This window comes from Lygodium microphyllum, chromosome 27 (genome assembly GCF_053477565.2).
Source record: "Lygodium microphyllum isolate KBCC chromosome 27, Lygodium_microphyllum_v1.1.10, whole genome shotgun sequence".
NCBI lineage: Eukaryota > Viridiplantae > Streptophyta > Polypodiopsida > Schizaeales > Lygodiaceae > Lygodium > Lygodium microphyllum.
In genome coordinates, this window is record NC_141161.1 from 39178610 (window position 1) to 39250698 (window position 72089).

The 72089-nt window shown below is 39.0% G+C and overlaps 1 protein-coding gene and 2 pseudogenes across 1 annotated transcript; 2 read left to right on the forward strand and 1 right to left on the reverse strand.

Annotated features, from left to right (window-relative positions):
- Positions 1-6789: 6789 nt before the first annotated feature.
- CYP59 (cyclophilin 59) lies at positions 6790-48751 on the forward strand (the record flags this gene model as incomplete). The annotated part of the gene is made up of 14 exons (XM_087669127.1): positions 6790-7265; positions 7520-7624; positions 7717-7834; positions 44865-44915; positions 44989-45080; positions 45216-45315; positions 45500-45619; positions 46828-46905; positions 46980-47026; positions 47144-47199; positions 47287-47327; positions 47585-47699; positions 48281-48440; positions 48541-48751. Coding segments are annotated over exons 1-14 (1392 nt in total), but the record flags the coding sequence as incomplete, so codon positions are not given.
- Positions 40019-40683, reverse strand: LOC148012232 (uncharacterized; annotated as a pseudogene).
- A 9507-nt stretch (positions 48752-58258) lies between the features above and the next one.
- LOC148012233 (sulfite exporter TauE/SafE family protein 3 pseudogene) lies at positions 58259-59343 on the forward strand (annotated as a pseudogene).
- The last annotated feature ends 12746 nt before the right edge of the window (positions 59344-72089 follow it).

Consider the following 72089-nt stretch of genomic DNA (forward strand, 5'->3'; position numbering starts at 1 on the left):
ACACTTTCACCAATAGCTGGCCTCGTCATAGCTTTGAACTCCCACCCCGGCTCTTTCACGTCAAGTTCACCAAACAGATGTCAAGATAATTTGCGCATATGCCGAGAAGACATGGGGTCTCTAATTGTGGGAGTGAATAATGGATAGATAGATGTATATGATGATAGAGAGATTCTTAAGTGAGGATTAACAATACTAAGAGATTAGGTGGATTCTTGTATGAGAGCAGAGATGATGATAGAAATTGCATAGAGTAGAGACCAATGAGAGATGAAACAATGTACATGCAAGAGATTAGAGGCTCAAAGTATCCCAAAACCAATCCTTTATGAAGAAAACCTATTTACAATGAATCTCCCCTTCATTGTGTCCTATTTCACCCAGTTATACCCAAAAACTTGCACCAAACACTAGCTTCTACTCTGTTGCTCATATGGTAAATCTAATAGTTCCATTGGCTTTGAAAGGGGGGTAAAACCGTAGAACACTTAATCAAAACTCTCCAGGATCGCTCCTTCTCCCCTCCTCTCATCTAGAGTACTATTTTCTGGCTTCAAACTACGATCACACTTGATGCAAATTTAGGATCCCTTCTTTTTGTACGAGATCTCCAAAACTGACTGAAAAGTAACTTACTTTACACATGGCGCCTTATTATAAAAGTTTACTATACCTTTTGACGATATCTATAAGAAATAATGTCCAAAACATAAAAAATATATTTAAATTGTCAAAAAGTCCCATAATTTTGAACCATCCATTCTATGGACACTAACACTAATAACTAATATGACATTGACTCTCTAGATTAATAAGAAAGTCAGATGATGCTACACTTGAGCTTTTTCACATTGTATCCACATAGCAGCATGACATCATGCTGTGATAAAGAACCATTTAAGACACTCATCCCGTCAATGTACACACAAGGGAGAACCATTTAAGGTGCTCATCTCCTTGTGTAGGTGCCTCTTGGCAACATACCCCCGGGTGGGATAGCAATTGACATCAATTGCTAATAACTGGATGTGGAATTTGGATAGGCACATAAAGCACGTGCAATCATCCATAGAGCTTTCTCGACATGATGATTTTGAAAATTTACAAGATTGTGGGGATAAATATTGCCAGTACAAGTGGTCATATAGTTAATATCAATAATACATACAATAATTAAAATTTCATGCTCATCTTCAAGCAAAGGTGGAGAGCCCGTGGAGAGTCATAAACAGGATGGTGGGTAGGAAGTGAACCTTGAAATGGTTGGAGAAGACTTATGTGAAAGGTATTATGATTTTTCCAATGTGTAGGTAATACTAATTTAAAAGCATTAGCATTGATACAATGAAGAATTTTAAATGGTTCATAAAATCTAGGTGCAAGTTAATATTAGGAAACTTTTCACACTATGCAATCTATGTTTCTTAATACGTGACCATATATAATCACCTTCTTAAAAAGTCATAGATTAACATTTCTTATTAGCATGTTTCACATAAGATTGTTGGGCCTTAGCAATCAATTACTTGACTTGTCCAAAAAGAGTGAAAGATTGTGTACCCAATCATCAACAGTTGGTACTTTCTGAGTTAAATGAAATGTCAGTGTGGGCATTTTACAACCATAAATAATTTCAAATAGTGCCTTGTGTGTGATAGAAGGAGATGTATTATTATACACAAATTGTAATAGATGCAAAGGTTGATCCTATGTGCCGAGTGAATAGATAGTGTAGGTAGAATTTAATAAAAAATGGTACTGTTGGTAGCTTCAATCTGCCCATTAGTGTCAGGATGAAAGCCTAAACTGAAATCAATATTAGTACCAAGATTGGAAAACAAAGTCACCCAAAAATTATTACAAAAACAGGGATCGTGATAAAAGACAATGACTTTAAGAAGACCATGGTGTACAAAGATATGCTTAAGAAAAAGATTTGGCAGCTTGTGAAGCAGGGAGAGTTTTCTTGCATGCAATAAAATATGCTTGTTTACAAAAATGATCAATACTAGTCCAAAGCATATTATTTTGAGAAGAAGTGGTTGGTAAACTTGTAATAAAATCCATTGAGATTTTCTCCCAAGGATAGTTAGGGACAGGCAAAGGCATTAAAAGTTCATATTGATTAATATGATGTTTATCAATCTGTTGTGGCAAACAAGATACTAAAAAACAAAGGAAGAAACATCAAGATTCATATGAGGCCAATAAAAATCTTTAATCAGATTTTGAAGAGTAGAAATTATACCACAATGACCCATGTAAGGTGGATTATGGATTTGTTGAAGGAAAAATTTGCAGAAAGATTGAGTAACACATTAGCATTTCTCATAGAAAAGGAATCCATTAGAGACAGAAAAATTATTAACAAGAATCCACTGGTTTTGTGACAAACGCAACTAAGCATCATGAAAATTAGGATCATGCAAGTAAGTATTTTTCATAGGATACAAATGTAGAAAGCACATAGATATTATTCATAGAAGGTTTATAGATTTAAGCATTAGCTACGGCATTTTCTTTTCTAGGCTCGTCTTGAATTAAAGGATGAAAAGACTAAATAAAAGAGGCCCATTGGATATGTCTATCAGAAATTTGGGGTTGAGATAGCATATGTTTTATACTTTGTTGATCCGTTTTTATAAAAAATGTAGAATCCATTAAATAATGTTTCCAAAATTTTAATGTATGTACAACAACCAAGAGTTCTTTATCGTAAGTACTATACTTCAATTTAGATGGTTTGAATTTGCAACTGGAATATGCAATTGGATGATCATCCTACATTAATATAGCACCAATACCAGAACCACTAGCATCAATAACAACTAGGAAAAATGGTCTATTAAAATTAGGAAGTTGTAAAACATGTGCATGTGTTAGTGCATGCTTTAACAAATCAAAATAATGTTGTTGGCTTTCACCCCAACAAAAAATGAGACCTTTCTTCAACACATAGTCAGTGGCAAAGCAAGCAATGAAAAATTATGAACAAACTTGCGATAAAAAACTTGCTAGACCTAAAAATGATCAAACTTCATGCACATTTCTTGGTTTAGGCCATGTGTTGATGGCTTCAATTTTCCTTGGATCAACTTGTATACCTTTTACAGAGACAATGTGATCTAAATATTCAATTTCTAACTAAAAAATGCACTCTTTTCTGGGTTAGCATATAATCGATTTTGTTTTAGCAAATGAAAAACTAAAGATAAATGCTCTTCATGCTCTTTTTCACTTTTACTAAACATAAGTATGTCATTAAAAAAAAATACAATAACGCAATGTTGAAATTTCAAAAGTATTCAATTCATTGTTCTATTGAAAGTTGTGGGGGTATTATTAAAGCCGAAGGGCATTACTAAAAATTTGTAGTGGCCAAATTGAGTTCTAAGAGCAGTTTTATAAACGTCATTTGGAGCCATGGAAAGTTAGTGATGGCCAAACTTAAGATTGATTTATGCAAAAGTCAATGGCACCTTGAAGTTTATCTAAAAGATCATCTATACGGTGTCGTGCCACTTCATGGACATAGTGTCAAAGACCCTGGAGTGCATCATTATTTGGCTTTCTTATTGATCTAGAGAGTCAATGCCATATTAGTCATTAGTGTTAGTATCCATAGTATGGATGGTTCAGAGTTACAAGATTGCCATCTGAGTAGGCAACACAATAGAAGCTAGTGTTTGGTGCGCGTTTTTGGGTATGACTAGGAGCTCCAACAGATCTAATGCTTAGAAATTGCTTTTGAGTAGTAGTAGACATTGTTTAGATAATCCAAGAACTTGGGCTTCTCCAACCAAGAAATCATCTAAATCTAATGACATTTGGATTGTTTGGACTCTTTGTCTTGGATATTCAACAAAGTTTACATGTAATACATGTAGAATCTAAATCGTTAAATTTGTATTTATCTTGTGTAAAGGCTTTGATAGTCTTGGTAGAAGGTTTTATGATTGATTCATGATGTATGGACATGTCTTGATGATAACTTGATTTCCAACATTCTTGGGATTCATTCAAATCTCATGCCTATTCTTTTTCTTCTCTTCTATCTCCTAATCTCTATTTCCTTCTCTCTCTAATCCCCGATGGATACAATCTTTCGACTAAAACCCCACGGACAATAGGGTATTGGGTATTGATTTTTGACAGTGATTTTATTTAAAGCTCTGTACGATAAGCTTGGTTCTTTTTCTTGACTAGAAGGACATGTGCTCCAAAAGGAGAGTTGTTGGGTCTGATTAATCTACAATTTTGTAATTCCTCTACTTGTTTCTAAATTTCTTTTTGCTCTATTTGGTTGTGATGATAAGGAGCCTTGCAGGGAGGTTGACTGGTAAGTATGAGATCTATTTAGTGATCCTTGGGTCATGAAGGTGGTAGTTGAAGAGGCAAGTCAGAGGAAAAATAATCAAAAAATTTATTAATAAAAATTTATTGCATTGCAGTTAAATCAAACTTAATAGCTTCGACTTTATTAATGAGCACAAGAAATGCTTTTGACTGCTTACGAATAGCATGCTTAGCTTGGGTGTGATTGATTAATGGAAACAATTTAGTTTCAGTTAGTCCTTTTAGAAAAAGAGATTGACCTGCATGTTGGATATGCATCAAATGAGTATTATAATCAATATTAGGATTAAATCGATGTCTCCATGGCATGCCTAATATCACATCAATAGATTGTAAAGGTGCAATAAAAAGTTTATGCTTTTCCTTATATGGTCCAATGTTAATTTCTAGCCCATGCACTTCTTTGGTTCCATTATAGTGCATCCCTAAGAATGCAACTTTGATATTAATAGTTAAATTTTATTTTCTAACTACCTAGTAATTTTTGAAATAAAGTCGTGTGTGCTACCATTGTCATGCAAAACTATGATTTCATGTTCATGAATTCAACATTTCATTTTCAACAAAGCATGAATGGAAATATTACTAGAAATATCATCTACTTCACTTGGATTTTAGCTCATAAAGTGCTGCTTCATCAAAGTCTTAGGCATAGCTTCCATGTCATCAATTGTGTCATCAACTCCAAGATAATTGAGATGGGTTGTAGGTTTCTTGCATTTGCGAGCATTGCCCATAGGACAATGGCTTGTGATATGGCCAGGATGATTATATTTATAGCAATTTACATTTTTAGAATTTGTATTGGATACAACTGAATTGATATTTTTTGTGGGCTTTGGATTTAATGTGGAAGCCAATTGGCCAGAAAGATTATTGAAATTCTTCATCCAAGGTCAATGATAATTGCAATTTTTTCCAAATTGAAAATTGGATGTACAATTAGGATTGAAAGAATTGAAATGGAAATTGTTGTTATCCATTGGAGCTTGAAGCTGTTGGCTGATTTTATTAGGGTTAAATATATTTACTTCAGCTTGGAAAAATGGAAGAAGACCAGACATATACTTCCATTTGAAGGTTGCCTTAGCTATGGGTTCCACCATTTGTAGTTGAAACAAGGTATTCCAAAATCTTTCAGTGTATTGCAAAATGGTTTCTTGCTCATGCTGCATAAATACATCACATTATTGTTGTACACAGAGTTCGATTTGAGCAGGCAAAAAGTTGCTAAGAACCTTCTTGTGGAATGCTTTCCATGAAAGAGGACAATCAGTACTCTTACAGGTAGCATCCCACTGAAATGCAGCTTTGTTGATGAGATAATGAGAAGCACATTTAGTTTTATCATTTTCAGAATAACTTTCATTATTAAAGTAAGATTCAAATTGACTCAGTCATCATGAAAGAACCTTACGACCATCTTTAATACCATCCTAAGTATTAAATTTGAAAGTATGCGTGCTTATCTTTGCTTCCTTTGGATGGATTGAGCTTTGAGGGTGACATTGATGGTGTGGACCATGGAATCATCGGCATAAGAAATTTGGGATGTCAAGCGTTTGAGGGATAAAATTTCTTGCTCCAGATGTGCTTGGTGTCGATGCTTTTTGTCAAGTTATATGGCTAGGACATCCATGCATTGCTCCATAATTGATTTGGGAAGTGGCGAAGGTGAATCAAAATTGGCCATAACAGACAGACCTTCTTGAGACATCTTGATTACTTGTGACTTATAAGGTGAGAAAGTTGGTCAATAGGAATTTGTTGTTGTTGAAGAAACGCCTTGCCCATGATGATGGAAATTTTGCATTTGAACATAAAGCAAGAGAATAGCATTTTGGGAGAATTTATATGTGGATAGGTAAAGATTGGCAATAATTTTTGACGTGAGAGGCTGCATAGGAACCATCTCTCTTGCAGGCACTAAGTCAATTGTGCCTTGTGCAGACCAGGGAGATCAACATGTAGCATGGTGTAGAACGAAAGTAAATTGGCTTGAGTAAGGAGTAGTAACTAAGGCTTGAATAAGCCTTTAAAAAAAAACTTGACGAATACATCTAGGAGTATTTCGTTGAATCAGCCATTGGTTGGAAAAAAAAGCTCCCCACGAAAGTTAAATAAAAAAAGAGCTTAAGCTTTGTAGAGCTTAAGCTAGGTTTAAGCTTCTTGATCCTAATTAGGCTTTTGGTTAACTCAAAAGCTCCAAGACAAGTAGAAACATGGCGCCATCATGGGAGGGTGGGAGATTTCAATGATTGACAAATCTGGAGAATTTCCACGCAAAGATAGAAAAAGCCCACTGCCGATCAATGGGTCTAATCATTATGATGCATACATGGTGAGCACCTTATGTGTGCAAAGAGAGTGCTCACCACAACTCCCAAAATACCAATTTAGCAAGCATGGAACTCCGTGTGTAATCACCTTCAACATTGGTGCAACAACTGCTCAAATTTCTTGTAATATGTTTGTCTGCTGTTTTCCTCTTTTGAAAACATATACTAGGAACTAGTAACGGGCCCGCCGGGCCGGGCCGACAGTCGTCGCTTCCAAAAATATGGCTGTCCTTCCAGATCGGGTATATATATGCATGTGTATGTGCATATATACATATACGCATATGCTCCTATCATGCACAGACAAGCCGACCTATGGGTGCACTGCTCGTCCTCCCAAGATGAGTTTCCCTCGTCAAGCTGCAGCACGAGTTAATTTTCTCCCTTCGAATTTATCTCTCCGTTAAAACCAGGTTCTGTCGTAAGACTTTTCATTAGGTAGCGCGAGATCTTTCACGAACACACTTCAGAGATGGCGGTTCTTCTCAACACAAGCCTTGGCGACATTGTAATTGATCTGTATACCGACCAGTGTCCTCTCTCATCCAAGAATTTTCTCAAACTTTGCAAGTAAGTGAGCGTGCGCATAGCGTCTGTTTCCTGTGATTTTAGAATATTGACCTCATTGTAAATGATTTGGGTCCATCTTCAGCTTCTGTTTACGGTAACTTCACTTTGTGAAACGGGCCAGAGAGAGAGAGAGAGTGTGCTGGGGTGGATTGGGGCGAAGGAGGGAGGGAGTCCCGTGATTAGCTGAACTCAGCTGAATATGCAGAGCTAACATATTGACAAAATGCTCAAGCTACCTTGTGGCTTTGATGTAGGATCAAATATTACAACAACTGTGTTTTTCACTCGGTTCAAAAGGATTTCATTGCCCAAACTGGCGATCCAACTGGAACAGGATCTGGTGGAGACTCAATATACAAGTAGATTTTTGCATTCATAGTTCTAGTAGGCATGCTAGGTTTTTAAGGGTTTTGATGATGTGCTAATCTGATAACGTCCCAACTCTTCACAGGTTTTTGTATGGAGAGCAAGCCAGATTCTTCAATGATGAAATTCATCCAGAACTCAAGCATGATAAAGTTGGGAAAGTAGCAATGGCGAGTGCAGGAGAAAATCTCAATGCATCCCAGGTTAGCTTTTTCTTCAAGGTCTCCTCTCTAGGTTTTCACGTGCTACAGATGTCATCACCATGAATACGAACCCCCTAAACCCAGGAGGCAAATCTAAATCAATGAAGTCTATTTTCAGCTGATGTGCACATGTCCTCCATGATGATGACTAAAAGAGAGTCCTAATTGCATCCTCTCAAGGTTTTTCTCACAAAGAGATGTACAATCTTATTAGACAACTATTGAGAAGATTCGTGTTGCAAACTCTCTAGTTGAAAAGATTGGCCATGGTAAACAATGACAAGACTAGTTTTGTGCCGTTTGGCAAGAGAGATTTAGAGTAGTTAGGTTGTTGTGTTTTGCTAGAAGAGAGTTTTGGGTTTCTCCCATGATTACCATGGCTTTTCGTAGATTCATTGATAACTATAGAAGGAAGTTTAGGGTTTTGGCTTGGTTCAAGGACCAATGTTGGTATAGTTATTGGAGCCTTGCTATTGTGGCAATCAAAGCAGGTGTATCATCATGATGTTGTTTGTAATAGCAAGGAAGGCCAAAGACCATGATGAGGTGGTTAGTTTTAAAGTTAGTGTACTTGGAGTTAACTTGCACTATTGGCCATGATGGACTGATGGGGTGAAACATGGGTCGTTGAATAGGTGACACTCAAGATGGACATACATATGATGATGATGAATTTCTTGACGATGTGTCTTGATGTCTGGGGTGACTATAATATATGTTGTGTTGATGTGCATATTGATATGGAGTTAATAGTAGAGGGGCATTTTGCATTCATGGTGGACACTCACAAGATACCTTCCTTCACACATGCGCCATTATTTGAAGGATACTACAGTTTACGTTTGCAGCCTTTTGGCTTTTGGGATTTGTGTCTGCAGCCGAGGCCATCTTCCTGACGACCAAGGTTTGTACTTCTGTCCCTTGATAGTTGGTGATTATCTTTCTCATCTCTGATGGCATTAGAGGATTGTGGTCAACTGTCCTTTGCCTTATGGTGATTATCGATAGCCCATCGACTGAAGGACTTCGTCTCTCTCCCTTCACTGTGTAGATTCCCCATAGGTATTGCCGCTTGATTCAAATAGGAAGGTGCAGTCATCTTCTGAGCTTTGACTCCACTGTATCAACTTTTCTTCTCATAGTATCATTCAGTGCATCATCACCATATTCTTGTGTTTACGAGTCTCTCTTCTCTTAGAGTGTTTGTTGTATACAGTTTGTATTTCTTTCTACAAACCCTACTCTCTTTGCACCGTTGCATATCTTGACATGGCATCAGAACGCAGGAGCTTAGAGAGCTAAAAACCCTATTTATTAGAGAAAGCAAATATAGATTGCGGCTCGGCATCATCTAGTGATTTTCCCCTTCATTTCTGCTGCATCACTAGGAGACAGGGAAACCCTTTTCTTCCTCTCCCTTCCCCACCCTTCCTTTTATAGGTTGACACTCTGATGCTATGACTTCTCCACAAGTAGATGGCCAAACCGCTGGGTGCTCCTCTTGGCATCCTTGACCTCCCACCAATGCTTGCCGACATGGACCTTTTCTCCCTACACCATTGGAGTATATGCGTCTATCTCCAAGTACTTGCGTCACCTCTCCCTTCTAGGCTATAGAGTTTATTCTGCACCGGCTTGTAGACTTTTATGCTCAAGGCAATAAGACACATCCAATGTGCACTAAGTCCTATTGAGCAAAAGGAGGAATGCTAGGTGCCATGGCCTCCTCGCGATTGCCGCAATGCTCTATTGAGGTTGCTTCTACTTCTTCTAGGATTTCAAGAATGCCACCTTGACAACTTGTGGTTTTTGCAGTCTGCTCCATCGTGAGATAGTGATTGTTGGCTACTATCCTTTCGACAGTCCGCTCGAGATAGTGGTTGTTCAACACTCTTCTTTACTTCAGCTCCTCACTTCAGTTGTTGCCTACCCTTGGCTCAGTATGAGAGACATCAGTTGTTGCCTACTCCATTGAGAGACATCAGTTGTTGCCTACCCTTGGCTCAGTATGAGCTTCGCCTGTTCCCACCCTCGACTACTTAGGTTTGAAAGGCCACCTCTAGAACTTCTTCGACATCTTTCACACCCCAGATACCTTCTTCGGCACAATTGGTGGCCATTTCTTTGTCATGAGATGCTTTGGAGTCCATAATCCTAAGTTTTTAGATTCCCTCTCTCTTGTAGAGGGGGATGTACTCTCTGCCCCCAGAGGAGGCTCCTACCTCTTCTTCAGCTTTAGAGGGGGCCCCTGTATCTCCACCGTCAGAGGGGGCACCTACTCGTCATGAAGTTCTTCCCCACCATTTCCTCTTTGGGGATGGTTGTCTTTGAGTAGTCATTTCTCCTATTGATATCGAGGATCTTCAGGTACCACCTAGCTTGGGGCCTTGGAGGTTTAGTTGTGACGTGGTGATGAGGCCTTTGAATTCCTTTTAGCATGGAGTTACAGAGGTAGCGGCTTCTCTCCCAAGGTGAAGTCAGATTCTACAGTTCATCTTGTCTAGTGTTCCTTGCTACAGGTTACCTTTTAGGTGGAAATAATGGATCTTCGGGATCCTCTACATTTTCTTTGTATCTCTCTTCGCTTCTCTTTCTTCATTCCTTTTTGGGGCAATGACTTTTTCAGTTTCCACACTTTAGTTAGGGTTTTGCATTGACAACCCCTGCCCTGATTTTTCTCAGCCTTGGCCTCTTTGACATGTGACTTGGCATCAATGTCCTGGAACCTTGCATCTTTTCCACGCAGCAATGCATCAACTGTAGGAGTAGTTTCTATGAGCTGAGACATGCTAGAAACAATGATGTTTATGCAAAAATCCTGTATACCCTTTGGGAAACCACAAACATACTTCTCCACTTCTTATGGAGGGGTATTGACCTCCACTTCTCATGGAGGGGTGCTGATCGATAATAAGTAATGGGCAACAAAGCATCCCATAACTTAGTATTGTATTGATCCAAGTTCTTGCAATCCTTAGAATCCAACTGATTCCATGTTGTCATAATGTCAAAGGTACTTATCAACCAATTTGAAGTGAACATTTGCTTAAACTTGATCCAAGTGGTAGGTGCCTTTCCTTGAGTGCATGTAGACCATCACTGCAATGCATTTCCCTTCAAGAATGTGGCTGCCTTGCGTATGTTAGATACCTTTGTGAAGTTGCCTCTAGAATAGGTTGCATAAAACTACTGAATAAAAGTAAGTGCTTTCAGTCTATCTTGTGCACCAGTGAAAGGCTTAAACTTCACACATTTGCCACCTTCATCATAGTCCTTTGGTTGTTCTATCGGTGTCAAATTATCATAAATAGGCTGCTGCAAAAAGGGTACATTTGTTGTATTTACATGAAAACCAATACTATCAGATGCACTTTCACCAAATTCTTCTGCTCTAGCAATCCCTATGGGTGTAGATACATGCTCATACGGCCCACTTTGTGCCCCAAGCATCATGCCTATGCTGCCATACATGGGATTATGCATTCCTTTTGCATGACCTGGATGCATTGGATGTTGTAAGCCATGCATTGGTTGCTGCGTACCATAGGGATTTGTGCCATACATTCTTGTAGGCAGTGTGTGTCCAACCATAGTATGAAAAATGGTGCCTCCACCAAAGTATCCTTGCTACCCCATGCTTACATTTGCATGAATACCTTGCTGTCCATCCTCCCATGGATTGGCACTACCAAGCTGGCCATACATTTACACTTGTTGTCCCATGGTTGCTAATTGTTTGTGCTCATCAAGCTTTTTGGGCTCTTCCAAAGAAGGCTTAGGCATCTCCTACGGTTTTTTTGACTGTCTCTCGAAGCTTAAGAAGTGGTCTTCTTCTCTTTGCCTTGGCTGTACTTCCTTTGAGTGTTCAAGAATCGAGTAAATCGGGGATCCTTTGCCAATTCAGCAAAGAGTTTTACTACTGTTTACATCTGATCCTTTTCATCGAATTGTTCAGCCTCTTGCTGGTCATGAGCCTCTTGATGCATAGGAGTGCGAAGATTTGGGTCATTTCCCACGTCTCAGCTTGCTGTCCATGCTAAGAACCATGTCCAACATTAATCATTGCATTTCCCCCTTCACCACATGAATGACTTGTTAGAAGAAGTGGTGTAGCAATGGAAGCATAAACATATGCTGTAATAAACTGCTGAAGCACAAGATAAAAGAGAGAGGGAAAGAAAGAACATTGAAGAACACAATACAGATGAGAACTCAGATGTATGCTCAGGAAATGGAATCCATATATGAGACACGAGACAGTCGCATACAATAGTGAGTCACTAGCTGCATGGGCACCGACATTGGCTCCTCTCCACACGAGACCTCTAGGTGGTGAACTAACTAATTGAGAGTCGTCCAGAATATATAGGCATGAATAATGCCATAAAACATGTCAGGTTGACTAACATTATCGATTGGCAGCAATAAATGCTACACAATAAAAATGCCTAAAATATCTACATAATGTGCCTAGCCCACAATACATGCTCAGACTCACACGAGTTGACATACTCTACTAATACTCTCTCTCAGATCATGGGTGATCTAATACAATACAATGATACAATGATAAATGACTCATCACAGTCTATACAACATAGAACCTCCAAGTAGAACCATGGATACCCAGGCAGTGGGTGATCAAGCCACCACCAAGGTGCCTTGGAGAGAACCTGATGTCGATGTCGATTGTACCAGCTCTTGAAGATAGAGAAGATCATAGCAGCTCTTAATGTTTGCCAACAATGCCATGGATGTAGCACATGTGACCATCTTGTCACCAATGCCGCAGCGCAGAAATGACCATGGATCCCCATCCTTTGGCCAGACTGCCAAAGTGTCCCCTCATGTGCGCTCCAAACGAAAGCCACCCGTTCTCTGTTAAATAACCAGCCCATCATGAACTTGGATGTCAAGTTCTAGGATTTGAACTTGCCAGACTTCAGTCAATGTGTCAGGGACATCTCTCTTTGAATCCTGTGCATCTATATAGAAATATAGATGAGGCACGGCTGCCCCATCGCACCACCCTCTCATACTCCCCCTTTGGCATTGGAGAGTCATAAGGGATGATCTCATCACCACCACTAGAAAGGAGCTAAGGAAGGGGCCACCAAGCCCTTCACACGATCCGAGGAAGATGATCCTTTCTCCGCCTTGGATTTTGCCTTGGCCGGAGGATCTGAGTCAGAATCTGAGGCAGATGATGACTCGTCGGAGAAGTCCGCATCTCACTGTCTTTTGCTCCTTTTTCTTACTGGAAGTTGCTAACTCTTTGCAACCCTTTCGCAAATGGCCCTTCTTGCCACAGTGGTAACATTGGGCCTTCGACTTCTTCGTGTTTGAATCCCTCTCTGAAGCTTCAAGAGCCTCACTAGAATCTCCATAATGTGACGGAAGCTGCCCCTATAGTCGCAAAGTCGCTTCATGCTCAAGCAACATCGAGGACATATGAAGAAAACCAACAGGAGTCGTAGATGTCTGTGCTCGTAAAGCATTCGCCACTCCATCAAACTCCAAAGGAAGCTTGTAGAGTATTGTACCAACAAGATGTGCCTCTAATAGGGCAGATTGCATAGTTCCAAGCTAGTTGTGGATTTGGGTAACTCGAAGTAGGAATGATTGGATCGTATCTTTGGGTAACTCGAAGTAAGAATGATTGGATTGTATCTTTGGGCTTAAACTTTAGTTGCTGGAGCTAGCCATAGAGAGTAAGAGCCCTCATGGTGGAAGGAGCCTTGTATATTAGTTGCAACTTTGACCATACATCTGAAGTTGTCCTGCAAGAGGTGGCTGTTGGTAGGACTTCTTTAGAAATATATCGAAGTAAGGCCGAGTAAGCACAGGCATCATTCGGATCCCATGTAAGCACTGCTTCCTCATAGTTGTCTTCATCAAAATCAGTTGGAATAGGAGAAGGCCATTGAGGACATTTGTAACCAACCTTTCTCCTCGGATATGGTGGTAAATAACCTGATTAAGCACTATTTACAGCAATTAACAAATTCACAAAACTGAAATGCACACTTTACCATATAATCTTGGACATTAGACACCGTGTTGGCCCCAAAACTGCGCCCCTTTCGGTATTTATTTAACTTAATTGAAGAAGAAGTTGATGTACAATGGGATTCTCCCAATCCCTTTCGGTATTCCAACTCTCATTGCTGTTTAAAACGACCAGCAAGTCTTCAATCTGATTTACCCCTTGATTTGGCCAATCAATTGGCCTTCACCCGCTTTGATGGAGATGGAAAATGCCCCAAATTCAATGATTGGTTGGTCCCTCCACTTGAATAGGATAAAAACAGCTTCAGGCCTGTTGAATCCAAGTCTTGGAGCTTTTCATTTTTGGCATGCTTTCCAAGGTTGTTGCTAAACCCTAATTTTTGCTTTGCAAAATAGGGTTTACAATAAAGAAATCTGAAATTTCTCAACCTTTGGTGATCTCAATGCTGTAATCTTTGGAGCAAGGCTGTAGAAAGGCTGGGATACGAGAGAGAATGTTGAGGAGAGAGAGAATTGAGACTTTCTTCTCGAAGAACTGAAGAAAATCTGTCGTTTACTGCTATTGCTGTCTCAACAGCTTGTAGATGCAAAGAACTGAAGAAAATCAGTCATTTACTGCTGCAGCCCTGTCTCAACAGCCTGTAGATGGTGTCATCTGCTGTTGATTGGTCTTCTCCTGCCCCTGGCTACCTCATAAGGTTCTCCAATGGCTGCAAATCCGACCACCATCTCCTCCCTCTCTCTTGTAGGCTAAATATATTAAAAATGCCTATCTCTAGTTTCTAAAGACGTTTTTTAGTCTTACATGGGCATTTTTGACAAGTGGTAGCCTTCCCAAATGGTTTTTCTAGCATTATCCATAATTAAATATTAATTTTCAATCTTTAAATAGTGAAAATTAATCTAATAATTATTTTGGTGCCCTGAAAAATAATCTGACTGGCTAATAATTAAATTGGCTAGGCAACTTCCATTCCCGAGTGTCTCTGTGCCATCTTTGACCATCAGATTGGTGTTAGGTATCATTAAACGCCACTTTCCTAGTGTCACCAACTGACACTTACGGCCAAATGAATGACTTGGGCCAACAACTGGCACCAGATACCACCAAGGACCTGTGCAGCATAACTTATAGCAACTTTTGCCTTTGACATTCCGTGATTTTCTCGGGTCTTGGGCTCATAAATTTACTCTAACCCCAGTTAAGCCTCACATGTGCGACATTTACTTAACTATGTGATTAAACATTGATCCACATATTAAGTCAAGTTTCAAAAATACATGTCCTCATGATACCCCTCCCACTTAAAATCCTTGCAATTGTCCTTTATTGCACTGCCAAATGCATCAAAAGCAAAATAGTGGATTGGAATTCACAAGGCATCATAGTTAACACAACATTGCGCACTGTTGCTCAACCATTCCATATGCCCAACCCATGCTGAAAATTACCAACCAATCATAACATAACATATGACTCACAAAGTATCTAAAAAACATTACCATATTATCGTGTGACATGTCTATTTCTCATGAGCTCAACTCATTTGGCAAAAGCAAACCATAGCATAGCATAACCAAGTATAAACCATGGCTAAAACATCAATGACATCATTACATATGTTGTTGTCCATGAAACCAGATGTGAACCATTGAAAATTGAGCATAATTTGAGCAGAAACTCATCACTTGCTGCTCTGAGAACTGATCACAAACTGCTGCAAATGTGACCCCAAATTGATCACAAACTCATTACAAAAATTGACCAACAATCAATGCAAAAACTGATTTTAAAAGTGACCATAAACAGCTCTCGAGCTGATCTGAGCTGAAACTGATCAGAATTTGTCTCAAAATTGAGGCAAAATTCATGCTAAATTGATCATAAGTTGATGGAAAAGTATAGTTCTAGTGCTCGGGTGAAGCATCAAGTAATACTCCGGCCCTTGCTTTACTGAACTTGATGGGAGCCCGAACTAATGTCGGATCTAACTGAAAGGCATCTAGGTAAAGCTCCAACAACCGAGGATGGTCTGCCAAGTCATTCTCTTCCATCCATTTGGCATCCATTGATGAATAATTCTGAGCTTTTACTAAGTATCTCCTGGAAACTTTACCTTTGACTTTTTTTCCCCTTATGTGCCAAAATCTGCTTGGGTACCAAGATCTCATCTAGCTCCTCAACCTCAAGCTGAATTTCAACAGACATATCCTTTGGCACATCACCATGAAAAGGCCTCAACAAACTGACATGAAAGACATTGTGTATCCGCCAATGTGGAGGTAATTTTAGCCGATATGCCACATCGCTGACCTTCTCCAATACCTGGAAGGGGCCATAGTATCTCATACTCAACTTCGGATACAATCTTTCTCTTTCTTTTATCTTTTTCAGCCTTACCTTTTCAAAACATAGCAATACATAATCACCCTCTGTAAACTACAAAGCACGTCTGTGTCGATCAACTACCCTCTTTTACTTTTCTTGCGATCTTTGAAGTGCATATTTTATCTTTGCATAGGTTACATCCAAGTTTTCACATAACAAACAGCCTCAAAGATCTTATTCTTAGTTTGCAGAATAGGTGGTATCTTTTTGCTACCCTCAACCAACTCAAATGGGGCTTTGCCTGTAGAACTATGCATTGTTGTTATAAGCAAACTCAACCAAGGGCAAATACTACTTCCATTGTGTCTTGTGGTCTGAAACATAGCACCTCAAAAGATCCAACCCTGTGGAATTTGCTTCCGTAGAGACTGACCATCTGTTTGCGGATGGAAGGATGGTAGCACCTCAAAAGATCCAACCGTGTGGAATTTACTTTCTCAGAGTGACCATCTGTTTGCGAATGGAAGGATGGTGAGAATTTCAGTGTAGTACCCATTTTCTCAAACAACCCTTTCCAAAATAAATTAGTCATTCGGGGGTCTTGATCACTAATGATCGACTTTGGCATACCATGATACTTAAAGATGTGCTACAAAAACAATCGTGCCATATGATTAGACTTTATTTTCTTCCTCACCGGAATGAAATGGGCTTGTTTGCTAAACCTGCAAATGATATTCCATATCCCATCATCTCCTGTAGGTGTCTTAGGAAGCTCAAAAATAAAGTCCATTGCAATGCTCTGCTAAGACCGATCTGGAATAGGCAAGGGTTGCAACAAGCCCGACATCTTTTGCCTATCATGCTTTACCTTCTGGCACATATGATGTATGTCTTAACAAATCGTTCCACATCATGCTTCAAAGCTGGCCAATAAAAGAAATGCTCTATTGCCTTGACCGTGGCATCAATACCTTTGTGTCGTGCATACGGAGGAGCATGACTTTCAATGATAACTCTAGGCCTTAACTACTTTGTGATACATAGTCGTCCATGCATCATCAGAAATCCATCTCTTAGCACAAAGTGTTTATGCCTTTGGCCATTGCAAAGCTGATCATAAACATTAGCAAAGTCCGAATCAGCAACATATTGCTCTTTCATGGCATTCAACTCTGTGTGATAAACCATGCTGATGGCTGAAATTTGTGGCTTACCTGACAGTGTATCAACCACAACATTCTTTTTACCATCAATATGTACAATTTGAAAATGAAACAGAGAGAAAATTTGCCCATCTCATATGCTTCTCTGACAACTTTGTTTGCGTTAGAAGGTACCTCAAAGTTTGATGGTTTGTCTGCACTATAAAATCAGCCCCCAACAAATAATGTTTCCACGTAGACAGTGCATGAATTACAGCCAAGAGCTCGACCTATAAATTCTTTTCTATATCATGGAGAATTTCTCTCTCATAAGCCACAACTCGGCCGTCCTGCATAAGAACAACCCCAATGCTGTTACCACATGTATCACATTGAACTATGAATGACTTCCTTAGATCGGACAATACAAGCACAAGATCTAAAGTCATCTTTTTCCTTGAACTTTTCAAATGCTGAAATTTCCACTGTTGTCCATCTAAATGGCACATCTTTCTTTTGCAAGGCATGCAATGGAGATGTAATTTCAGCAAACCCGCGCACATACTTCCTGTAGTAAGAACATAAACCCAAGAAGCTGTGGATCTCATGCACATTCCTCAAAGGTAGCCATGATTGTATTGCCTCAATCTTTGTAGGGTCCATGTGAATACCATTAATCGATACAATATGCCCCAAAAAGTGGTTTTTCATGCAAGAAGAATTCACTTTTCTTGTCATTGATAACTAGCCTATGCTCATGCAGTTCATTGAACACAATGTCCAAGTGTTTTCTATGCTCTGCCTTGTTCTTTGAATAGACAATCATGTCATCAAAGAAAGTGCCCACAAATCCTCTATGTGGTTTGAAGATACGATCCACCATTTGATTAAAAGTGGCAGGAGCATTCATAAATCCAAAAGGCATAACAAAAAACTTATATAATCCAAAAGATGTCCTAAAAGTTGTCTTAGACACATCTTCTGGTCTAATGCATATCTGACGATATCCACTTTTCAAATCTATACGGCTAAATATGGCTGCCCCTTGCAATCTATCCATAACATCATCAATCCGAGGAATTGGAAAGCAATTCTTTGTTGTGATTTTGTTCAGAGCACGATAATCAATGCACATACGCCATGAACCATTCTTTTTTTGCACCAAAAGCACAAGAGAACAAAAAGGAGATGAGCTGGGTTGAATTAGCCATTTTTCTAATAGCTCATTTACCTGACTCATTATCTCCTCTTGTTGGGCTACACTGACTCTGTAGGGTGGCTTATTAGGTGGGCTACTTCCAAGGATAAGATCTATGCCATGAACTTTTGGCCTTTCAGGCGGTAGCTGCCTTGGAAGTGACTGAGAGAAGCAATTAGCATACAATTTCAAAAATGACATGCGATCCTTCTCTAACTTAGACATGTTCCCAATATTCTCACTATCGTCTTTATCCTTAATAAAAATCAAGTATGCTGAAAGGTGATTTTTCATTACTTTAGAAATGGCAACTGCAGATACAATAGGGACATATTCACATTTCAACTTTACATCAAGTGTGAGTACCTTTCCTTTATGTTGAATAGTGATCCTTTTTGCACGAGAATCAATCACTGCATGCATATGGTGACACCATGGCATACCAAGCAATACATCACAACCCTCAAGTGGAGCAATGAAGAACTTTTCGCTGTCCACATATTCTTGTATATGCAATAGAAGCTTTCCAATGAGCGGTGTGACAAACTCTGTATGGTCTTTACATGCCATTCCAACTTCCCCCATGGGTCCCATCTCATCCTCTCTGATGCCTAGACGGGCGGCCATGTTAACAGAGATGAAGTTAGCTCGTGCACCATTATCAAGGAAAATCAGTGCATGCTGATCCCTAATTTTGCCCCATGCTGTGCACAACTTAGTAGCATCATCATGGGGTTGATCACTAACAACATTGGGCACCAATCCCACTGATGTTTTGGGCTTCTTTCCTTTAGAATCTCCTTGATTTTTTGATTTTCTAGATTGCTGCCTATTGGGACAGTCCCTTGCAATGTGACTCTCCTGTTCACAAATAAAACATTTATTTGCAGCCATTAATTCCCTACATTGTGCCAATGTTTTTGAGCCCTTTCTTTGTTGTTTTGGCTTCTTTTCAGGCTGATTTTCAGATCTGTCCCTTTTCTCAGTCTTAAACAACTTTTCATTCGGCTTTTCCCCACTCTCTAGGAAGCCCGAATTCTTCCCATGTAGCAAAGCATCGGCTGTAGCAAGAGTCTCTATGAGCTGAGACATGCTAGACACCGTGGATTTAATGCAAAAATCCCAGATCTCTCTGGGCAGCCCACAAGCATATTTTTTCACTTGCTCATGAAGGGGTATGGGGCGATAAGAAGTAATAGGCAGCAATGCATCCCAAAACTTCTTATTATATTGATCCAAATTCTTACATTCCTTAGCATCCAACTTATTCCAAGTTGTCATGATGTCCACCTCAAGGGTACTTGTCAACCAATTCCATGTAAACATTTGCTTGAATTGTACCCACATTGACGGTACTCTACCTTGCATCAAAAGAGTGGGCCACCATTGTAATGCATTTCCTTTCAAGAAAGTGGCTGCCTTTCGAATCTTTGAGGCCTCCATGAAGCGCACCCACCCTCCCCCCGGCGTTGAATAGGCTACATCAAATTGTTGAATGAAAGTCAAAGCTTTGAGCCTATCTTGTACACTGCTGAAGGACTCAAACTTCACTGCTTTTCCACCCTCACCATAGTCTTTTGTTGCTCCTTTGGGTGTCAAGCTATCATATGCTGGCTACTGCAAAAAGGGTGCATTTGTTGAATTTACATCAAAACAATGCCAAACGGAGCATTTCCATGACCAACATTCATTCCTTGAGCCCCATAAGCATTCGAGGGTGCAGATGCAATACCAAATATGCTACTTTGTGCCCCAGGCATCAAGCCAATGCTACCATACATAGGGTTTTGCATATTTCCAGCCATACTCGAATACATTGGGCCTTGCACATACCTTGACTGCCCCATCATAGTATGCATGCCCAGCTGTCCAAATTCCATTGGATTGGCACTACTGTGATGGCCTTGCATTTTCATTTCTTGCCCCATAGATACCGATTGTTTTATTCATTAACATCTTTGGGAGCTTCAAATGAGGGGTTTGGCACTATCTTCGGTGCATCTTGCTATCCTGAAGGTGTAGAAGACGTATTCTTTTTCTTCCCTTTGCTGTCCTTCTTTGGAGCATTCAAAAACGGGTAAATTGAGGATCCTTTGCTAATTCAGCAAAGAGATTTGTTGTTGTCCTCATCCGATTCTTGAAGTGGTCATCAAATTCCTCTTCACTTTGTTGGTCATCAGTCTCCTAATGCCCTGAAGGTTGTGCATCTTATCCAACAACAACATTTTCAGCCTGTTGTTCATGGTTTGAGCCTTGTCCAAGGTTAGGCATTGTATGTACTTCATTCCCATGTGAATGTTCATACTGAGAGGCATCATCATTGCTTGAGTCCATCTCACTGTATGAAGACATATTCTTGTAATTTCTCAGCTGACATTAAAAATCAGTACTAGCACAAAGCTTTAGCTTGCAATTAAGTGCCTTGGGCCTACCAAATCAAGGGAGTGAGTGGTATCCCGACAATGGAACCATGTAACCAGCTTTCCTCCTCGAATAGGGTGAGTAAACCCGTAACTTTCTAGAATGGTCATCAATAAAGGACACAAAATAACGTAAACCACTATGAGTTTTTATTGGCATGGTGCATATGTCATGAGGATGTGAAAATTTGATGCTTTGCTTATGTTTAATTGACATTTGATTAAAGGATTAATCAAATGTGCAATTAAAAGATGCACATGTGTTGCACATGTGAGGTGCAAGCTACTTTTTCAGAGTTGAAGGCCGAAGGACCCTGTGAAAAAGATGGGTGTCAAAGGCAAAAGTTGTAACAAGTTACACTTGTTAGATTCTAGGTGAATTTCAGTGTCAGTTTGCTCCTCGGACCATTAATTGGCCATTAAGTGTCAATGGTGACACTAGGAACTAGGCATTAATTAATGGATTAATGCTTGTCCAAGGGTCAATTAATGCATGGGACCACTTTGGGTTGCAAATGGCCCAGCCAATTAATTTTTGGATGGGCAAGGTCAATTTTCTGGGCATGGATTAAGGGCTGAATTAATTTTCAGAATTAATTAATTTTGAAAATTAATTAAATGGTTGGAAATTGCTGAAAATGGATAAAGAAAGCTGCCACTTGGCAAAACTTTCCCATGCAAGTGGGGGAAAGGCTAAATAGGGCTGAAGGGAGAGGGAAATCTCGTTTTTTCATTTTGGAGCTGTTGGAAAGAGGTGTTGGATTGTTGCTGCCAGCTTTTGGGGCCATTTTCCAGCCATTGAAGATCATTTTGGTGATGGAGATTGCATATTCTTGACCTTGGGAAGTTGACAATTGCTGCTGATGCACTTTCTCCTGAAAATCACAGCCTTTGATGCTCCTATTGTTGTTGGTGCATCCGTTTGTGGCTGGTACAGTAGGGCAGCAACTGATTTTGATCAGTTCTTCGCGACAAATCTCAAAATTTTCTCTCTCTACAGCATTCTCTCATCTCTTTCAGCCTATGCTCAGCCATTCTCAGCAATTCTCAGCCATTCGGAGGAGATCTCAGCTATTTTTGGTGGGCTGATGTGTAATTTCTGCAGTAAACCCTAATTCACAGCAGAAATTAGGGTTTAGCAGCCACCTTGGGATCCGTGCCAGAGATTGAAGGCTCAAGGGACTGAAATCAGCAGCTGATAATTGAAGATTATCAAGGGATTTCAGGAGCCAGCCCATCCCGAATTGATTTGAGGCAGCATTTGGCCAGCCAAGGGCCAAATTGGAGAAGAAGTCCTAGGTGAAACAAGGGGCAAATGACCCAAAAGGCTTGCTGGAAATTTATGACAACAAGAGCAATTGGTTAGCAGGAGGAGATTGAAGAATCTCAAGTTGTACTTCTTCCAATTGAATGAAAGCTAAAGAAATATCGCAAGGGGCGCCAATTTTGGGGCCAATAGGGTGTCTATTGTCCAAGAATGTTATGGTAAAGTGTGTATTTCATTTTATGTGCATTTATTTATTGCTGTAATTAACTCTTAAATCAGGTTATCACCACCCATTCCAAGAAGGAAGGTTGGTTTCATGGTTCCATTGTCGGGATACATCAAATCTCTTGATTTGGTGGGCCCGAGGCACCTGATTGCAAGCCAAAGCTTTGTGCTAGTGCTGATTTTTGTGCTCAGTTGAGAAATTACGGCAACATGTCTTCATATAGTGAGATGGAATCAAGCAGTGATGATGCCTCTCAGTATGGACATTCTCATGGGAATGAAGGAAATGCAATGCCTAATCTTGGACAAGGCTCTCATGATGGACAACAAGCTGAAAATGTTGCTGTTGGGCAAGATGCAGGGCCTTCGAGCCGTCATGAGGTAGATGACGAGCAAAGTGAAGAGGAATTTGATGACCAATTCAAGAATCGGATGAGGACAGCAACAAATCTCTTTGCTGAATTGGCAAAGGATCCTCAGTTCACCTGATTTTTGAATGGTCCGAAGAAGGACAGCAAGGGCAAGAAGAAGAAGTGAACTTCTATACCTTCGGAACAACAAGGTGCATCCACTTGAAGCTCCTAAAGAGGCCAATGAAGCTAAACAGTTGGTACCTATGGGGCAAGGAATGCAAATTCAAGGCCATTATGGAAGTGCCAATCCAATGAATTTTGGACAGCTGGGCATGCATGCTATGATGGGGTAGCCAGGATACTTTGGTGGTAGTACAAATTTTCATGCAATGGTTGGCCAAGGGCCGCATACGGGAATGCATGGCACAAATCCCTATGGTATGCAGCAGCCAATGCATGGTGTGCGAGGTCCATTGTATTCGGATATGACTGGAAATGTGCAAAACCCTATGTATGGTAGCATTGGCTTGATGCCTGGGGCACAAAGTGGAATGTTTGGCAATGCATTTGCACCCCTGAATGCTTATGGGGCTTAAGGAATGACTGCTGGTCATCCAAATGCTTCATTTGGGCTTGGTCATGATGTAAATACAGCAAATGCACCCTTTTTGCAGCAGCCAGTGTATGACAACTTGACTCCCAAAGGGGAAGCAAAAGACTATGATGAGGATGGAAAAGCAGTGAAGTTTGAGTCCTTCAGTGGTGCACAAGATAGGCTGAAAGCTTTGACCTTCATTCAGCAGTTTGATGCAGCCTATTCAGGGGGAAACTTCACCGAATACTCTAAGATTCGAAAGGCAGCCACTTTCTTGAAGGGGAATGCATTGCTGTGGTGGTCCATGCTCTTGATGCAAGGTAGAGCACTGTCAACATGGGTACAATTCAAGCAAATGTTTGCATCGAATTGGTTGACTAGTACCTTTGAGGTGGACATCATGACAGCTTGGAACAAGCTTGATGCAAATGAATGCAAGAATTTAGAGCAATACAATAAGAAGTTTTGGGATGCATTGTTGCTTGTCACTTCTTATTGTGCCGTACCTCTTCATGAGCAAGTGGAAAAATATATATGTGGGCTGCCCAAAGGAATCAGGGATTTTTGCATAAAATCCACCGTGTCTAGCATGTTTCAACTCATAGAGATTGTTGCTATAGCCGATGCTTTGCTGTGTGGAAAGGATTCGGGCTTCCAAGAGAGCGGGGAGAAGCCAAATAAAAAATTGTTTAAGGTTGCGAAAAGGGGCATATTTGAAAACTAGCCTGAAAAGAGGCCAAAACAACAAAGAAAGGGCTCGAAAACATTGGCACAACGTAGGGAATTGATGGCTGCAAATAAATGCTTTATTTATGAACAGGAGGGTCATATTGCAAAGAACTGTTCCAATAGGCAGCAAGCTGCAAAATCAGAAAATTAGGGAGATCCTAAGGGTAAAAGGCCCAAAACATCAGTGGGATTGGTGCCCGATGTTGTTAATGATCAGCCCAATGATGATGCTACTGAGTTGTGCAGAGCATGGGGCATAATTAGGGATCAGCATGCATTGATCTTCTTTGATAATGGTGCATGAGCCAACTTCATCTCTACTAACATGGCAGCCTGTCTAGGTATCAAAGACGATAAGATGGGAGCCATGGGGGAAGTTGGAATGGCATGTAAGGGTCATGTAGAACCTGTCACACCACTCATTGGAAAGCTTCGGTTGCACATACAAGGATATGTGGACAGTAAAGAGTTTTACATTGCTCCACTTGAGGTTTGTGATGTGTTGCTTGGTATGCCATGCATGTAGATGCCATGCATGCAGTGATTGATTCATGTGCAAAAGAGATCACTATTCAACATAAGGGAAAGACACTCATACTTGATGTAAAGTTGAAAGGGAAATCTGTCCCTGTTGTATCTGCACAGCTGCTATTTCTAAAGTAATGAAAAATCATCTTTTAGCGTATTCAGTTTTTGCTAAGGATAAAGATGATAGCGAGAATGTTGGGAATATGTCTAAATTAGAGAATGATCGCATGCCATTTTTGAAAATGTATGCTGATTGCTTCTCTCAGTCACTTCCAGGGCAGCTACCATTTGTAAGACCCGAAGATCATGGCATAGACCTTATCCCTGGAAGTAGCCCTCCTAATAAGCCACCCTATAGAGTCGGTGCAGCCCAACAGGAGGAGATTATGAGTTAGGTAAATGAGCTGTTAGAAAAAGGGCGGATTCAGCCCAGCTCATCTCCTTTCTGTTCTCCAGTGCTTTTGGTGCAGAAAAATGATGGTTCATGACGTATGTACATTGACTATCGTGCTCTGAACAAGATCATGGTAAAGAACCGCTTTCCGATCCCTCGGATTGATGATGTTATGGATAGATTGCAGGGGGTAGCAATATTCAGCCGTATAGATTTGAAAAGTGGGTATCATTAGATACGCATTAGACCGGAGGATGTGCCTAAGATAGCTTTTAGGACATCTTTTGGGTTATATGAATTTCTTGTTATGTCTTTTGGACTTACGAATGCTCTTGCCACTTTTAATCGGATGATGGATTGCACCTTTCAGCCACATAGAGCATTTGTGGGTACTTTCTTTGATGACATGATTGTCTATTTAAAGAATGAGATGGAGCATAGAAAACACTTGGACATTGTTTTCAATGAGCTACGTAAGCATAGGCTAGTTATCAATGACAAGAAGAGTGAATTCTTTTTGCATGAAATCCACTTCTTGGGACATATTGTATCGGTTGATGGTATTCGTATGGACCCTGCTAAGGTTGAAGCAATACGTTCATGACTAGCTTTGAACAATGTTCATGAAATCCGTAGCTTCTTGGGTTTATGTTCTTACTATAGGAAGTATGTACGTGGGTTTGCTGAAATTGCATCTCCATTGCATGCTTTGCAAAAGAAAGATGTGCCATTTAGATGGACAGTAGTGGAAATTTCAGCAATTTGAAAAGTTGAAGGAAAAGACGACTTCAAATCCTGTGCTTGTGTTGCCTGATCTTAGGAAGTCATTTGTGGTTCAGTGTGATGCATGTGGTAACAGTATTGGGGTTGTCCTTATGCAAGATGGCCGAGTTGTGGCTTATGAGAGCCGAATTCTCTACGATGCAGAGAGGAATTTACAGGTTTATGGGAAAGAGCTCTTGGCTGTAATTCATGCACTGTCTACGTGGAAACATTATTTGTTGGGGACTGATTTTACAGTGCAGACAGACCATCAGACTTTGAGGTACTTTTTGACGCAAACAAAGTTGTCAGAGAAGCATATGAGATGGGCAAATTTTCTCTCTATGTTTCATTTTCAGATTGTACACATTGATGGTAAAAAGAATGTTGTGGCTGATGCACTGTCACGTAAGCCACAAATTTCAGCCGTCACTATGGTTTATCACACTGAGTTGGATGCCATGAAAGAGCAATATGCTACTGATTCGGACTTTGCTTGTGTTTATGATCAGCTTTGCAATGGCCAAAGGCATGAGCATTTTATGCTAAGAGATGGATTTTTGTTGATGCATGGACGACTGTGTGTCATAAAGCAGTTGAGGCCTAGAGTGATCATTGAAAGTCATGCCCCTCCGTATGCAGGACACAGAGGTATTGATGCCACAGTCAAGGTAGTGGAGCATTTCTTTTATTGGTCAGCTTTGAGGCATGATGTAGAGCAGTTTGTTAGGGCATGCATCATATGTCAGAAGGTAAAGCATGATAGACAAAAGATGTCGGGCTTGTTGCAGCCCTTGCCTATTCTAGATAGGCCTTGACAGAGCATTGCTATGGACTTTATCTTTGAGCTTCCTAGGACACCTACAGGGAATGATGGGACATGGACTATTATTTGCAGGTTTAGCAAACAAGCCCATTTCATTCCGGTGAGGAAGAAGATAAAGGCTGATCATATGGCACGATTATTTGTGCAGTACATTTTCAAGTATCATGGTATGCCTGAGTCGATCATCAGTGATCGAGACCCTCGGATGACCAGTCTATTCTAGAAGGGGTTGTTTGAGAATATAGGTACCACGCTGAAATTCTCATCATCCTTCCATCTGCAGACAGATGGTCAGTCTGAGAAAGCAAATTCCACAATGTTGGATCTTTTGAGGTGCTATGTTTTAGACCACAAGACACAGTGGGAGCAGTATTTGCCATTGGTTGAGTTTGCATATAATAATACGGTGCATAGTTCCACTAGCAAGGCTCCATTTGAGGTGGTTGAGGGTGGCAAGAAGGTTCCACCTATTTTGCACACTAAGGATAAGATCTTTGAGGCTAATCGCTTTGTGGAAAGCTTGGATACAGCCTATGCAAAGATAAAGTATGCACTTCAGAGGTCACAGGACAAGCAAAAGCAGGTAGTTGATCACCATAGACGTGCTTTGCAGTTTGCAGAGGGCGATTATGTATTGCTGCGTTTCGAAAAGGCAAGGCTGAAAAAGATGAAGAGAAGAGAGAGGTTGTATCCGAAGTTAAGTATGAGATACTATGGGCCCTTTCAAGTGTTGGAAAAGGTCAGCAATGTTGCATATCGGCTGAAATTTCCTCCACATTGGTGGATACACAATGCCTTTCATGTCAGTTTGTTGAGACCTTTTCATGGTGATGTGCCAGAAGATCTATCTGCTGAAATTCAGCCAGAGGTTGAGGAATTAGATGAGATTTTGGTACTCGAGCAGATTTTAGCACATAAGGAAAGGAAGGTCAGAGGTAAAGTTTCCAGAAGATATTTGGTGAAGTTTCAAAATTATTCACCAATGGATGCAAAATGGATGGAAAGGGATGACTTGGCAGACCATCCTCAGTTGTTGTAACTTTATCTTGATGTCTTTCAGTTAGAGCCGACTTTGGATTGGGCTTACTCAGGTTCGGCAGAGCAGGCGTTCGGAGCATTGCCTGATGCTCAAGGGGGAGGTAGCACTTCCACTCCACCGGTTTTGGACAGCTCTCGTATGTAGTGGATCTCGGATGTATTCAGCATGTATCCAAGGTACTGTGCTGATAGTATGTTTGCCATGAGGTCACTATTCCGTGTACTAGTCACTGTGAGATACATGTATATGAGTATGGTTGTCACCGCGGCTCTGAGACTATACTTATGCATGAGTTTTTGGACTAGTTTGGCATGAGTTTTTGGACCAGTTTGGCATGAGTTTTTGCCTCAGCTTTGAGATCAATTTCTGATTAGTGTCAGCTCAGTTTTTGATCAGTTTGAGAACCATTTATGATCACTTTGAGATCAGTTTTGCATCAGTTTCTGATCAGTTTTTTTTTACCATCAGCTTGTGATAAGTTTGGAGTCACATTTGCAGCCATTTGTGATCAGTTCTCATATTAGTCCATGATCAGGTCATGCTCAATTTTTAATGGTTTACAGCTGATTCCATGGACAGCCGCATATAAACGAATGTCATTGACAATTCAATCATAGTTTCGGCTCGGTTTATGCTTTACTATGGTTGTGTAGTCAACACTGTTGAGAAACAAGAGTTTGGGATGCATCTGATGAGTTTCTGGCAACAGTTCTGGACTATTGTTGAGCTTTATGCTATGTTTATGCGGGCTGGAAATTTACAGCAAATGGTGGGCATATGAGATAGTTAGCAAGCAGTGACCAATGTTGTGTTGACTATGATACCTTGTGAAAATTCTAGTGCAGTATTGTTTGCTTTGATGCATTACAGTGTAATCGAGGACGATTGCAAGGATTTCAAGGGGGTGGTTTGTCACGAGGACGTGAAAATTTGATGCTTTGCTTATGTTTAATTGACATTTGATTAAAGGATTAATCAAATGTGTAATTAAAAGATGCACATGTATTGCACATGTGAGGTACAAGCTACTTTTTCACAATTGAAGGCCGAAGGACCATGTGAAAAAGATGGGTGTCAAAGGCAAAAGTGTAACAATTTACACTTGTTAGATTCTAGGTGAATTTTAGTGTCAGTTTGCTCCTTGGATCATTAATTGGTCATTAAGTGCTAGTGGTGACACTAGGGACTAGGCATTGATTAATGGATTAATGCTTGTCCAAGGGTCATGCATGGGACCACTTTGGGTTGCAAATGGCCTAGACAATTAATTTTTGGATGGGCAAGGTCAATTTTTTGGGCATGGATTAAGGGCTGAATTAATATTCAGAATTAATTAATTTTGAAAATTAATTAAATGGCTGGAAATTGCTGAAAATGGATTAAGAAAGCTGCCACTTGGCAAAACTTTCCCATGCAAGTGGGGGAAAGGCTAAATAGGGCTGAAGGGAGAGGAAAATCTCGTTTTTTCATTTTGGAGCTGTTGGAAAGAGGTGTTGGACTGTTGCTGCCAGCTTTTGGGGCCATTTCCCAGCCATTGGAGACCATTTTGGTGATGGAGATTGCATATTCTTGACCTTGGGAAGCTGACAATTGCTGCTGATGCACTTTCTCCTGAAGATCACAGTCTCTGATGCTCCTATTGTTGTTGGTGCATCCGTTTGTGGCTGGTACAGCAGGGCAACAACTGATTTTGATCAGTTCTTCGCGACAAATCTCAAAATTTTCTCTCTCTACAGCATTTTCTCATCTTCTTCAGCCTATGCTCAGCCATTCTCAGCAATTCTCAGCCATTCGGAGGAGATCTCAGCTATTTTTGGTGGGCTGATATGTAATTTCTGCAGTAAACCCTAATTCACAGCAGAAATTAGGGTTTAGCAGCCACCTTGGGATCCGTGCCAGAGATTGAAGGCTCAAGGGACTGAAATCAGCAGCTGATAATTGAAGATTATCAAGGGATTTCAGGAGCCAGCCCATCCCGAATTGATTTGAGGCAGCATTTGGCCAGCCAAGGGTCAAATTGGAGAAGAAGTCCTAGGTGAAACAAGGGGCAAATGACCCAAAAGGCTTGCTGGACATTTGTGACAGCAAGAGCAATTGGTTAGCAGGAGGAGATTGAAGAATCTCAAGTTGTATTTCTTCCAATTGAATGAAAGCTAAAGAAATACCACAAGGGGCGCCAATTTTGGGGCCAACAGGGTGTCTACTGTCCAAGAATGTTATGGTAAAGTGTGTATTTCATTTTATGTGCATTTATTTATTACTGTAATTGACTCTTAAATCAGGTTATTACCACCCATTCCAAGAAGGAAGGCTGGTTTCAACATACATCAAAATGGACTAAATCCAAGATACATGCCTTCCTAGAGGCTCCATGAGAGTATGGACTCTTTACATGTTTACCAAGAACACAATCATCACAAAGGTCAAGCTTTGAGTTTTTCACATCAACTCTTTCAAGTGAAGAAAGTGCATGCAAACCCTTTTGGCTCATGTGTCCAAGACGCTTGTGCCATAACTCCATGTGTGATGGTATTTCAGCAACTCTAACAAACTTTTCAAGAGGTGCCTTGCAGGAGAGATAAGAGAGTCCTCTTTTTACCACCTCTAGTGACTAGCATAGACCCTTTTTGTATTTTCCACATTCCACCACCAAAAGTAGTGAAGTAACCTTTGCTGTATAGTTGCCCAACAGAAAGCAAGCTGTTCTTGATGCTAGGTACATACCTAACATCATGAAGAATCAATTCTTGACAATTTTCTAGAGCCAGGTGTATGGTGCCCATTCCTTCAATATCACATGCATCATTGTTGCCAAGGTAGACTTTTCCAAGTTTACCTTCTCCATAGGACAAAGATGGAGTTACATGAAATGAAGCACCGTTGTTAACAATCCATGATTGTGACAAATGATTATGAGCTGACAACAAAGCATCTATCATATCCGTTTTAGTGATATACATGCCCTCCATTGTCATAGCAAGTGGATTTGAAAATGCAACCAGCAAATTAACATCTTTATCCTCTTCTATTTCCTTAATAACAACACTAGATACCACATTTACTTTTTGTGTCTCTTTAGGGGTAGAGCTGCCATCCTTGTCATTCTTTTTGCCTTTTGTATTAGCCTTCTTCTTGCATTCTTGTTCCTTTTTAAAGTACCTGCAATTGGGCTTTTTATGCCCTTTGCGACCACATTGATAACAAATTACATTTTGCTGTTTTTCCTTGCTTTTGTTGCGATTTTTATTTTTATTTATAGCATTAGATCTTTTTTCAGTTCTTTCTCTTACATTGTAGGTTGATCCATTGTTTTTCCCACTTGCATTGCGTCTAATCTCTTCATTGAGAATAGAACCATGCACACCATCATATGTCAAGTTGGGGTTATTGCTTAATGACAACCAATGTTTCCTATGAATCGGGCAAGGTCATGAGCAAGAAGATAGCCCTCAATTTAGGATCAAGAGTTGGCAAACTTGCATCTTATAACTGACTCAAAATACCAATGAAAGCATTCAAATGCTCTAAGGCAGACTTAGACTCATCAAGCTTCAAGTTGACCAACTTTCGCATGAGATATATCTGATTGATAGGAGTTGTATTCTCATAAGTAGACTTAAGTTTCTCCCAAACTACGTAGGCAGTATCAAGCCCTCTTATATCAACCAATATATCATCTGTGATGGCCATCTTAATGTAAGTAATGACATTTTTCTTTATTTTAGCCCAATTCTCATTTGACAAAGCAACAGGCTTATGCTCTGCTAAAGCATCATCACAATCCTTTAGAAAGAGTATACCCTGCATACGATCTTTCCAAAGATCAAAACCATTGCCATCGAGTTTACGAATCTCAAAGAGATTCTTTGTGTCTGATGTAGATGCATTGCCAGCCATCTTCAGTAATACACAACTGCAATAAAGGGTTGAGTGCTTTCAGCCAATAGCAAGGTTGTTGATTGTAACAACAAGTACATACTCTTGTACTTCCAAGGTGTCCAAGAAGCAGATGTTTAGCTGCAATTTTAGTCTCAAGTATTGATTACAGCATATACATGAATCAAAACTGATACATTTGCATTAAAGACAGCTTCCGCTTTAGTAATACATCATCACAATATCCAAATGCAATGACCCAAATGCTGTATATGCCACTGTTTCACTGCATAGTGAGTATTCAGCAATACATATACCAAGAGAAGCTGTCCTTTTTCAACATTTAAAGCATCTTAAGCTCAAAAGACTCCCACTCAACAGTGAATCTACTGCAAATTCATGGTCCAGTCTCAAATCGATTCAAAATACATCACCAATGTGAAAAGCCCCAAATTTTTTGCAGTGAATTTACTCCAATTGCATCAATACATCTTCTTGAGCATCAAGTACGAACAAATATTGCAGAAATTTCATAAATTCTGCAAAAGCTCCGAAATTCGGGTTTCAAGAGCACAAATTTCCAAGAATTTTACTTGCATATGAAAATCCCCAAAAATTTTGAGACCCATGCACTCAATGTTTGCAACTTATGGATCAAAAATCACTAAAACATGTGTTCGGCACCAAATCTGGAAAAAGCCCCAAATTTCGGGAAGCAAATTTTGTGTTCTGTGCTTATATGTGTGAACACCCGGTAGAGAAGGCAAAGGAAACAAAAAAATTTCATATTTTAAAGAGAAAAAAAATGAGTGTTGACTGTCCATTCCAACTGCTGCCTGGGCCTGTCGGCCTATCACGCGTTTCCTATCTAACATTGTGCAGATCTCGTCGCGTGTTGGTCTTGTTGTGCCGTCCGTCTGACCTACTCTCCATAGCTGGCCAATCTATTATCCCTGCAATAGGCGTTATCAACGCTATTATCTGTCGCACTCTAGCCAACTCGTGAGTTCATCAACTACCACACGCACCTTCAACAATACTGTCGGCTCTGCAACCTGGCCTGACGACTGGTTTTGAACATAGCTAGTGCCTGTGCACCGACTGTGACTGTCGACTATAGCTCACGATTACTGTCTATCACTGTTAGTATTGTGGTTGCTTGGGTGAACCATACTCTGATACCAGCTTGTTGAGTAGAAGCGGAAGCAGAGATAATACACACATTAATCGAGGTGCTCAATAGTGTTGAACAATGAGAGAGAGAGAGAGTGAAATGACGGAGAGGTGTGTACCAGTGTGATATACACAAATAATAAAAGAATGTATTTATACTTAGGGTACGGTACACTTACACCCACTAGGGTGAGTTCATATGTGTGAAGTAATATATACACGGGAGATACACGGGAGAGCGTAAAGGGCCTTTACATCCAACAAGGGATAGGTAGGTGGTATAATATATGGAAACAGATAGGGTGGATTTGATGGTGGTGGATAAGAGAGGGATGGATTAGGGGGTAGGCAAAAATAGATTGTGAGTGTCCAAGGAATATCGATGGTGGTCTACGACTTTTTTTTCCACTTTGAGAGGGGGTTACTTCTTCTCTTGATAGTGACAATGATGATGCTTACAAATTTTAATTTAGACATTGTATTCATTGTACATTTTTTAAACATTGTATCTTCATTCACAGTCAGGATAACATGATTGTAAAAGGACGCTTGGGTACATGAACAATTCCCTTGCAAGGGCATCACTGTCCAAGTGGCACCTTACATAGCATTTTGTGTATGATATCTTGCATCTCCTTTTGTATAACTCCAGTGCATTGGAATTTGGCATTCTGTTCATGTAAACATACATCTATGTGCATTTATCCCTTTTCGGTCACCTTGGAGTGGTCGACTTTGGATCCACCATATTCGCGGCATTCCCATGGTAGTCTCCAAAGGTAGTTCTCTTTGCTTACTTGCTTTAGCTTGCTAGCTTGCTTTTCACACATATTTTTTGCTTCTCCATATACGCTCCATATTTGCTACATACTCCACTAATCTATTCCTTCGTCATTGATATCCAGTAGTGGTAGGGATAGCATGTTTAGTTTGTGAAAGCCTTTGGGTTTGGCTACTTGTCTCTTGTTTGTTGCTAGTCGATCGCCATCTCCCCTTTTTAAAACAATCATTATTAAAAGAAAAAAAAGATTCACTGTGGTTTCATTTGCCTTATGTAGAACTTGGTAGGCTATTGGGCAGTTGATGTGCACCCTTTGTTCGATGCCCTAGCCTCTGAAGGGTGACCTTGGTAAGATAACCATTGCTTTTGTAGTCTTGGTAGGCCATTGGGCAGCTACCGTGCACCCTTTGTCCGTTGCCTTGGTGGCTGCTTTAGGGCAGCCACCTTGGGGTAAAAACACATACAAACTAAAATACTCAAAAATTTGGGTTGGTTTTTTTTTCTAGCTCAGTTTTTGGGCCTGAGAGGGGGTGTTGAGCTAACATAAGTATTACATGCTAAATATTAGCCACTTAAACAGCCCAAAAAATGCTTAATTAATGAAAATCCTAAATTAGTGTGCGGTTCTAGAGAGTTTTAAAATGATGCGCAGTATGAGGTCCCAAAATTTTCTATAAATAGGCATGGTGTCTTCCATTCACTCCAATCTCGTTTTTTCAAGTTTTAGGCCCTCTAGCTTTGTTGCCCACACCATGTTCATGGAGGACATCTCATTCGAAGCTGCTCATTGCTATCTACATCAGTCTGGCACTTGTTTCTAGCCTCCACCCTAATGTTCTCTTACCTTCTAGCCATCGCCTTGCTGATCCAGCCACATAGTTGCTGTGTTTGTTGCTTTGCGACCCTTCTTCACAGTTGGCCACTGTTTCTAGATCACTTCCTGCTGGCTGGTGACCATCCAAACATTGTCGTCTTGTTGTTTTTGTTGTCGCTTAGCTAGGAGGACTACATCAGCATTTGTGTTTGCAGGTTTTCTGTCGTTGCCTAGTTTTTCTCTCTTCTCAAGTACTTGCATTTTTAGTATCTCTCTCTCTCCTTACTGCCCGTTTGCATTAGATTGAGCTTTTAGAGCTACGTTTGTCGGTGTTCGATCCTTGGAGGTTGCCTTTTGGCGTTTTTAAGGTTCGTTTGGTGTACAACGCTCTCTCTAGCTCACTATCTTTGCCTTGGTCCTTAAGACATAGGAATTCGAGGTTTAGCATTCATTCATTGCAAAGTGTGTTTGTTGCATAAGCACTATATTTTCAATAGACATTTACTTTAGTATTCTCTACGTCTGTTGTCTTTGAGTGATCGTGACTCTAACCGTGCTCTATTAGTTTATGCTTTGTCATATGATTGGTTGTGTGTTTTTTGTGTTCAGAGCATTTCTTCACATTGGCAAGGCTCCTTTTGATGTGGTAGAGGGTGGTAAGAAAGTACCCCCTATTTTGCACACAAGAGATAAGATTTTTAAGGTTGATCGCTATGTGGAGAGCATGGATGCAGCTTGTTAGAAGGTTAAGTATGCACTTCAAAGATCACAAGATAAGCAAAAGAGAGCAATTGATCTTCATAGGTGTGCTTTGCACTTTGTAGAGGGCGATTATGTATTACTGCATTTTGAAAAGACACGGTTAAGAGATTATATCCAAGGCTGAGTATGCGATACTATGAGCCATTTCAAGTGCTGGAGAGGATCAATTGGTGGATACACAATGTCTTTCATGTGAGCGTACTTAGGCCTTTTCATGTTGGTGTGCTAGAGGATGTATCTATTGAAATTGAACCTAAGGTGGAAGAGCTCGATGAGATATTGGTACGAGAGTAGATTTAGCTACAGAAAGAGTGGACGATCAAAGATAAGGTTTTCAAACGGTTCTTGGTGAAGTTTTAGGACTATTCACCAATGGATGCCAAATAGATGGAGGATGACTTGGTAGACTATCTTGAGTTGTTGTAGCTTTACCTTGATGCTTTCTAGTTAGAGCCGACTTTAGATCGGGCTTAGTTAGGTTTAGTAGGGCAGGGGTCCAGAGTATTACGTGATGCTCGTGAGGGAGCTAGCACCTTAGCTCCTCAGTGATGGACATCTCTAGATGTGATGGATCTTGGATGTATTCAACATATATTCAAGGTACTATAGTTGACAATATGTTTGCTAGAAGATCACTATTCACTATCCTAGGCACTACGTTTGGTATGCATATGGTATGGTTTACTAATTTCAGCTTTGAAATTGTACATTCGCATCAATTAATGATCATCAGGGGCTGATTATCGAATGCTGGTTTTCAATGTATGGTCATTGCCATTGATGTTTCAACCATGGTTTAGGCTATACTATGATTTAGTTTTGTTAGATTGATTGAGCTCATGATTAATGGATGCATGATGCATTGCATGATAATCTGGCAATGTTTTTGAGATCTTTGTAAGTCTTATGCTATGTTATGTTGGCTGGTAATTTTCAGCATTTGTTGGGTATATAGAATAGTTGAATAGCAGTGTGCAATGTTGTGTTGACTATGATGCCTTATGGATGCATCTGGCAGTGTAATTAGGGATGATTGAAAGGATTTTAAGGGGGGGAGGGATTGTGATGAGGACATACTTTTTTGCAAATTGCAAGCCTCACTTAACATGTGAATTAATTTTTAATCACATGTTTAAGTGAATGTTGCACATGTGGGGTGCAATTGAGGTTAGTGCAAATTAATGAGCATGGGACCCAAGGGAATTAGCAGATATCGAAGGCAGAAGCTGCGCTTAGTTATGTCGCATACATAGTAGGTGGTATTTGGTGCTAGTTATTGGCCTAAGTCATTTACTTGGCCATAAGTGTCAATTGGTGACACTAGAGATATGGCATTTAATGGTACTTAATGTTGATTTGGTGGTAAAAAATGGCACAAGGACACTTGGGAGATGAAGTGGCCTAGCCAATTTACTTATTGATTGGTTTGACTATTGTTTTGGACACCAAAATCATTATGATATTAAATTTCAGTAAATTTAGATTGAAAATTTATATAATAATGTGGATAATGCTAGAAATTCATTTGGAAAGGTTGCTACTTGTTAACTTTTCCAAAGGGAGGTTGGAAAAAATGTGGGAAAGGTTGGGAGAGCAAAAACAAAGGCTTAGAGAGAGAGAGAGAGAGAGAGAGAGAGAGAGAGAGAGAGAGAGAGAGAGAGAGAGAGAATGAAATGATATATTAATGTCTACAAAAGGCCAAAATGACCTATGAGACCATGAGTTACAATCATGTGTATGATGGTACAACTGTCTGGGAAAAATATGTAGCACAAAGCAAAATAAGAAAGGAAACTAACTATGGATATGTGTAAAACATGGAGTTCTGTCTAGTAACAATGAGCTCCAAATAGTACAATCTCATGTGGGTATGGAGGGGCTAGCTTTGGCCCAAGGAATAATCCCTTGTATCCGCCTATGGAGGTGTCGTCGGTGTTTGTGTCGAGGCCTAGGACGTCTGGATCGACTAAGCTGAACGGCTCAATCAACCAGCACTCCTTGTCTGTGTGTGGACTGTGGCGGTGAGAGAGGCTCTTGTGTGGAATGTGGTTGTAATTATATTGAAGTCTTTTGGGTAGATTCATTCGAGATTATGCCAAAATAGCTGTTCCAATGACTGACCAACTTAAAGGGAAAGGAAAAAGTTTTAATTGGGAAACAGACCAAAATGAAAGTTTTCAAAAACTTAAGGTAGTTATTGCTACAGCTCCAATATTATTAATAGTGGATCCCAATAAAACATTTGTGGTTGAAGCTGATGCCAGTGATAAGGCGATAGGCGCGGTCTTATTACAAGAAGGTCGACCAGTTGCTTTTGAAAGCAATAAATTAGATCGTGCAAAACAGAATTATTCTGTTTATGAGAGGGAGCTGTATGCAATAGTACATGCAATGAAGAAATGGAGGCACTATCTGTACGATGCCAAACTTTTGATTTTATCGGATCATGAAAGCATTAAGTGGCTTAATGATCAACTGGATTTACACGGGCGTAAAGCCAGATGGGCCGAACTCCTTCAAGAGTTCGACTATGAGATAAGATATAGAAAAAGAAATTATAATATAGTAGCTGATGCACTCAGCAGAATGCCCATCATCAATGAATTGAGTTTTACTCAGTTCACTTCCAACTTGCTTGAATCTTTAAAAGGGAAATGCCAGGTTGATCCGGCATATTCCAACATTTGGGAAGCAATAAAAAATGGGGATCCAAATGAAAATGCTTCTACTGAGGAAGGAATATCTGAGGATGTTCAACAAGGAAATGGAGCATCAGGGGTTGCTCAAATTGGATTCAAGTGGAAGAATTTTACCATTGATAATGGTTATTTACTCTACAAGGGTAGGGTATGTGTCCCGAAAGATACAGAAATAAGGCGTCAGATACTCTTTGAGTGTCATGATACCCCTAGCGCGGGACATCCAGGAGTTAATAAGACTTATAGTCTTATTAAAAGGCAGTTCTATTGGCCTGGAATGAATAAGGACGTCCTTGACTATGTGGTCAAATGTAATAAATGCCAGGTTAATAAAGCTGAAAGATTGAAAATGGGAGGACTTCTCCATCCACTAGAGATTCCTTCGGGAAAATGGGAGAGTATCTCCATGGACTTTATTGTTGCTTTACCCAGAACACAGAGGGGGCATGACTCTGTGTGGGTGATTGTGAATAGGTTAACCAAAATGGCTAGGTTCATTCAAACTTCAACTGATGTTAAAACACCAGAATTGGCTAGATTGTTTGTAGAGAACATATACCGATTGTATGGCCTTCCGGCAAATATAGTTTCTGATCGGGATAGAAAATTTGATAGCCAATTTTGGCATGCGGTATTTAGGAAATTGGATACTAAACTTAGCATGAGTACGGCGGATCATCCGCAAACAGATAGGCAAACTGAAAGGGTTAACCAAATTCTTGAAGATATGCTTAGGGCATATGTAAGTAAAAGGCAAACTAATTGGAAAGAGTATCTACCAATAGCAGAGTTTGCATATAATAGTGCCAAGCACTTTTCCACTGGATATAGTCCATTTATGTTAATGTATGGGTTTCAGCCCATAGCTCCTTTTGCAGTAGGACTGCATAAGGAAAAGGTTGAGGCAGCTAAAGACTTTTTGGAGGATATGAATAGTATGTTAAAATTTGCTCAAGAAAATATTAAAAAGGCTCAAAATCGAGCTAGAGCATATGCAAATCCTCACCGAAGAGACATCTCCTTTGAAGAAGGAGAATTGGTCTATCTTAAGGTGCCTGAACAAACTAAAACTATGAAAAAGGGACAATGTCCAAAGCTTTTACCAAGGTATTGTGGTCCTTTCATAATACTTAAAAAGGTGGGAGAATTGGCTTACAAGCTCCAACTACCTGCTGGTAGTAAAATACATCCAGTTTTTCATGTAAGTAAATTAAGGAAGAAGCTGGGTGATTTGGATAATCTAATCTTAAATGATGACCTTGAGGAGCTATTAAATGACCAATCTAATCCACATGAACCAGAAAGAATATTAAATGTTCGTAATAGGCGAATAAGAAATACTATTTATCAAGAATGTTTGGTTAAGTGGAAAGATTGTTCAGAAGAAAGCTCAACATGGGAGCGAGTAAGTATTTTAAAGAAAAGGTTTCCCAATTTACAGTTAGACCTTCCAAGTATTGTTTTCGAGGACGAAACCGATTCTTAAGGGGAAGGAAATGTGACATTATTGTGACATTAAAGTGATATTTAATGTGACATTAAGGTCACAAACATTGAATGTGACATTAAAGTGACATTAAGGTAAATCAAGGGGAACACGCACGAGGATGACCGTCCGGGCTCTTGGGCGCCCGAACGGGTTTAAGGAGAGCCTAGAACTAAAGAGAGTCCAAGAATAGTAGGACTCACCAAGGTTTGACGGCTGGCAATCGGATCACGATGGTTTGGCCAGCAATATACTAGGCAAGGCTGGGAGGTGAAAAAAATCACTCATGCTCATTCATCCCGACATCTCTCTCTGGCTTTTATGGTCTTTCTCAGAGTCATTTGTCAGGTGGTCTCTGGACAAGGCCCAAGTGGATTAGGAAGAGGTGGCTCCCTTCACAGTATAAAGACTAGTTGCATACTCCTCCCATATAGCGGTGGATGTAATTGTGGTTGGGCAATGCTCTCTGAAAAGCCTCCAAGCCTCTCTAGAGTCTTGGCTCAAGAATAACTGATATAGGTCTCGCTCCAGTTGGGCCAAGAACGTTCTCTTCTTCCACCATGTGAGGTGTCTAAAGAGTATGTGTGCTTGTCTGTGGGTAGTGGACCCCAGTGCTATCTCTCTGTGTAGCTATGCTCTGGTCTCACAGCACTCATCATTATACCAATTGTTCCGAGAGGTCATCCCAGTGGAGGCTCTCTGTGTGGGTCGTGAGTGTGGGAAGGCTATACCTGCAACGATGTGTAGGGCCTCACCGAACTGCCGAGTCAGCTCCTATAATGGAACGTCAGGGTTTGTATCGTGTAACAATCTAAGGATCTCTGCCTCATAGATATCCTCTGTCTCTCTAGAAAAGAGGTATCTCGGGTGTCGGTGAGCTGCATGATGGGTCTGCGTGTCAGTGAATTGGAGGTCAATGGTGAATGATAGGTAGGCATGATCCACTGCAACTCCGAGAAGGCGTGGGGATACTAAGAGGTCTTGGATGTGAGATATCAGCATCGGTGCGGCAAGAACATAGTCTACTGTGCTAGCATCATGTCGGTGAGAATAACATGTGAAGGCACCGAATACGGGGTATCTAGCCAGGCCATTGAGAATGGCCAATCTGTGTGCTATGTCCATCTCCACAAGGTATCTCCCATATTCGGTGACTTTCCCCATATCCTGAGATGTCCTCTCCAGCTGTAGCTTTGACACATCTTGCTTCTGTAGCATCTCCTCAGATGCATCAAAGAAAGACACCTGATGGAAGGCTGTCCTGGCATTAAGTCTCCTAGTAAGATAACCTCTCCCTCCTTCGAGAACTCCCATATATCCTCATCCAAAGCCACATATGGTGATTGCCCCTTGGGTGGGGTGTATCGGGACGTCATTGGGGGGAAATAGCATAGGGTAACATACAAAGTGCGTTCCTCACCACGCACTTTCACCCACATGTATCTGGTCTGCTCATCTTTGTGGACTACTTGGATCATCTGTTGTAGCTCCTCCCTGAATAACACTGCCACTCCTCCCGACCTGCGATTACTGTGGTCTGTGCGTGTCTCATTTTTGCAAGCTGATTCCCACATGTAGCCTGTCACCTGTGGAAGTGTAGTATGTGGTCCCTGATGTGTCTCTAAGTAGAACACTGTATCTCTCCCTTTGAATGTCTCCTCAAAAGCTCCCACATCCAATCGGAGGGCTCTTACAATTTCATTCTTGTTGGAAACACACCGTGAAGAGCAGGAGCAGCCATTGTGAGCTGAGTTTCAGCCATTATCAATAGGTGTTTGCAGATTTGGGGCAGCCGATAGTTGCATGAGATCCTAGGTAGCTGGGGTGACAGCCCCAGACCAAATGTGTTGGCAGATTTTGGGTCTCCAGGTGTAGTTGACAGCATTTATTGTTGTTGGGACAAGGCAACAGCTGCATTTATTGTTGTTGGGACAAGGCAACAGCTGCATTTGACTGATTTTCAGTCATTTCTCGCGACAAAATGTGAATTTTCTCTCCTCGGCATTCTCTCATTCCCTAGCCATTTCACAGCCTTGCTTTGATGATCTCAACATTTGGACCCTTGGAGGCTAAAGAATTTCAGTTCTATCTACCGCAAACCCTAATTTATAGCAGAAATTAGGGTTTAGCAACCGCCTTGGGAAGCATGCTAGGTTGAAGATTCTGAGACCTGAATTATTTAGGGCTGAAGTTGATTTTCAGCCGAAATCAGGTGGAGGATCGGCCAGCCATCAAATTTGGGGCATTTCCACTCTTCTTGAAGTGGGTGAAGGCCAATTGATTGCTTGAATCAAGGGGCAAATCAAATTGAAGACTTGCTTGTCACTTTGGACAGCAAGGGGAGTTTGGATTGCGAAGGGGATTGGGAGAATTCCATTGTAAATCAACTTCTACTTCAATAAAGCTGAAGAAATACGGATAGAGGCGCAAGTTTTGGGACCAACCGGGTGTCCATTGTCCAAAGATTAGTAGGCAAAATTTGTATTTTCAGTTTTGCAATAAATGTTTAGTGTTGTAATTAAGTTGTAATCAGGGAATTACCACCCATCCAGTGAAGGAAGGCTGGTTTTAGGTTTCCTCTTTGTAGAGGCTTTGAGCACTCTCCTTGGCGATGATATCATGTAAGAGTGCACAACAAAGGAGAGACACGAACATGGAGAGAGAAGGGAAAAGAGAGTCTGAATTGAATGCAGAGAAAGAAAGGGTCAGCCTGCAATGGTTTGTAAATGATTGCTAAATACTGGCAAGTCAGTCTCTACACATTGCTCAAGGTGTTAGTGAGGGCACCGGAATAGGCTGATGAGAGAGAGAGAGAGAGACTGCAGGCTGAATGGAGAGAGAGAGTGTGTAGCAGCTGATGAGCAGCAAGAGGGTGGTCAGTATTAATATCAGCCAGCCCAAAACAGGCTGACCAGCTGGATGGGCTGGCCAGCTCACCGGCTGCATCAAATGCAGTCTGCTGACCTGGTTAAACTGCTGCCACCAGCCTGTCCTAATGTGAATGCAGTGAGTAAGAGACACAAACTGAAATGCATAATAACTAGATCACTGTTTGGCAGTATGCACAGGCTGAAACACCCTAAAAACTGGAGTTCAAGGCTGGAAACTGAAATTCATGGGCTGTTAGAGCTCCAATGTCTGCTCATAGTTGCACTCCTACGTAGTACAAACTGATTTGTACTATACGGTTCGTACCGTATCGACTGTACCAATTCGTACAAAAAACAAGCATTATATATATATATATATATATATATATATATATATATATATATATATATATATATATATATATATATATATATATATATATATATATATATAGTGTGGCGTGGTTGTTGTTGTTGTGGTGGTGGTGGTGATTTTGTAGCCTTGATCGATCAACCAAGAAAGGGGGTGGAAGCTTGATTAGATTCCTCATACATGTTTTGTTATGATTTATCCTAGAGCCAAAGGCCATACATAAGGTATTCAAGCAGTTCCAAACTTTTCTAATTGATATCCCATCATTTTTCACAATATGTTAGTGTCATTAATAAATAAATTCAGCACCATTTGAGAATCATCAAGCAGCTTAATCCTATTGATTTTACCTTTGTTCACAGCTCATTTTGCACCACCCAACCCAAAGCATTAGTACACATTGCTAATAAAACTAGGCCAGAGGATAGCTTGGCCTAATGTACCTTCTGAGAGTATACGAATTAGTGAATGTACCATCGGTAGCTGCTTTAGCCTTAGCAATGCCAAACAAAACCATAACAAAATTCATAAATCTTTTACTAAAACCTTTGGTGGTTTGTTTGGTAATTGTTGGTCTTACAGGTCATTTTGGCCTCTTGTAGATGCTAATAAAGCATCTCATGTCATTTCATCTCTCTCTCTCTCTCTCTCTCTCTCTCTCTCAAGCATACATGCTCCTTATTTGTATGATCATTCATGTATGATGTATCCACTCCTATGTATGTACTTGTAAGTTGTAGCGCATGTTGCGCATGCGGCATATGCCATAGAGGTTTTGGCATGTTACCCTCAAGTATTCATCTTATATACTCCAATAGCATTGCTATTTAGACTCTTAATATTTGTTCTATCATCTATAGTTCAAAATAATGAAGTTAATTTTTTTATCGTACTAATATCATACCGTACCTTATAAAATCTTAAGGTACCATTTAGTACCGTATTTTATTGTCTAGTACCGTATCGTACTTTTCGTACTTGACAACTATGATCAGACTATGATAGAGCTCACAACCTTTGAGGGTCTCTTCTTTGTAGATTTCTTGCTGCTTGGCGAGGATGTACTTGTAAGTGTCCAACTAGATCTTGTATTGGGATTCCCCATACAAGGCAATGCCTAGATCATTGGATAGCTTTAAAGATCTTGTATTGGGATTCCATCTACACGGCAATGCCTAGATCATTGGATAGCTTTAAAAGTGTCTCCCCACACAGTCATTGTGCATCCCCCTTCCACAGAGTTCGCAGCTTGGGACGGTTAGTCAATGTCTGTTGTAGGGTGTCAAAAGCGATCTTCCATTGTTCTCTCTTGTAGGTGCTGCTCATGTTCTCTTTCCTGATGTTGCACTTTAGCCTTCTCTTGAGAAAGCTCAAGGCTGATCTTTGTCAATAGGCGGTTTAACTCAATTATTTGTTTACTTAGTGTATCATTGTTTGCTCCAGGCCAAACATTATGATGTAAAGATGGAAGAGAAGGCTGCTATTCTGGAAGCAAAAGCAATGCCTAGATGGCTGTTAGAAATGTTGAAGCATAGCAAATAACTTGTTCTACTTCTTGGAAGAATGAGAATAGCAATTCCTTCAACGTCTTTATTGCCATTGAAGTCCAATATGCAAGTTTAACTTTTATATTCATATTAAAGTCCAACTTGAGTACCTCATGCTAATATCTAACTTGAACAGAGATCCTTCATGCCATTTAGGACTGATTGATAATTACATAGCCTACTTGGCAAACTTTTCCACCGGATTGTTTTCTAGACAATCCATTCTCCTAGCTGCTGCTAGGGCATGCTTGTATTTGTAACCATCTGTAGCTCATCCAGTGAACTATGGATTACTAAATCCATCCGTAGTCTTGCTGAAGAACATTAAGTTTCTTGTTAAACAAGCAGTCTAAGAGTAGAAGTATAACATGTGGACTAATATTCCAATGCTGTGTCCACTGGTGGTGGCACATCAAGCTGAGAAATGTGAATTCAAGCCATCAAGGTAAATGGTTACCTTTGTGATGAGTGAGTTCATCTGAATACTAGTTTTACTCTTCTAGACAACTTGCAAGTTAGGCAATCAAGGTGGCTAACAACACTTATAATCTCAAACCATTTCAAGACTTGTGCCTTTTAAGACTTTATAGACTCATCTAAGAATTAATGGATTATTATTGTGATTATTCATGGGATGCCAACAATGCTTTCCCGTATGTTCTGTTACGCACTTAGATTAATGGCTTAATATTGTGATTACGCACGAGATGTCAACAGTACTTTTTCATATGGGACACTTTGCTTGCATGAGAAAACAGGAGTTTGTTACTGGCTGGGAGATTAATTTCGATGTACTCTGCAATTTACTAAATCACTCTGCTTTTTTGCAGTTTTACATAACTACTCGAGCTGATCTTGATTATTTAGATGGAAAACATACAGTAAGTAGCTTTTGCTTGAGCTTTACTTTACACTTGTTGTATCGATTTCTCTAATGATGGTCACATATTTCAGGTGTTTGGTGAAGTGGCTGAGGGTTTAGAGACCTTAATGAGAATAAATGAGGCTTATGTGGATGAGAAAATGCGTCCATATAAAAATATAAGGTGTGTTTGGGTGCCAGTTTTCAATTTATTTGCAATTATCTTTAGGTGTCTCACCAATACTTCCATCTTGATTTCAACTAGTTGTGTTGGATTCACGATGTCATTACTTACAGGTTATGCATTTTGCCTGTTTAGAATCAAGCATACATATATATTGGAAGATCCCTTTGAGGACCCTGTCCAGCTGGCTGAGCTGATTCCTCAGAATTCACCGGAGCTGAAGCCTGCAGCTGAGGTAAGTTTCTGTAAAGACAGTTTGCGGAACCCTATTTTTCCTTCTTTTTTTAATACAGGATGCAACTTAGCAACAGTAAAAGAAAAGTGGAAGGTACTCATGCCTGAGGTTGGTCGATGTGGGCAGTTACCCACCCACTAGGTATTTCTGGCATCATGGTTGACAGTCTGAAATCTTCATGCAGGGTGAGGAAGTGAGACTGGAAGATGATTGGATACCCCTGGATGAACAATTGGATCAAGAAGAGCTTGAAAAGTCACTGCGCCGCAAGGAGGCACAGTCTCGAGCAGTAGTTCTGGAAATGGTAAGTATTCATATGCTAGCAATGCTTACTTATTTGGCAGTAGACTTACAAGATCAGGGATTTTGCAAAAGTGATTATAGCCAGATAGTTCAACACTGTAATCCGAGTTACAGTTACACATTTTAATGTTTTCAAACTTCTGGTCATAATTTCAACATTGAAAAACATTGGAGCCACTCATGTATGCAATATTTTATCAACTAGATATCTTAACAATGTTGAACATCCCTTATGATACAGGTGGTGGCAAAGAAGGCTAATGATACCATCCTGCTCACTAAAGTCATTATGTTGATCCTTTAAAAGGACTGTAGTTGATGCTTTGTAACGGATCACCTGATTTCATGTCTTCTATATTTCAGTCACGATTCTTGGTTTGATCCGATGATACAAATTCTTTAAATAAGCTGGTAGTTGGACTTGTCATGTAGTTGACCAGAAAGAAACTTGAAAGTATACCATCAGTGATGGACAACATGTGCAAATGCTCAAGTAGACATATGGTGCAGTGAGAAAGGGATGGCTGCATTAGGATATCGGTGAGGGCTGCATGGAGTCTATGCATAATTGCATGGACTATGTGGTGGTGCTTCTTTTATGCACATAACTGATCAGCTAATGAACTGATCATGCATACTTGCTCTCTATAAGCAGTTGGTTATCATGTATGTGGACCCTTGTGCAAATGGCTTTGCAATCCTTTCTTTGCACCTCCTCAGCCTTGAAATTTCCTTTTTTCATGTTTTCCCCTTGTTTTACTGAATTTTGGTTTTCCTTTGTCTGATGATGTGGAGCCTTTGTTTATGTGCATATGTACATCCATAATCAGTTTCATGCGTTATTAATGTGATTAGCCTAAAACAGAAATACAAGTCCTTTTCAAGCCGGGGTGTCCTCGTGAAGCTTTTTGACACGAAGCCTTTGGTGTATTGTTACTGGTTTGTAATGTGATGATAGGTTGATAGTCCCTACTATTGATAATAAACCGCATTTGCAAGATCCGTCGTTCTCCCTTTCCATTTTCCAAGAGAAAGATTTCATTAGAAAAGACCTTGCAACAAACACCAGTAAGATATGAAACACTATGAAGATCCCTGCTAACATAGATAGCAGGCTGGCCGTTTTTCAGGGAGAATGTCTATCAAATGCTAATTATATTAGGGTGCATTCTACATATATAGGAGCTGATTGTTTCCTTTTGCTAACAGGTAGGAGACATTCCTGAAGCTGAAATTAAACCGCCCGAGAATGTTCTCTTTGTCTGCAAGTTAAATCCTATTACTGAGGTAAGGCCTGTGGATGCAGTTATGATAATGTGCTAGAAAGCCTTAAAGTCTTACATGAAGCTTCCTCTTCGCAGGAGGAAGATTTGGAGATAATTTTTTCCAGATTTGGCAAGATAATCTCGTAAGTACAATGTTCTATGTGTTCAATTCTAACCACATATCTCAAGTTTGGTGAAAGTAAGGCTTTGAAGTATGCATTATATTAATACAAATGTTTGCTATGCTGTTCAACAAGCAGTGCTGATATAATCAGGGATTACAAAACCGGGGACAGTTTGTGCTACGCTTTTATTGGTAATTCTCTGATTATCTATGTGCTTAATTGACGATTCAAGATGTTGGGAAACTAAACATTGAACCAAAATTTTGGCTTATTTACAGAGTTTGAGAGCCAAGAAGCTTGTGAGGCTGCTTACTTTAAGGTATGATTAACAGAGTACACATATGGAGGCATGAAAAGCCCAATAGTAACATCCAACATTCTTGACACTTCTTCATTTAGCAACTGTTATATACACCAGTAGATATTTGTTTACAAAGGATTTTTAAAAAGTTGTTTGAGTTTCTGTAACAATGACACATTCTTGTGGCTAGGTTCTCAGATATTCCTAGCCTTGCTGAGACCTCTAGTTTTATCAACACTTGAACGAAGTGTATATGATCTCCAACCTTGATGCAGATGGACAATGTTCTTATTGATGATCGGCGCATACATGTTGACTTCAGCCAGAGTGTATCGAAGTTGTGGACAAGGTATCGTCGCTTTGGCAAGAAGGACAAAGATGATGGTGAAGGTGAGACTGGTTAAACCTGCTTATTTATACTCCTTTGAAAGTGCAGCAGTAGATGGGCTCTCTGTCTCTTAGTTGGTGATAATACCATATGAGAGTGCGCAATAGAAAAGGAACACAGAGAGGGGAAAGAACAAAGATAAAATGCAAACGAATAGTGAGAGCACTGATCTGAAAGCAGTGATGCAAGGCTGCACACAATCATCTGTGAAGGTCTGTCAGTGAGGAATCAGGATGCTGGACTGGTGGCAAAAGACCTGATTGAGGAAGATGAGTGAGAATATTGAGCTTAAAATATTATGCAATGTGTTGCATGGTGATGAAAATAGCTACAAATAGGGGATATATGCCCAACAAATAAGTCTGCACATGTGCTCAACTTCACTCAGCCCTTAGATTGCATGTTTGAATGATATATGCTGCACAGGCTGTTTGTATGATATACCACCCCTGTTTGGGTATCTTAGCAAGCTTGGGTTTTTTGTGTTTTGTTTAGTTTTTAGAAATATCTTGGTTTGTTATGCTTTACCTAAATATGCTTTATTTTACACCATTATGCAACTTGACATACTTCTCCATATTAGGTATCAATTTTGCTCCACGAGCAAAGGGGCCAGGCTGTTTCAACTGTGGAGAGTTTGGTCACTTTGCAAAAGATTGCCCTAAGGAGAAACCCCAGGTTCAAGAAAAACCCAAGTATAAGCTGAAGGATATAGAAGGCCAATATGGACATGGTGATAAGCGGTAAGCTCAGAAAAAAGGCTGTGATTTTTTGGTCTGATGTGAAAGTAAGACTGATTTTTGTCTTAACTATTTGGTTACTAATAATAAATGGTTGTGCCAGCTATGAGATGGTGTTTGATGATACCTCAGATGATCCACGTGTGCATGGAAAGCACCGTGAAAAAGAAGTTAGGAAACATTACCCTGAAATTGAGAATGTGGAGGGAGATACAGATGACAGATTCGGGGGGCCCAGTAGGTCCAGGAAAGGTATTGATAGCAGCAGAGAAGGTGACATGCATCATAAAGCCAGGGACTCACAAAGGCGCATGACAGTAGTAACAAGCGGCATTCTCAGAGGCACAATTCTGAAGAAGATGACCATTATCATAGGCACTATGATAGGGATGATAAAAAGAGAACAAAAGTTAATGCAGAAGATGGCTATCCACATAGGTACCATGACAGGGATGGTAAGGAGAGGTCATATCGGGAGGGTGCAAAAGAGCCTGATCAATCTGGCAGCAGAAAAGACAAACGGCATAGGCACAGAGAAGACACAGAAGTAGATTATCATGTTCACAAGGGGTTTGATGAGGGTAACAAACAAAAAAAGCACAGAGACTACTCACCACCAAAGGACACACAGGTCCACAGGAACTCTGATGATCATGGTGGTGAGGGGAGTAAAGGTTCGAAGGACCACCATAGTAGCAGGAACCGTGGTGAGGATGACCGGTATAATTCCTCAAGCTTGGCAGGCAGGAGGAAAGATCATTCACGAGGAGAATATCACTCACAAAGGAAACTAGAGGAACATTCCAGACATAGAGATGCCTGAAGGAATGATCCACAAAGTAGAGAAATCTGAAAATTGATTATGTATGTCCTGTAAGTGCTGAAATCTGGTTTTTGTGGGAGGGGTGAGTTCACATAGTTTTTGTTGTTGTAATGACTGGAAACTCCAGAACACAAAGCTGCCTGTGCAATGTGCTGAAGCCTCGGCAGACAAGGAATTACCTCATACTCACCCAGGGAGAAGGATTTGGGAGCCATTAACAGGACAGCTGTTTTATCATCACTGTATGCTGCTCATTGAGCTTTTTTGGGGTGACCATGTAAAGGAGTTGGTCAGGTATTGTACTATATTTGTCCTTGCTGGGTGTTGGGACAGGGGTCAGGTATTGTACTATATTTGTCCTTGCTGGGTGTTGGGACAGGGGATGTTGACAAAGACATTTGTGCTCGAATATTTGGGCATTTAGTAGAATGGCTTGCTACATCTGAAGATGAAGGTCTATTTAGTAGAATGGCTTGCTACATCTGAAGATGAAGGTCTTATGATTTTGTTTGTATTGTGGATGATTGGATCTAAGCGTACTAACCAATATTTGGTTTTCAAGGTTCTAGCACAGGTTGTTTGATTACATGTTATACGCCACCTTGAATTGGTTCCCCTCGGAGATTAGTCATTTTGTCTAAATAACTAAGCCACACTTCAGCATATTTTGAAGTTCATAAATTATCCCATCACAAAGTGCCTAGATCAAGGATATGTAATTGCCTTTCAAAGAAGGTATTATAAGAGGTTTGCTTTTTGCAAAAATGCATACTTGCTGTCTTTATTATTTGATCTTGATCTCCATTCACTTGGTGTGGGTGGTGTATCAATCCTCCAAGTCATCCAAGCTACCAAAGAAGCATAAAAGGAGATTTTACAAAGGTGTAAGATGTCCTAGGGAAATCAAGAAGGCAATCAAAGCTTTTGATACTGTAGTTTCTAAGTTGCCATTTCAGGAGGTTTGTGATAGATATAGTCTTGATAGCTTTAGGTGGACGAGTTCTTATTTGTATCCAGAAGGTTGCAGAGAACTTGATTGAGTTTTTTAGGATCCATACATCTGTGTTGTTCATGCACATAGAGTTACACTTATGGATAAAGATATAATTATCATTCGAAGATTGAGATATAGATTTTTCAAGGTTTTGGAGCCAGTTTCTCTTACATATGAGAAGGCGTATAATATTTTTAATGTGCCACTATATAAGAAGAAAAAGGAGGATACATGTCCTAAAGCTGAGTGTGTCAGAGAGATACAAGATGGCACGAGGAAAAGGCTACTGTGAAACAAGTAGAGAAATGGAGGCAACATAAAAGGAAAAAAGTAAAAGATAAAGAAGCAGAGCAACTAAGATCTCTAGAGGATGAGCTTTTTGGAAGCTTGAGAGGGTTAACCTAGCAAGTTTTAATATATATTGCTTTTTACTTGGTGATATAGATAAGATATGATTTTTTTTCTTTTGGACTCAAAATGTGTGCATATTCTTAAGGTTAAGAAGAGAAAAGTACATGACTTCACCCTTTTTGTTGGATTGAGGTATAACATTTTTTTTAAATTCTTAAGAATGATATTTTAAATTAATATTTTTAAATATACTCATTATTTTACAGCTTTTACTAGATGAATGATGTATGAATTTTCTTTTAATATACAATAAAATGTTAAGATTCTCGATCCTTCAATCTTCCACTACATAAGGCTAAGTAAGATTGAAACAAATGCATTTGACCATTGTGTCAGTAGCATTAATTTTGATACCTTTGAGCTTGTTATGATTTTATACCATGAAAAGGAAGTTGTTTGATAGTTTTAAAACTTTTTTTTTAGTATAAGAGTTTATTATACTAAATTATTTACTTATGATTATTTCAGATCTCATTGGAGTTTGATTATTATAGATTATGTAGATAAGTAGTATTTTTTAATCGATTACTTGAAAGGAATACATGAAAATGCTAAGATGTGAGTTGAAGTTTTTTAAGGTTTCTCAATCATTTGAACATTTATTTATTGTAAGTACTTTAGATTTTATTTATTTTTTATATAGAGATGTAAAAAGATTAATAGAAGTTCTATAAATAAAGTCTCTTATGCCTTTTGATCTATTGATATAAATGGAATACAGAGAAGTTATGGTCAGCTTTTTATCAAATATATCAATATAATTGATTCCATAAACTATCACAAATAAGTTGTTTAATTTTTCTGTGTTATCTATAGAACCCTAATCAAGATGATAATTATTCTTGTGATTGAAAAAATTGTAGATATCAAAAGACTAATCAAGTTTATTTATCTTAATGATGATAAATTTATCAAGGCAATGTAGAAGATATTTCATTTTAATATATTGCTTCACTCAAAAGAGTGCATTGCAAAATAGCATTGAACAAATATATATTTTTTCAAATGTATGATAGTTTTTCAATGATTGTTACAACAGTGAGTATGTTTAATATATAGAGCAAAGATTTTCAAGTACATATTTGTCAATTGCATACAATAAGAATAAGGAGACAATGAAGCCAAAAGTTAAGAGGGGATAGAGGAGGAGGTAGAGACTATGGAAGTAGAGGAGGAGGGGCCCTCAACACCTAAGGTAACCAAAGCATCAAAGAAGGGCAAAGAACTCCTAAAAAGGATATTTCTCACAAAAAGAAATAGCCTTTATGTATTGTCTTGTACAACCTCATGTATATAGATTATGAAGAAAGCAAATACAATTTTGTTGCAATATTTGAGTTTGTATTTATAAGCAATCGAATTTTGGTCTATCTTACAAGTTATCTTTCCTTCTATCCTTATATTCCATCCCTCATCAACAAATTGTAGGATATGATCATATACTAGCCTCTTGAATGATAGCATGGCCTTTGATCTTCGTATCTTGGCATTGAAAAAGAAATCAATAAACACATTAATAGACATAACAAAGTAATCTTGATTAGCCTACTTGAGATACTAGGTTTTAATGTTTTTTGTATCTTAGAAAATGTTTTACATCTATAGCTCTCTCTAGTGGCTTGACTTAATAAAGACTACTCAAGCCTTGTAAAGTCATATAAAGAAAGCGAGGACATTGCTTTCTATTGGTCACATTATGCATAGGGATAATATAAGAATGGTCATTAAAAAATTTTTCATTCTCTATTAGATGCGTTTTTCTCTCGCTTGTGTAAATTTCTTCTCTAATCAAACCATACATAACATCAAGAATATCAATAATAGACTTAACGGGCTACCATTCCTCATGATTAGAAGGATAGATATTTATAAATAAACATAAAACTTATCATAATAAAATCTAATACCAAGTTTAATCTTTTAAAAAACATCAAGAATAAAATACTTATAGTTTGGTCTTTGCAATGGAAGGCTTAAGCTCTAGGTTCCAAATGCAACTCTCTATGCATAAATACATATTGTACTAAAATCTCTTTTATGCTTTTCTTGTTTGCTCCACATTTAAAATCTTTAATCCTATACTTTCAAACAGAAATGAAGGAGCTCTTACATTTGTGTTTTTTCCTTCATTTTACTTGTTGCATATGGTAATCCAACTACCTTTACTAATAATGGCAGGAATCCATCTTCCATCTATTTGGAATCAATTAAACATATATATAGATGTGATTTTAGAGCTTGGATACCTTGTTGAAGGTTGAATTTATGTATCCATGGCAAAGAGAGAGCAGAGAGAGAAACAAGCAACCACCAAGGAAGGAAAGAGTCGAGAACAACAAAACAAGCGAGGGAAAAAATATGAATACTAAGTTTTTTGGCAATTTTAATTTAGTTTCAATTATCATTATCATACAATCCCAGATATGTCATTAATGCAAAGTGACCGAGGCCCTATGTCGTGAATGTAAAGGATTTCATAATTACGATTACAAGATAATAAATATAGATATTCATAATAAAAATTCGTAGTAATATTATATCCATGTCTATTTATAAAACCATTTTTTGCATTTTAAAAAATAAAACTTATGTTTATGAAGGCTTTGCTCTCATTGGTCTAGAGCACACACTTTACATCCTAAAATGCATTTTTGAGACCTCAAGACTTCTTTAATGAATGCTTTGGGTTTTACAGGAGTCATCTCACACTTTCTCGATAGATATGTATTCTTAAATCACACACTATATTGACCATTCTATCACCAACTAGTTCCTCAAGCATGGGACAAACAACAACAAAGATTTGGTGGCTTGGTGCAAATCTCCTAGTTGTAGTTACACAAGTACCACATCATTGCACTATTAATTAGCCATACCCCTTAGGTAGGGCACAACTTGTGTGCATTTAAATTGAAGATTGAGCGTGGGTATTCATCAACATCAATACCATCTATCCTTTTCTTTCACTAATCATTCTTAGCATTTTCCTCTCATCCTCCAAGTTCCATAAACTCTCTGGATTAAGATCCCCATCAAGGCCATCATATTTAATTGAAGGAGCCTAGTATGGAACTCACTTGGTTAAAATTTAACTGTCACAAAAAAAAGCGATTGAAGTCGAGCTATGGTGGAGACGAGAATGAGTAATGAGGAAAACTAAATGATGCTAACATCAAAGTTTTCTAAATTACAATTAAGTTCAAAGGAGCTTAATGTGCAAATTTTATTGATAAGGTGCTTTTGCAAGGTTTTTAATTATTAATTATGGGTTAAGTCACGATTTAAGATTGTGAATATTTGTAAGAGTTAGGCTCACTCTTGTGCAAATTTTAATTATTTAAGAAGTCAAATTTTAAATACATGTAATGGATGTATAGTTTTTGGGTAGTCTCTATTCTATTTACTTATTCGACCATCAACAGTTTTCCTTTGGGGAAAGATGATTGCCTACTTTAACACGTTGTTCAATATATACAAGTAGCTTCCTTAATTATCCTTTAAATATTGGGTTCATTTCATGTCTTCATTAGGCACAACATGAAAGCAACGGAGACAATCCTTTTAAAACATCTACTTTATTAATTAATAAATTCTACATTGGATTCTACCTCATAGATCTAGATACAAAAAGACCCGCTCTCTTTCTTAGAGCAATAAACCAACTCAAACATTCTCGAGATCTTGATGCTCACCACATTGTACTTGCATGGATTTCTTTTCTATGTTAGGACCAACTACATAATTACTATTTTTCAACCAAAGTCCCCCTTGGTTACCTGTTTCCACAAGAGAGAACCTTCTATACAAGACCTTCCTATTTAGACGCTAGTCCTACACTCATAGATGGAATAAGACTAGCTTAAATTGAGCCCCAAGTAGTTGCCCTTGAGGAAGGTACAATTTGCTCAATCTTGCTTAATATCTGGGCATAGACAAAAGTTTTTAATAAATTTATTGGATATATATTACACATAACATCCAAAGTAAATAGTAACCAATCAACCCTTCTCAAACAGTATTCTATTATTTGAATAAGAAGAGAGATTTGTATATTTATCATGACCACACTTCCTAATTTAGACAATAATTTTAATCAAGCATAAACTCTAGTATTCAATCATTTGATAAAAATTTCACACATCATTCGCTAGACTTACATGGATTTACCAACATGCGGCTAAGTGCAACCATTTTGTTTTACTTTTGAATAATTTCTAAGTATTAATTGAATATATCCTATCATCTTATGAGACTTATTTCCTGGTTACGAGAGAAATAATCTATAATCCTTTTATGGTCAGAATAGGTGATCAATGCGATTTTAACAAATGACAACAATTTAAGATATGCATTAATAATTTAATGAATTATCTATGTATTGTTTTTAATGCCAAGCTCATGCTTTATGCAAGATTATTAACATCTAGTTTTTTCCTAAAGTATTGATGTGCATGCTGTTGGGGTTAAAGGTGCTTATGCCTAGCCACCCACATTTACTCAATGTACACTGTACCTGCACACGTTTACATTGTAGGTGGTGGGCACCCACCACTATCACTTTATTCTTTATTCTTTCAATGACTATTGAATAAGGAAGGTTGATCATACATTGTGATGGTTGGAGCTCCCACATACAGTGTCTCCGTCTCTTGCTCTCTTGCTCCATCCGCCACAGCTCTTGCCTTACTCTTACTTCCACTTGTGTGCTTCCACTCAGACTCTACCTTTCAACTGGTATGAGAGCTTGCACTCGAGGAGCTTCATTGAGCATTATTTCAACTCATGACAAAGCTTTATTCACTATTTTATGGCAACCATTGCTTCAGCCCTTCAAGATATGCATTGAGCTCTTTCTTCTTCCAGCTTGCTTCGAACTTGTTCAAGCTATTTTAGGAGACCATTTAGGCTTTAGGAAATGCTCCATTGAGCCATGGCTAAGCAACAAAGGCCCCATTAGCATAAGTGTGATTTGCACATGGCTATCTAGCCCCTATATCTAGCAGTCTCTCTACATCTTTTCTATAGCTCTTGTGGACCTCTAGGCATTTGACAAACACCTTGGCAATCACTTGGACATGGCTATCTAGCCCCTATATCTAGCAATCTCTCTACATCTTTTCTATAGCTCTCGTGGACCTCTAGGCATTTGACAAACACCTTGGCAATCACTTGGACATTGTTTGGCTTGCTCTCAAGCATCATTTGAGGTGTTTTAATCAACTAGTACTTCATTGTTTGGTACAAACCTATTGTTTACCCTATGCATAACAAACAATAAGCTTCATAATGCATGTTTTATGCTTTGATGATGCTATTTTGGCGCTTAGATTGTATGGAAATGCTTTGAGATGTTATTTGGCTTAGATAGAGCTCTAACCATTTGCACGGCAAGCATACAACAATGAGCTTCATGCTTTGAATGCCTTTTGTGCCTACTTGGTATTTCAGGCATGTTACATGACTACCATGATGTGTAGCATTTATGTATGAGCCCAGACATGGCTATGATATGCTTTGGTACTTGTATTTGAGCTACATTTGATGTACTTGGGCTTTGGATGGTTTCTTTGAGCTTTTGCTTATTCACTATGGGTATTGAAGCTTCATTGGACACTTATGCTCCCAAATGTATTTGTGATACCCTTGGGCTTTCTAGATACTTTGATGCATATGTCTTGAGCTTTTCTTACTCACTTTGCATTCTGGATTTGCTTTTAGTGGGAGATGCATGTTCTTACTTGACTGAGCTTGGTTGTTTGAGAGAGAGTAGGACACTTGGTTCAAGTAAATCCTATATTGTATGCTATTGGACCCGGTTACCTCTACTTATGAGTTGATTTGATTTCGTATGCTTTAGACACCAACACTTACCTTTGTTTATAGTTTTTTAGTGATGTATACATTCATATTGGTTATGTATTAAGCATCATTACTCTTTGCTTAGGCAGTTGTGCATTTGCGAGATCTTTGCAGTTGCTTTTGAGATCTTCTAACATGCATGGTGTATATGCTTATGGGATGTATGGTTTACTGATACTTTGATTTGTGATAGTCTTTGGTATCGATGTTCTATGCTCATTCATTGTTATTTGCATTCTTTCTATCATGATTTCTACTCAGATATCCTAAGCACTAGGGGATTGATCCCGTAGCTATTTCTTCACAATTAGATTAATATATACTACTATCTTTATTTCAACATTCTTTTGGAGAGAAAACAATTTGTTTTGGCACTCTTTTGATTGTAGTTTGAGAATAGTTGTACCCTCATTTATTACCACCCTTTTGCATTTGTTTTGGGATTTTTTTGTTGAATTTAGAGCATATCACCTTGTCATTTGCAGTCATTATGGCAAATTCACAAGTACTCCCAATTTTGGTTAAGAAGAAATATATCAAATATTCTCTCTCTCTCTCTCTCCCCCTCCCTTTCTCTCTCTCTCTCTCTCTCTCTCTCTCTCGTGTCTGACAAGCATACGCACACACACACACACACACACTCTCTCTCTTCCACACACACACACACACACACACACACACACAAAGTCACATTTGACACGCATACCCATACACACACATAATCTTTCTCTATTTACCTAAAATTAAGTTCCATAAGACCTGCATGTGAATTTGTGCAGGGACCGTACGTGAATGAATTTTGACAAGGACTACACATGAACAAGGAGTTAAAGGTTTTTAAATAAAACCTTAGGTAGAGGATAACGGGGGGAGAGAGAGAGAGAGAGAGAGAGAGAGAGAGAGAGAGAGAGAGAGAGAGAGAGAGAGAGAGAGAGAGAGAGACAGAGAGAGAGAGAGAGAGAGAGAGAGAGAGAGAGAGAGAGAGAGAGCACAAGAATCTTCTGCATGTAACTCCTCTTCCAACCTGCATGAAAATCACCCCCAAGAAAAAAAAAACTTAATATAAAGGTTAAAGCTAGAACCGAAAGCTGTATGCACGAGATGATGCATGCAAAGCATGCACATAAGGGCAAGAGCAAGTAACACAAAGCACATAGGAACAAGTGCTAAGTAATGAGATTTTTAAACATCTTAATCAAATAGAAAGAAAAAAAATAAAGGAACAAGGCTGGCTTGATTTTGGCTACCAAACCAATAATGCATCCCCCCACACCTCATCTGCCACCTCATGCCTATCATACATCACTTCTCCCCTCTTTGCCCTCCCCCAAAAATTCATTCTTAATAAAGCGAACACCATCCTCCCCTAAAATTCATTAATTGACCATTCATATAGAGTACCCCTCCCCCCTTTCATTAAATAAAGGTATCCCTTCCCCCTTCCCCCCAATTATTGGGGATTTTATGACAACATCCCCCTCATTTATCTAGATATTTCATACTATCTCTTTCCTAATCAACACATTGTCGTACTGCTGCGCATCCGAGGTGTGGAATCCACCAAAAAGTTGTGTGTGTGACATTTGTTACTTTGTACATATTTAGTTGTTGTGTTTGTATTTTGTTTTACATGGGTAGTATAGTGGAGAGGGGTCTGGAAACATGAAGGGGCTGACCAGTTAAATAACTATTTCTAGATCACCCTTCTTGTGGATTGGGACTCATCACAGGTCTATGGACGTCTTCCAAAGTGGATTTTACAAACATGGTGATACCAAATCCATGCTCTCACTTGTTTTGTTTGGCACACTGTTGTGCTTGATTGCAGCAATGAGTGGGCACATGCAGAAGGCTTATCTTCAAAGAGAGAGTATGGTGTCAGAGAACAACATGGCCTTATTTCTCATCCATACAACTCCTGCCGAGAGAATTCGATCTCAAGGAGAGTGCATATGATCATGTTTGGCCGGATTTGGAATTTAACTAGCGGGTCATAGTGGGAACCATAATTGCCTTTGTGGGTGGGTCACTAGGATGTGTCGGAGGTGTAGGTGGAGGTGGGATCTTTGTTCCAATGCTGACACTAGTGATGGGATTTGATCAAAAGTCTTCTACAGCTCTTTCTAAATGTATGATCATGGGAAGTGTTGCTGCATCTGTCTTGTACAATTTTGGGCTTTCTTCTCCAATTATTGATTACGATCTTGCTTTGATTTTCCAACCTGCATTGATGTTGGGAATCAGCATTGGGGTGGTCTTCAATGTGATATTTCCAAATTGGATAGTCACTATTCTGCTCTTAGTGCTTTTCACTGGGACTTCATTGAAAACATTCTTCAATGGAATCTCTCTATGGAAGAAGGAGACACTTGAAAAGAGGGTGGTTAAGGAAGAAAAGACTTGGTGTGCACCTTGTGAAGCAAGTCTTGAAAATGGAGACTATGAGGCTTTGCCTGCAGACTTCACTGGTTTTGAACATTCATCCCCAAAAGTGAAGTGGACCAGTATTGCATCGCTATTTTTATGTGTGGATATCTTTCTTGGTCTTGCAGGCTTTAAAGAACTACACGAAGACATGTAGCAAGTACTATTGGCTGTATAATCTATTGCAGGTTCCAGTGGTAGCTTCAGTATTTTTCTCGAAGGCTATCATTCTGTATCTTAGGAAGAGAACCGCTATGAAAGAGGTGGAGTACTCTAATTCGCTTGTTAAAATCCAGTGGTCACTTCCTCTACTGTTTCTATGTGCTTTTTCTAGCCTTTTAGATGACATCGGCCTATTGTGGGAAGGCAGCTTTTCTGGTAAAGGAGGAGCCTGAAGAAAAAACAGAGGATTGAATGTTTCTCGGGGGAGATAAAAAACAAAGGCGGAAGACGCAAGCAACGGGCAGAAGAATTAGATTGACATAGCTAAGGAATTAGAAGGAAAGCAAACATCGATTGAAGTCTTATCGCGCTTCTCACAGAATTCTGTAACCATTTTATGCTTTCTCTAATCGTCATCTTGCACCTCACACACAGAATAAGATTCACATCTACAAGAAGTTAGATCTATCGCATGTGCTTGCCATACGAGATTTCGCAAATAGCCTGAAGACGATGAGCACATTCTTGGCCATGTTTTAAATCAATGAACTAACAGAAGTAAGGAACGCAATCAGTGTCCCAATATTGTTTGCAATGCACCTCATTGAAAATAATTTCGGGACAGAGCATTTCAATGGTGGTCGAGATGTTTGTGAGTAATTGTTGAAGGAAGCTTGCATGCATCTCCCTATGATGTCTCAGGTGAAAAGCTGTACTCTTTCAAAAGAGGACGCAAGAAGAAGCTCTTAGGGGAAAGACTGTCAAAAGCATAAGCTCCACCTGAGCTTGTAATTGCATTTTTTTTGGAAGCCATGGTACCCATTAAGTGAAAGCAAAACAGAAGGTAAATAATCCTTAGCTTGATTGCTAGGAATGATGTGAACGACAATCTGGCCAAGCTTTTGACAGGAAAAAGACCGGTCATCATTTGCTTCAAGATAGTACCCAGACTTGGCAGCTTCAATAGCATATTCTATGTCATCATAAAGAGGCCCAGCCACATAAATGCCCTATCATCTTACCCTCAATATACATCCCTTTATGACTGCTAAATATTGGAATCTCTGGCTGACAACCATCAAGTTGTACATGGACATTGTGCTCTTTAGGAATGCACCCAAAGTAACTGAGAGCTATGGAAATTGAGGATTAGAAGCTATAGGAGGAAGCAACTGTTGTATTTATGAGTGACTTTGACTGTTGCTTGAGCTATAATCCCAATTCTGACTTTTTGTGAAAAGTCTTCAGCTATGGGAATTTTGCAGATTAAGATAGGTATAACAGTGACATGAGTTTTATTGTCATCATCCTAATCTCTTCTAACACCTAAGGAAGTAAGCGCCTGCATTTGAAGACCTTCGGAATTGAGGAATCTTCTATCTTGGAATTTTTCAAGAACCTCTGTGGTCGCGACTTTGCTTTCGAAAATCCTTCGACAACGTTGAATTTTGCATTAAAGAAAATTAGATCTTTTACCCTCCTCTTGCCACACATTGACATGTTAGAGATCCTATGACCTAAATAGAATCCATCCACCCCCCCCCCCCCCCCCCCCCCCCCGCCAAAAGGGAGAGTAGAGTAATGCCAAGAAGAGAGGAGCAATGATATACTTGCACATTCGAGGGAAAGTGATAAGGTGAAGTCTAAAACCATGATTCCTACCCACTTCCTTTTTCCTCATCCATCATCTATTATCTCTTCCTACCTGCTTCCTTATTCCTTTATCTCATCCTACCACCTTCTTTATCTCATCCTACCTATTTATTTTCTCTCCATCTATCATGGATTCAAATAGGTAGGGCCCTCGAACGTGGCGGGTGGCACAGGGAAAATGATAGTCAATGATGCTATTCCTTCCCACATATAAAAATAGGTATTCTTTCACCTAAGTAATAATATATAATCTCTTTAAAAAACTTATAATCCCCTAAGAAACGATTTTGAAACAATCGATTATCTATTTATTTAATAGTTAGATTTTCAAGATTTGAAAATAATCATACATAGAAGCTTTAGTCAACTTACTATTAATTAATTAAATGATGTTTTATTTGATATTTACTTATAAATATATTATTTAGTATTTATTTAGAAAACAATAGGATTTGCCCAAAAATAGGGTGCATCTTTTATCGCAATTTTAATGATTAAAATATCATTATGACATTTATGCATGTGAAAGGTAGAGCCCGATTGAAAGCACACAAGAGAAAGCAAGAGCTATATAGCAAATGGAGCAAGAGAGAGAGAGAGAGAGAGAGAGAGAGAGAGAGAGAGAGAGAGAGAGAGAGAGAGAGAGAGAGAGAGAGAGAGAGAGAGAGAGAGAGAGAGAGAGAGAGAGAGAGAGAGAGAGAGAGAGAGAGAGAGAGATCACATGTGGGAACTCCAACTATCACAATGTGTAATCGGTTATTCCTTATTCAATGGTCACTAAAAGAATAAAGAATAAAATGATAGTAATGGGCATCCACCACATGCAATGTATAGGTGTGTAGGTACATTGTACAATGAGTAAATATGGGTAGCTAGGCACAAGTGCCTTTACTTCCAACAACCTCCCACTTAAAGGTGAGTGTGCCTCATGAGGAGCAAAAGAAAAAAGAAAAAAGTGCAACCTATACATAGAGTACAATAGGATAAGGAAATACATCATATTATCATATGCCCATCAACCTTCTCAAGAAGGCATATCATTCCACTTGGAGACTTTTAGTGCGTAGATTTGCAAGATTTGTATCTATAGAGTATCTTGATAAACTCAATGGACTTGTCCTCTAGCACCTCCCTGATGAAGTGATAGTGCACTTGAATGTGCTTTGTCTTTGAATGGAAGACCTACGGGCCTTACTAAATTGTACTCATCAAATCCGAATGTAGTGTAGAAGTCATAGGCATACCAAGATTTGCAAGTAGAGGGGCTAATCATAGGGCCTCCTTGCAATCCTTAGTGGTTGCAATGTAGCCAACCTCAATAATAGACAAGTCCATGCATTTATGTGCCTTGGACATGCAAAAGATAGCACCTCTAGTATAGGTGAAGATATATCAAAAGGTGGACTTTCTATTGTCTGCATGTCTTGCATAGTCGAAGTCAAACTAACCAACGAGTCATGTATCTTGGCTACCATATTAGCAAATATACATGTCTGTTGTGCCTTTTAGGTATCTCATGATACCTTTCACAGTGTCCCAATATGGCCTACAAGATGCAGCCAAATAGTGTCCCACAATTCCCACTACAAATGCTATATTAAGATGAGGGGCTATTATGGCATACATCAAACTGTCCATTGCAGATGTATATGGAACTTTGGCCATCTTGGACCTCTCATCATTTAACTATGGACAATCGGCCTAACTAACCTTCACATGAGAAGATAAAGGATATTAAATAAGCTTACCATCTTGTATACTCTATGGATGTACTCCTTTTAGGACAAGTAGAGAAGTTCCCTAAAGTAATTGCATCTAATGTGTATACCAAGTATGTGTGAGGCATGTACCATTTGCTTCATCATCTCAAAGCTCCTCTTGACTAGAGTCTTCAAAGTACCTAACTTGGTATGAGTACTCCCAGTTATAAGCGTATCATCAACATAAAGCACCACAATAATAAGGCTATCTTCAGGCCTTCTTTATGTATAAATGTGGATCCATATCAATGCAAAAATACCCCTACAAATGCATGAAAGCATCAAATCGTTAGGCAAGGAAACCAAGTCCCATGTATAGTTTTTTTGCAAAAAATCAAATTAGAATGTATAGCCCTCTCCCAAGAATGAGAGTCACCTCTCTGATAGCCTCCTCATTGGTAAGTGACTTAGCAAAGTCTGTCACCACCATGACATATTCCATAGAGGGCTCATAGAGATTAGAAGGATGTGAAGCTCTAGTAGAGTGCCTCAAGCTAGTTGTGGGGCATGTCCTCTCTGTGTAATAGCATGATCCTACACAATAAGCTGATCGTTGTAACTACATCATCAACTACAATAGGTTGTCTCACTAGAATTGGCTTTAGGATAATAGGAGGCTCCTCTTGAAAGACTACCATGCATACTTCAATTACATGGTCATGCTTCTTAATTATCTTCTCCTCACATGAAGAATCACATCATGGCTACAGATAACCTTTCGAGCAAAGGTGATTTCCCATCTCACATGCATCCCTATAACCAAGAAAGATGCATTTGATAGACTTTAGATCTAACTTATTGCACTTGTTTTTGAAAATATAGCAAAAAGCCTCACATCCAAAGGCCTTCAAATGAGCATATGACAGAGTTTTTCTAGACTATACCTCCTTTATAACTTGACAACCAAGAGAAGTGCATGGAGATCTATTAATGAGATACACAGCAGTAATAACCACCTTAGTCTAAAAGTATTAGAGTTAGCTTGCAGGACTAAGTATACTATGGACTCTTTCTTGAATAATCATACTCATGCACTCTAGAATACAATTTCGAGTGGGTATATGGAGCGGTCAACTAACACTTAATACCTTCTTCATCACAGAACTCCTCAAATGCCTTAGAAACATATTTACTGCATTTTCAAACCTTAGGCATTTTAGCTTATATCCAAATTGGTTCAACAATAGTGACAAAGCATTGAAATGTAGAATGAACATCCACTTTCTACTTAATGGGATAAGTCCAAACCTTATACAAATAATCATCAATAAATATCACAAAGTACTGCATGGGACCACATACATCAAAATGTGTTAGAGCCAGAGGCTAATCCATACACATAGAGCAAGACTTTTTATGAGTGTTATGTGCTAACCAGCCATAAAGACAATGATTCCGTGAATCAAAATGTGAGTAATCAAGAGGTGAAAGAGACTCCAAATTAGTAAGTACTTTCATTCCTTTCAAATACATGTGCCCAAGGTGAGGATGCCATGAAGATAAATATGTAAATTGGTCACATCCGATATATGGTCACAAACCCACATACAAACAAAGGATAGAGGCTGCCAGTTTTGGCACCTCAAGCAAAAACAAGGTGACCGTGGGTAAACTTCCATACATAATCACCACAAGAGACATGATATCCTGCATCATCTAACTCTCCAGCAAAAAGTAAGATTTTGGTCATAGCCAGTACATGACGTACATTATGCAAAACAAAAGAGCTGCATGAAGCAAACTATAATCCAAGGTAGCATCATTTTCCAATCTCATAGGACCTATAATGCTACAATAGGCATGAAACCAATCATTATGCAGGGTAACACAGAAAGAAGACCCGAATCAAATAATCAACACTCAAAATAAGTAGATGAAGCATCAATGAATTGAGTAGCATTAAGAGACAAGCAACTAGTATATGGACATCATCAAACTTAGTATGCATTATATTTATCTCTTCAATCTTCATGCTGGACTTAAACACTTTTTAATACTAACTAAATATAGTTATGGAATCACAAACCAACTGACACTACCTAGCTCTCTCTCTCTCTCTCTCTCTCTCTCTAACTTTTTTAATACTAACTAATACTAATTATTTTGAATATCTAATTTTAATTTATTAAATGATAATTATTTAACTAATTTCTAGTTTTTAAAGACCTATTACAAACCAACTAATACTAACTAGCTCTCTCTCTCTCTCTCTCTCTCTCTCTCTCTCTCTCTCTCTCATGTTTTTAATACTAACTAATACTAATTATTTGGGACGCCTAATTCTTAATTTGTAAACAACTAATTATTTAACTAATTTCTACTTTTTAACACCTAATAACTAATCATAAAATTTTAACACCATTACCAATTTTTAAAAACTAACTAATACTAACATTTTTAATACTAACTCATAACTAATTACAAACAACTTATTACTATTTATTAGAAACTAGCCTATTTATAAATAATTATATTCTAAGTGTTATTGTCTAATTACCAATAACTAATGCTAATTCTTAATTACACACACACACACACACATGTACGCACGCGTGTGCGCACATGTGCAATTAATTATTATTAATAACTAACACTAATTTCTAATAACAAAGTGCAAAAATATTTACACTTTTTTAACACCTAATTATTAATAACTAGTTAATTATTAATATTAAAGCATACTAATTATTTAAGTAATTATTGATTATTTTAACACCTACTTATACTAGTCTTTCAAAAGTAATTGTTTAACTAATCACTAAATTTTTAATACCTAATTTCTATTTTTTAAATACTAGATCATATCTTTGCTTGTAACAAATTCAAAGGAAGTTGTTTTATTTGTTGGAATAATTGTAAGATCTAATTGTTGCTTTGAAAAAGAGATAGTTTTCTAGCAGAGAATAGGTTGGTTGCCTTGTTTATATACTTTGAAAAAGACATATTATGTCCACATGGATAGATTCTCAAATATGCACTAGGCCTCCCCCAATGACTTATCGCAAAAGCCCTATACCAAGGGGGTTTGTATAGCTTCATATTGGGAGTTCGGACTAGCCCGATTTGTGAGAGATCTCTCCATAGAGAGGATGTTAGCTGCAGTTTGTTAGTGATGTATACATGCATATTGGTTATGTACTAAGCGTCATTACTCTTTGCTCAGTCAGTTGTGCATTTGGGGGATCTATGTAGTTGCTCTTGAGATCTTCTAACATGCATGATGTATATGCTTATGGGATGTATGGTTTACTAATACTTTGAGTTTATGAAAGTCTTTGGTACCAATGTCTATGCTCATTCATTGCTATTTGCATTCTCTCTATCATGGTTTCTACTTAGATATCCTAAGTAGTGGGAGCTTGATTCCTTAGCTATTTGGCCACAATTAAATTGATATATACTACTATCTTTATTTCAACATTTTTGTAATTACTATTTTCAACATTCTTTTGGAGAGTGGACAGTTAGTTTTGAAACTCTTTTGATTGCAATTTGTGGATAGTTGTACCCTCATTCATTTGCGCCCTTTTGCATATGTTTTGGGGCCATTTTGCTGAATTTAGAGCATACCATATCCTTGTCATTTGTAGTCATTATGGCACGTTCATCATCCAATAGTGCTATTTTCAATATTGAAAAGCTTGGTGGCAATAACTTCCCATATTGGAAGATACATATATGCCAACTCTTTGTGCATAAGTGACAAGTTAAATTGAAGTTAGAGGGCATAAAGCCCTAGCTTTATGATATAGAGGATTGGGTAGAACAACTTGATGAGCTATGCAAATCCACTATCATTTTGTCACTATCAAAGTAGGTATATTTTAATGTTATTGACATTGAGGGTAGTGCTTATGTATTATGGAAATAGATTTGTATTCCTTATGACAAGCAAAGTCCTGCATCTCAGTTGTACTAGCCAAAGAAGCTTGTGGATCTTCGCATCAAGGAGTGTACGGCTATGTCTACTCATTTGAATGAGTTTCATTTCATTTTCAGTTCAGCATGTATCGCAAGGCATTTAATTTGAAGATAATGTTAAGTCTTCGTTCTTGCTTATTACACTACCTAAGCCATGGGACACCTTTCTTATTGCTATGAGTGCTCATCTCCTTGAGGGAAATTTTAAATGTAGCGATGTAGAGAGTGCTCTACTAACAGAAGAAGCAAACAAAAAGAATATTGATGCAACATGCACTTCTCATGCAATGACTATTAGAGGGAGAAATGGTGGTAATGAAAATACTAGTCGTGGCAGAGACTCCCAACCTGACAAGGGCAAGTCTCAATCTTGTGGGTATTCTCGTACTAAGTCCCATGGATGTAAGTATTCTTTGACATGTCATTTTTATAGGTAGTATATGTAAGTCTTCCTTGACATGTCATTATTGTGGGCAATAGGATCATATTAGGCCGTAGTGCCCTAAAATGTGCCATGATAGGTATAATGAGAAAGGCAAGGGGAAACCGTAAGATAATGCAAAGTCCAACAATCATAGCATAGTCCCTAGTAAGTCTAGCATGAAGATTGAAGAGATAAATGTAGTGCATACTAAGTCTCATGATGCCTATATCTTAGTTGCTTGTCTCTTGATGCTACTCAATTCACTGATGCTTCATCTACTTACTTTGAGTGTTGATTACTTGATTCGGGGTCTTCTTTCTATGTTACCCCGCATAATGATTGGTTTCATGCCTATTGCAGCATTACATGTCCTACGAGAGTGGAAAATGATACTACATTGGATATCATTGGCATTGGGATGCTAGAATATAGTTTGCTTCATGCAACTCTTTTGTTTTGCATAATGTATGTCATGTACTGGCTTTGAGCAAAATCTTAATTTTTGCTGGAGAGTTAGATGATGCAGGATATCATGTCTCTTGTGGTGATTATGTATGGAAGTTTACCCATGGTCACCTTGTTTTTACTTGAGGTGCCAAGGTTCGGAGCCTCTATCCTTTGTTTGTATGTGAGTTTGTTTGACCACATATTGGACGTGACCAATTTACATATTTATCTTCATAGCATCCTCACCTTGGGCACATGTCTTTGAAAGAAATGAAAGTACTTACTCGTTTGGAGTCTCTTTCGTCTCTTGATTACTCACATTTTGATTCATGTAATCATTGTCTTTATGGCTAGTTGGCACATAACACTCATAAAAAGTCTTGCTCTATGTGTATGGATTAGCCTCTGGCTCTAACACATTCTAATGTATGTGGTCCCATGCAGTTGATGCTAGGAGGTATATTCCACGGTGGATTTCATGAGACCACGGTGGATTTTGTGAGGTTTTTATTCCACAGTGGATTCTATGAGGTTTTGCGGTGGATTTCGTAAAACTATATTTATTTGCTGAGGCTCGTACACAAAGTGGATTCCTTGTGTGAGAAGTTGACGGGGATGCCTATCCTTTTTGGATGTCATGTTAATTTAATATGTATGTGGGTGATTCCACAGCGGGTGATTCTGCAAAATACATATTTAAATGAATGGATGTTTTTGAGTTTAGAGTGCACTTATATTAAATTAAGATTAGGATAGAGTTCCAACCTATTTATTTATTTTTTAGTTGAAGACTGCTAGGTATTTACTTTTGTGCGTTTAATTTTATTATTTTCTAACAATTGTAAATACTTCAGTTGATGTGTAGAGCATGTAGTGGTGGCGTTGGAAAGCACATGGCAATAGCGTGTATTCAGATTACCTAGAAGAAATTATCATTTTTGATGGGCACACGCTTTATTATTAAAGGCATGGTGCTAATATTTATTTAGGCGTGTTTATTTATTAAAGTGCTTGACAAACATTTATTATTTTGTATAAGCATGGGTGCTCGGCTTAAATATTTCATTATTGGACATTGTATTTGGGCATAGCTTGACTTTTGGGATGCCCAATTGCTTTATTCTTTATTTGGACAAAAGCAAACACAAAAGCCAAAGCATGCTAATTATAAAATTGGGCTATTTTTGAGCTTTAAGATGAATAAAATTTATAAATACATGCCTTGTGAAGCACTCACACAAGGCATGGGGGGGAGATTGTATCCAATTTTTTTATTTTCTTTATGTCGTACAAATCTATCTTCTTGTTTTATGAGCTTTAGTAGAGTTCTTTTGTTCTTGCGGACCTTCCAACGCTCGCTACATATGCATCCAACATCCGATTTGCGCATCAATGGTATTAGAGCGAAGTTGAGATCAAGGGCTTCCAATCACTTACCATCTTGCGCGAAGGCGGAGCTCCTGGAATAAACGGACTCTACAGTCAGTCTCGCAAAACTGTTAATACTAGCATGTTCCTGGTGGTGAAGAATCCCCTGATGTGCTGTTGGATCGCGAAGGACCACTCTCTGGAGATGGAGGACCACTTCCAAAGCTCCTTTATCAAGACATTTTTTTTTCCAGTGAACAGAGAAGGATGATTATGAATTTCATAATCAATAAGCTTAATAAGCTTAAAAGAGCTTAAGCGCTTCTAAATTTGACAAATCGCTGTGGAAGGATGTACTCGCTACAGTCGACGTCATCAAAAAGCCACCGCCGTCCTATCACAGAAAATTGGGATGGTCCAAATCTTTTTCTTTAAAGCTTAAGCCTATTAAGCTTTCTAAAGCTTCAAAATAAATCTTTAAATTTCCTCCTTAGCAGGCATTTACACTGAGCTCTTCTCCAAATCAATCTCGAACCGGTTTTGTAACTCCAACAAGCCCATGTTCGTACTTGCACTCTTACAGAGCCAAATTCTAGCAGCAGATTGTTATATGCAGTCTACACGGATGAAGTATTTGTTGGAAGAAGGCCATCATCAATTACCATACTTGTAAAAGAAGAAATATCGTAAAAAACCATATTAAAAAAAAGAAAGCAAGCCTTGTAAACACAACCTTGAGCTATGCTCATCCCTCTAACAAGATTTTGAGTGTGTGAGGTTGTTTGAAATTCTGCAAGATGACCGATCAAACCATGGAAGTTTTAATGGCCGAAGGTGATTTACCAGAACCAACGATGGAGCAAAAATTGGACCTAATTATGATGCAACTTCAAGAGGAATGAAGAGCACGTTGTTGTGCTGCTACATGCACACTGTGTAAAAAAATCTAGAGTGTGGCTTCCTTTTGGATTTAGAGAGCCAATGCCACTTTAGGTATTAGTGTTAGTGTCCATGGTTCAAAATATTAGATTTTTTTGGGCAAGTTTTTAGCCAATTTTTGATATTCTAGATATTATCTCTTGTAAAAATCCATAAAACTATAGACAACTTCTAGATTAGGATGACATGTAAAAGAAAGCATGTAACTTTCAGCCAATTTGAGAGAATTTTATGTGAAAAAAGAGATTGGCGAAATCGCGCAACTCATGATCGCTGTTTTCAGGCAGTAAACAACACTTCGAAGTGGGAGATGAAGAAGGAGTGATCTGGCAGAAATTTGGCCAGGTGCCCTAGTATTTAACCCCCCTTTCAAAGCCAATGGAGGCATCAGATTGGCGATCTGAGCAGCATAGAGGAATGTATTATTTTATACACGTTTTTGTCTATTAGAGTTATATCTTCTCATAATGTTGAAAGAAACTGATATGCTTCATCTCTGTTAGTATTCTTCTACATTTTCTAATTCTTTTTTTGAGTATTCTTCTACGTCTTTAATTTCTTCTAACCCCTTCTCTTTCGCCTACTCCTCTCCCTAAATCTACCTTTACCTTGTTGTCTCATATCTTCAAGAACTTGGCTTGAAACCTTCAACCCTTCTCTTATCTCTATCATCTCCGGAGTCTAAGCTCTTGAGCCCCCATACATTCTTCTCTTGCCAAACCCCTGTGGTGACCTTCAACCCTACGCGATGTGACATTGGTGAACCCAACGTGAAGGTCGGAGTAAGAGAACTCCAAGATGGGGGATTCTTCAGGAGATACTCTACAACAATTGGTGTGTATACTGTAGCAAACTTAGCGACAACAAATCCTAATATTACAACAACAACAACAACAACAACAAAGGCAAGAGGAGGAGAAGATTGATTCCACATCTATCAAGACCCTAGAGGAAGTTGGGCGAGAATTAAAACAATTTAATGGTCAAAATGTATTTGTTTTTATTTGCTTGTATATTGAAAAAATGCTATTCTTTGGTGTACCACAACATGCATGGAGTCACTATTTTGCCAGACTAGCCAAGCATGGTCTTCAAGAGAGAATCCATGGTCTTTTTCAGCAAGATGTGGATTGGGCTGTATTCAAAAAAGCTCTACATGAAGAATTCTTCTTAGAAGACTCTAGTCTAATGATGAAGAAAAGTTTCACTGATTGGGTTGAGAAACCCAACAAAGGTTTAAGATGCGACAGCTTTATACCATGAATTTGAAAGTAAATTTGGACAACTTGATGTTGAAGACCAACAAAGTATGGAAGGCGAAAAGATTGAATTATTCCTTAAGGCTGCAAATCCCATTCTGCAAGAGAAGCTTGCTGATCACCTAGAAGATGCTACCTTCGAATCAGGAGTCAAGACCGCATGGACAGATGTTTCTGACACAATTAACATGATTGCTCGACGAGAGCAGATGCGACGAAGATTGGGCTCTACTTCAACTTCAATAACTCCATTGATGGAGCTTGTTCCACCTTCAAAATCCCCTATTCCTTTGACTAATTAACCAACTCTTTCTTCTTCTGTTCCTTCTAAAAATGATGACATGGATGAAATCATTAAAAGCATGCATGACCTTCATCTGAATCTTACAGAAATTACTTCAAGGGTGGAGAAGCTAGATGTCAAAGTTGAAGAACGAGGACGATCATCAACTCAAAGACCCATGAGAGAAGGCTTTAAGAGGCGCTGTATTTGGTGCGACAGCCAACAACATGACAAGAGGGAGTGTTCTGCCTTCTGTGAGGTTGAAGCATTGAAGCTCATCTTTTGGAAAGACGGAAAAATTCATGTATCTGAAATTGATCTTTCACTAGAGCCAAAATTTTGGCAATGGTGGAATGAAGAAAAGATTAGAAGATTTAGCTGTAAAGAATGCCCATGCAGCAATTGATGCAGCTACCTATGGGCTGCAAATTGAGCCGCTAAATCAAGTTTGAAAACATGTAAAGCTAATGTGCAATCTAAAATATGGATGCAGGCACTAGATCAAATGGAACGTGGTAAAGCAGCCAATGAAGATTTGGCTAATGCTAGTCAGTGCATTCAAGGAATAACTGGTTGGAAAGAACCACTAGATTCTTTTTCCACCTTTGCACATTTGGCTGATGTCAATCATAAAGAAGTCTTGATTGAAGAAAAGAGAAGATGAACCAGGGCCTTCCTCTTGTGACCCTCCAAAATGAGTAGCTAGAAGAATGCTTGAACAACCAAAGCTTGCTGAAAATATAACCCCAGATCAAGAGATGGAAGATGCACCACTAACAAAGAAGACCGAAGGAAAGAAGAAAGGCAAGCAGCTAGGCTACAAATTGTAGTTTGACATAGAATTTGCAACCAATCTCAAACGAGTCCTAGAAGAACGAATTCTGGGAAGCAAAATTGAATTCACCTTAGGCAAAATTCTTGCAAT